Source organism: Scatophagus argus, chromosome 15 (assembly GCF_020382885.2).
Source record: "Scatophagus argus isolate fScaArg1 chromosome 15, fScaArg1.pri, whole genome shotgun sequence".
Lineage (NCBI taxonomy): Eukaryota > Metazoa > Chordata > Actinopteri > Scatophagidae > Scatophagus > Scatophagus argus.
This window is the reverse complement of record NC_058507.1, coordinates 22,871,026-22,943,114: the sequence shown is the minus strand read 5'-3', so window position 1 is coordinate 22,943,114 and position 72,089 is coordinate 22,871,026. Positions and strand designations below refer to the sequence as shown.

The 72,089-nt window shown below is 41.7% G+C and overlaps 1 protein-coding gene and 1 long non-coding RNA gene across 3 annotated transcripts in view; both read left to right on the top strand.

Annotated features, from left to right (window-relative positions):
• The first annotated feature begins 13,509 nt into the window (after window positions 1-13,509).
• setd3 (SET domain containing 3, actin histidine methyltransferase) lies at window positions 13,510-50,689 on the top strand. Of its 2 annotated transcripts, none has more exons than XM_046413954.1 (13): window positions 13,510-13,856; window positions 22,684-22,798; window positions 25,211-25,303; window positions 25,436-25,620; window positions 25,870-25,942; window positions 26,612-26,868; window positions 36,085-36,143; window positions 38,002-38,116; window positions 44,345-44,419; window positions 45,799-45,965; window positions 47,269-47,354; window positions 49,456-49,616; window positions 49,961-50,689. In XM_046413954.1, the coding sequence occupies exons 2-13, from the start codon at window positions 22,696-22,698 to the stop codon at window positions 50,456-50,458; spliced, it is 1,872 nt and encodes a 623-aa protein (XP_046269910.1). In that variant the 5' UTR covers window positions 13,510-13,856; window positions 22,684-22,695; the 3' UTR covers window positions 50,459-50,689. The 2 variants fall into 2 exon arrangements, with proteins under 2 accessions (XP_046269910.1, XP_046269911.1); XM_046413955.1 differs by having other exon boundaries at window positions 13,517-13,856; window positions 25,472-25,620.
• A 20,608-nt stretch (window positions 50,690-71,297) lies between these two features.
• The window catches only part of LOC124072491, a 1,260-nt gene continuing 468 nt past the window's right edge, over window positions 71,298-72,089 (top strand). The window contains exons 1-3 of the long non-coding RNA XR_006845517.1: window positions 71,298-71,508; window positions 71,619-71,741; window positions 71,961-72,089. The exon at window positions 71,961-72,089 is cut by the window's right edge and continues 468 nt beyond it. This is a non-coding gene — a long non-coding RNA (uncharacterized LOC124072491). The remainder of the gene's footprint in view (window positions 71,509-71,618; window positions 71,742-71,960) is intronic.

Below are 72,089 nucleotides of genomic sequence, written 5' to 3'. Positions count from 1 at the left end.
AACTGAATGATCTCTTATACAAGATCTCAGGGTTTGAAACGTATTATAATATGCAAAATGCATATGTAAAAATATTAAGCACCAAGTTCAAACCTCTCATAGAAAAATAAAATAAACAGAAACCCGTGTGAGGAAAATGGTTGTTGATAAGTGTTTATAACTCAACTGCCCAACTGTACAGTTGCCCACACTTTTAACTTGAGTTTTTAGCTGGAGCTTATTAAGGGGACAATGGGCTAACTGTACCTCTGTGACGATGAACCGGACCCGGCCGCAGCAGCGCTTGGGGTCAAACACCCCTGTCAACCTCCGCAGCAGCGTAGCGTCCTCCGCCGCCAACCCCGTGGCAACCCGTCGAAGTCTCTTCCCGATCACTGTTCGTGCCGTTAGCTTAGCTCCACGCCATTCATTCTCCGCTCCTTCTCCTCCTCTAGGTCTCCCCGGAAGTACCAAAAAAACTCAAAGGTCATGAACCTTCATATCGTAACGTAAATAAAAATCTTTTTTTTACTTCTCAAAACCTTTCGATATCCATGAAATAATATTTTTAAAGTCACACATTTTAAACAAAAATTATTTAAATACATTTTAATATTATTTATATACATTTTAACTTCATCATAACAACTGTCTTTTTATCTTAAACTTATTCCCAGCAGACAAAAAAAATAAATAAATACAACTGATATTTATCAGAGCACAGCGTACTAGCTGTTCTGCTTGTTGTTAATAGTGATGTCTTTGTATATGTAACCGTGTTGAAATTATACCTGTATTTTTTATGTTTGAAATATCACCAAATCCTGATAAATATTGTTTTTTATATGTTTAAAATGTGTTTTATTGCCTTTATTTACGTCAGAACATTGTATTGAGATTTAAGTGTTAATACTAGACCTGCTCAAATTGGAAAGTGTCATGAGATAACTTTTGTTGTGAATTGGCGCTATATAAATAAACTGAATTGAATTGAATTGAATACCTGTACCGTCACTTTAAGAGGTCGCAGGCCTTGTGCCGTCATCTCGGTGCTTCTCGCAGTTCGCGCCAGACTAGCTGAGAGGAGGTAGTATACTATTTTGCTTGTCATTTTTGAACATTTATTTGGATGTTTGGACAAGGCAAACTTTGTTTTATGCATGTATAAATGCTAGTCGTTAAGTTGTGAATATGCAGTTAACATGTCCAATGAGCATAAACTTTGTAAACGGACTTTTTGCAAGGTTTAAAAGTAGACATGTTTCCCACGAGTCGGTCTACAGGGTTTTCTTTATGGTTATCTGCTAACAGGAGTTTGAGACCTGTATGCTTTGGAGGAGACTGCATGTTATGGAGTCTTATATGTTTTCTATTGACTTGTACAGGTATGTGTATTATGTTCATCACAGTTATCTGGCATAGCGTTTACAGGTGATCACACTAGTTGAGCTAAGCATTTTAGCATTTCATTCATTGTTGCATTGTTATTTAAAAATATTTCTCTTGTTGATATTAGAAGTTGTATCAGTTTTGTATGTAAGCAGTTCGCGCCAGACTAGCTGAGAGGAGGAGTTTGAGACCTATGCGCTGTGGAGGAGACTGCATGTTATGGAGTCTTATATGTTTTCTATTGACTTGTAAAGACAAATCTACCATCCTGCCTCCATTTAAAAGAGCAACCTGCAGCCGGTCGTGGTCCGGGCCCTTCCTTCATTCACTTAAATTCACCTGATTGGAAACTGATAAGGAAAAGACACACCCGTTACATATAGTATGTTTTTTGTTATTTGCTATTAGTAGTGTTTTAGTTGTTGCTGTATTGGTTGCATTTATTTGCGTTTTTATGCTCTACCTGAATTGTCCTCTGGGAATGTGACGAAGGACACATCGTCACCTGGTTTGCACATATAGCACCACGCACTTTGACTGGGTATGACCACATATGCACTTTAATAACTGCAGAGACACTTTAAGAGCAACGGCACTTTATTGAAGATTTGCACAATACATTTTAACACATTGCTTGTTTACCCATTTATATGGATATATTTATCTTATGTATTGAATATTTATCAGTATATTCATTGTCCTTTTCTCAGGTCTGATATTGACTTGGGTGACATGGCTGGTGTGTGGGCCACACAGCTGTACCTAGAGGAGAGGGACAGAGGATTAAATGTGTATATTTAATATGTGTAAATTGTTTAGAAATAAAGTAAGCTAAGCTGTATAGGATTGCTCAAAGAGTGTACTAAGACGATCAAAAAGTGTTGTGTACTCACCAGTTGTTGTGTCTTCAGGGTGTGTGGGCAAAAGGCTTCCCTAGGCAACGGACACCGATTTTATAGTTCCAGGGGAAAACCAAGTGTGAATTGGAGTGGGGTGATGGATATGTGTGCAGTGGAGTACAACAAATGTAAGGTGATTTAGATGTGTTTGTTTTTAGTAATAGTTGGTGTAAATGGATGTGTATATGTTACGAAAGATGTTTGCATGTGTATAAATAAAAGAAAAATGGTGGGTTACGTATGTTGACTGGCAGTGGATCCCCGTGGATGGAATCTTCCAGGGTCATTAGCTGAGACACACTATATATAGGCGCCATTTTAACAACATGGTGTGCTGCTGCTTGAATGATTCTGTGCTGTTTGCCAATTTGAATGAATAAAAGAACCACATCTGTGACACTCGTTAAACCTGCCATGGAGTGTTCTTTTTGCTGTACCAACCAGCCGTAATTGTGGCCTTTCTTACAAGTGGTGTCAGAAGCTGGGGCCCACGTTACAGCACATGATGCCCAGGCAGGGGAAGAAAAATGGCCAAGAGGAACCAGATGAGGGGCCAAGCGGAGCATGTGCTCCATACACCATAACAGATGCTAAAGCAGAAGACAAGCTGGATGAGCTAGCAGGTCTGGTGAAATCGCTCATGTAGGCACAAGCAGAGAGTGACCAACAAAGAGAGAGAGAGTCCTCTCGGCAAGAACAGCGGTGGAAAAGCATGCAGCATCAATTCTCCCAAATACAGCAGCAAGTAACTATGATGAGAGCAGAACAAGGAACAGAGCTGGACACTATAGATGTTAGGGACCGTCCACAAAGAGAGGATGAGCATATTGGTGGTGTCAACAACGATGGGGATTTTGAGGACCCAGATGAGATGATGAGCCAGACAAGTGGGAATCTGAGACAACAGAGGGATCCCAAACTGCTGCCATTATCTCCAGATGATGACATTGAGCATTTTCTGATGACATTTGAGAGAATGGCCCAGGTATGTCGCTGGCCTAAAGATGGATGGGCTGTGCGTCTGGTTCCATTGCTCACTGGCAAGGCACGTAGTGCTTATGTTCTGATGGACATGAAAGACTCAGACAAATATGAAAAAGTTAAAGAAGCAATTCTGGCAAAATATGAAATTACACCTGATACCTACCGTAGACGTTTCCGGTCTCTCAAGATTGAGCCTGGTGAAACTCCACGGGAGCTGTATGTGCGTCTGAAAGACCTTTTCAGCAAATGGGTTAGGCCAGAGAGATCAACAGTTGAAGAACTATCAGAAACTATTATCCTTGAGCAGTTCCTGAGGATGGTCCATCCCGAGCTGGAGATCTGGATCAGAGAGCACGACCCCAAGACAGCAGAGGAAGCTGCACGTCTGGCAGAGGTCTTCACATCAGCCAGAAAAGGAAGCCGAGCTGCTACCTTTGGATGGGAGAACCACCAGACCCAAGCAAGTAAGTCCTCTGGGGGCGTACAGGGGTCTGGTCAGCTACGAGGTAGAGCGTTTTCAAGGGATAGGCAGTTTATTCCCCAGACCACAAGTCATACTAAAAAGCCTCCCTCTCGAGCCTCTGTGATGGTTTAGGTCACACGAAGCTATTTTGTCCAGCTTTGAGCCACACTAAACCATCTCTCCTTTGTTCTGCTCCAAGACCAGCCGCCGTGGGTGCAGTGAAGGACGCGGGCCGTACAGCCCCGGTTCTGATCAATGGACAACGGGAGATAGCATTACTCGACTCTGCATGTTTTCAGACAGTAGTCTTGTCCAGTTTGGTTCCCAGGGAAAAATGGAGTGAAGACAGATCACGGATAAGCTGTATTCATGGAGATGAGCATGTTTATCCTACAGTGGAAGTTTATCTGACTGTGGGAGGGCAGACCTTTCTGTTGTCTGTAGCCTTAGCTCCAACATTGCCATATGCCGTGGTTCTAGGCAATGATGTGCCCACATTATATGACCTTATGACCCAGCCGATATGTAAACCTGATGGGAGCAGTAATGAGGGTCAGAGCTCAGTCGCTGATTTCAGTGAGCCGCTGAGTGATTCAGTCACATGGTCTGTAAAACCATGTTATGTTACCACCAGAGCACAAAGTACAGAGGGAGGCCTCAGAGAGTAGCCTTTCTTTGAGGTAGACTGGGAAGTGGGGCCAGTTAAACCTCACAAATCGAAAGCACAAAGAAGGCGGGAGAAGCTAAAGGGTTCACTGGGACACGGAGCACAAAGCTCTCCTAAACCACCTGAACTGGTTGATTTCCCCCCCGATCTGAGCTCACTGCAAAAACAGGACGCCACACTAAAGCCGTGGTTTGAAAAGGTGACAGAGGTGGAGGGTGTTCAGCAAAATAACCCGAGCTGTTTAGATGATGCCACCTCCATAGTGAAGCAGGGTCTTCTCTACCAGAGAAGGGGAAAAACTGAGACTTTAGCATTGCCGCAACAGTTCAGGCAGAAGGTTATGGAGATGGGTCATTCAATCCCATGGGCAGGTCACATGGCTTTCCAGAAAACTTTGAATAGGATTGGAAACCGGTGTGTTTGGCCAGGGATGTACACCCAAGTCTCTCAGTTCTGTGCTTCCTGTGAAATCTGCCAACTAACCTCTGCTAAAGGTGTGAATCGTGCCCGATTGCAGTCTTTGCCCATCATTGACACTCCTTTTGAGAGGATAGGCATGGATATTGTAGGCCCGCTTGAGAAAAGTTCCTCAGGCCACCGTTACATTTTGGTTATCTGTGACTATGCCACACGCTACCCTGAAGCCTTCCCTCTCAGGTCTTTTAAAGCTAGACAAGTAGCAGAGTCCCTCTTACAACTTTTTTCTAGAGTAGGCATACCTAAGGAGATTTTGACAGACTGTGGGACTAATTTTTTGTCCAAACTGTTGCAGCAGGTTTAACCAAGTGTTAGGAGTGAAGGGTATTAAGACCACCCCTTACCACCCCCAGACGGACGGGCTGGTGGAACGCTATAACCAGACACTGAAAAATATGTTGCGCAAGTTTGTGTCTCACACAGGTTCTGACTGGGACCGCTGGCTGCCGTACCTACTGTTTGCCTACAGAGAGGTCCCACAAGCATCTACAAGCATCGAACTGTTGTATGGCCACCAGGTGAGAGGACCGCTGGACCTGCTGAGAGATTACTGGGAGAATTCAAAGTCCGAAGGAGAAAATGTGGTGGCATATGTGGTAAAAATGAGGGAGAGGCTGGAGGAGATGACAGTGCTGGCACATGAACACATGGAGTCGGCTCAACGAAACCAGAAAGTGTGGTATGATCGGAAGGCCAGAGAGCGAGTCTTTCATCCGGGCCAAAAGGTACTGTTGCTGCTGCCAACCAGTGAAAGCAAGTTGTTGACTAAGTGGCATGGACCATATGAAATCAGCAAACGTGTGGGTAAGGTCACATATGAACTTTTTAATTGAACTGGAGTGGATTAAACTATCAACTAGAAAAGTAACTACTACCAACAAACTAGCACTAGCTCCCTGGTGTCCACTGAAGGCTAACAGAAGCTGAACCATGATAAAGACAGAAGGTTCCTGTTGCACCACTCCACCCCCAAGGCCTACGTGTCTCACAACTGGATTACTACCACTACTCCACAGGCACTGCTTCCGACTGCATTCCCCCACTCTCAGCCTAGTTAGGATAAAATGTTTTAGTCTTCCTCATGAGTTTGCGCCTCAAATGCGCTTTTCAGAGGAGACAAAATAACTAGGCTCACCTTCAACGGCACGGATAGATTGACTGTGTCAGTGATCAAGCCAAAGTGACCAAGGAGAGTGGGTGTTATGCAGTTCCAAGTGTGTAGGGAGGGTCAGGCACGCACTCATCACAGCCCTGTGTTTGTGGAACAGAAAAGCTCACTTACAGGAGTGGAAATGCACTCTTGCAAGAATGGTTTCCTGCTCACAGTTGCTGTTCTGCGTGCTCGTATTTTGTGCACGTGTGCTTTTATGTGCATGGATTTTGATACTAATTAAACACCACAGTTTTTTAGGTCTGTTTTTGGTCCCCATCTGCTGAGGAAAGTATCTGACCCTTGAGCTGCTAAATGCTTACCAAGCTGTTTCAAACTTTGTCTTTCTACTATTAGTTGCTGAGCAGGTAGTTCACATTAGATTTTCACAGCTAATCTCCCCGAAAATAGTTGCAGCAGTGTAATAGTTCCAGTCTGGTTTCCGTCCCCTCCATAGCACTGAAACAGCACCTCTCAAAATCACTAATGACCTCCTCCTTGCTGCTGACTCCGGTTCACTATCCATTCTCCTCCTGCAGGTCTCTGTCCTTGGCTCCCCGTTGTTCATCATTTACCTTCTCCCCCTTGGTCACATTTTCTGCAAACATCAAATCCACTTTCGCTGCTATGCGGATGACCTAAACATTTATACCTGAGGAATGAGCCTAAGGTATGTTTCACACCCTTCTGTGTGCCGCAGAAGTCGGCGCCTCTACTCAGAGTGTTCTTACACTTTTCCATCAGCTGCCGGTATTGACATCGACTCCCGGGGGTGTGACTCACACCTGGGGTATCCTGCAGCATTTAGCATACAGGCGGGATGTTTAAAAGGTCAAGATATGATAATTTAAAACACAAAAGGACCTGGTATCTTGGAAGGAAAGCAGGATGTGGGGCATCTCATGTAGTTGATCACAAGGAAATTGAAATTATATTTACAACACCCAACTGCACCTTTCACCCAAACCCAACTCCACACTCTCATCTTCTTCCCTCACCAATTGCCTACTTGAAATAAAAACCTGGCTCATTCAAACTTCCTCAAATTAAACAGCAATTAAACAGAAGATCTTCTGACAGGCACAAAATCCACATTAAAGAAAGCCTGTAACTTCTCTAATTCTATAGATGACTCCTCCATCGCCCTCTCCCCTCAGGTAAAGAGTCTGGGTTTCATCCTCGACAGCATTCTCTCCTTCACCTCCCACATCAATAGTGTCTGGTCCTCTTAATTCCATCTCCGTAACATCATCTGTCTCCGTCCTTCCCTCACTCCACTGCCACTCTTGTTCACAGCCTCGTCACCTCCCGTTTAGACTATTGTAACTCCCTTCTGTTTAACCCTCTTCAAAACAACTGGTCCAAAATTCAGCCATCCGTATCATCACACACAGTGCACGTCCTAGTGCTGATTGCACAACCACAACAATCTATTCCTGCGCTTTTTAAAATTTTAGACCGATTCTCCCACCTATCTGGCTATAAAGTCAACTGGACAAAATCAATCAATTAATTGAGGATAACAAACATAATCCCAGGTTTCTCTTCAGCACTGTAGCCAGGCTGACAGAGAGCCATAGTGCTATCGAGCCTTGTATCCCTGTGACCCTCAGCAGCAATGACTTTATAACCTTTTCTAATGATAAGATTTTAAACATTGCAGACAAAATTCAACACCTACTGATCTCAGCTGGTACCGATCAACATCCAAACACTGCAACCTTAGAAACAACAGTAGAACCAGATAATCATCTTGACTGTCTTTCTCCTATTGACCGTCATCAGTTATTTTCACTTATATACTGTATTCATCCAAGCCAATAGCATGCCTCTTTGACCACATCCCTACTAAGCTACTCAAAGAAGTTTTACCCTTACTTAGCACCTGTCTATTAGACATGATCAATCTGTCCAATCAATAACAGGTTATGTATCCCAGTCCTTTAAAGTAGCTGTAGTCAAATCTCTCCTTAAAAAACACACGTGACCCAGATGTATATAGACCAATATCTAATAGTTTCCATTTCTTTCCAAGATCCTTGAAAGAACAGTTGCCAATCAGCTATGTGATTTCTTCATAGTAATAAGTAACTTATTTGAGAACTTTCAATCTGGTTTTAGGGCTCATCATAGCACAGAAACAGCATTGGTCAAAGTCACAAATGACCTCCTCCTGGCATCAGACAAGGGACTTATCTCTGTTCTTGTACTGTTAGACCTTAGTGCTGCATTTGACACCATTGACCATTCCATCTTACTGCACAGATTGAAATACCTAATTGTCATGAAAGGACCTGCATTAAGCTGGATTCAGTCTTATTTATCAGATCGATCTCAATTTGTTCATGTTAATGATACATCATCCATACTCACAAAAGTTAGTCATGGAGTTCCCCAAGGTTCTGTCCTTGGGTCAATGCTATTCACCCTTTATATGCTAGCCATTGGTGAGATTATAAGGAAACACCCCATACATTTTCACTGTTATGCAGTTGACACAGAATTGTACCTGTCAATGAAACCAGATGAAACAACTCAGCTAGTCAAACTTCAGGCATGTCTTAAAGACATAAAAACCTGGATGACTTGCAATTTTTTACTTCTGAATTCAAAACTTAGTTATTATAACTTAGTTATTAACAATAACTGAGTTATTGTTCTGGGCCCTGAACACCTTAGAAACAAATTATTCAGTGATATAGCAATGCTAGATGGCTTAGCCATTGCCTCAAGCTCCACTGTGAGGAATTTTGGAGCTACTTTTGACCAGGACATGTCCTTTAACTCACATATATCGAATATTTCAAAGACTGCATTCTTTCACCTCCGCAATATTGCAAAAAATTGTATATATTGTTTTCACACCTGTATTTTTACATTTTTAGATTTATTTATCTTGGTTTTTTTATCATATTTTTGTATCTTTCACTTTTCTTTTTTGGTCGGGAAAACTGCAAGTGCAATGTCTGTACGAAAAAGAATTTCCCCTCGGGGATAAATAAAGGAATTCTGATTCCGATTTTGATTCTGATGTTCAGTGGTAAGACCAGTCCCTCTCTGTTATACTCGATCCTCTCACTGGGTGACCCTCATGCAGATTAACTATCTGCATGAGGGTGTTGTTGTTGTTTTTTGGGGGGGGGGGGGTTTTCTCATTGTTTTTATTATTATTTGTTGTTTGGTCTTCGTACTTACCACGTGTCTACCCTTCTTGGGCTGTGTATCTCTTTGTGTATATTTCTTGTTTGTTTTGCATAAAAAAGAAATTGCATTTTATTGTTTGTTATTGTTTCTAATATTGTGTCTGTTTTTATGATTAATGACGTAAGGTGACCTTGATTGTCTAGAAAGGCACCTATAAATAAAATACATTACTACTATTATTATTAATATAAGCTGATACATTATATAAGCAAATTTAAAATATTTACCCCATTTGACCAACAGATGTTTGAGTCTAAAAGTGAATGTCAAACTGCCTCCTTTAAGAATGTGAAGAAATGGAAATGCCATTTTTAAAACAGTGGACAGACCACACATTCAGGAGAAAAGCCTCGAATGTCTAACTGAAAAGATATCAGACAACATCAGAATAGTTTCTGACGTGTTCAGATGAGCGTACTCCCGTCATTTCTGGTTTATCGTGTGCTGTGCTAAGCGTTGCGTTGTTATGCTGCTCTTTATTGTCGGAAGGTGGAAGGAATACTTCGAGGATCTCCTCAATCCTGCTGACTGTGTTTTCCGTTATGGAAGCAGAGGCTGAGGACCTTGAGGCGGATCCATACATTACCCAAGCTGAAGTCACTGAGGTAGTTGGGAAGCTCCTCAGTGGCAGAGCACCGGGTGTGGATGAGATTCGTCCTGGGTACCTTAAGGCTCTGGATGTTGTGGGGCTGGCATTCGACCATGTTCCCCGTGGCATCCTGTGGAAGGTGCTCTGGGAGTATGGGGTCCGGGGTCCTTTGCTAAGGGCTGTGCGGTCTCTGTACTCTCGGAGCAGGAGTTTGGTCCGCATTGCCGGCACCAAGTTGGACCTGTTCCCAGTGCATGTTGGCCTCCGGCAGGGCTGCCCTTTGTCACCGGTCCTGTTCATTATTTTTATGGACAGGATTTCTAGACGCAGCCAGGGGCCGGAGGGTGTCTGGTTTGGGAACCACAGGATTTCATCTCTGCTCTTTGCAGATGATGTTGTCCTGTTGGCTTCTTCAGGCCAGGACCTTCAGCAGTTAAACAGTTAAAAGCTGTACAATGTACATTGCAGTCGATGTATTTTGTTTTATTTTGGAAATCTACCGGAAGTGCAATGTGTGTGTGTTACTGTTTCTGGCCTGTCTTTGTATTAGCTTGACTCATGTTGACCTGGATGATGTGATGAGACTTGCTGTTGAGCTTGACCTAGAGAAGGAAGTGAGCGAATGAGAGGAGAAGAGAACGTGTCTAGTTGCAGATGGTAGAAACTAATTTCAGGACTGTTTACTCGAGAGTCTGATCTAGAGATTTGTTTTATAGCTTTTGAAGTGTACACGGACAGTTTTCAGCCCGAAAACGGACCAGCAGCTAAGTATTTTGATGCGAAGTATTGCTGTTAGCTTCGGTCATTAGCATGCGCTAGCTAAGCGTATCTTTGAACTTTAATTAAGCTAACCCAGCTTGATAAAAAAGACTTTCACGTGTGTTTGGCATGAAGCATGAGAGTTTGCGAGGAGGGGAGCTGTACATCTGTGGGAAGAGAGCTGCGGATATTTCGCTGGACCGGGACATGTACGTGAGTTGGTGAACAGAGAGGATCAGGAGACGGGACCGCGCTGCCGGCAGCCATCTTGGAGCATGCCAGAGCCTTCTTGTGTTTCCCTGTGGAGTAACTACTAAATATTCAACCTTCAGGAAAAAGGTACACTTTGATATTCTTTTATTTGGCTCGTAGAGTGAAACGGCCATTTGGTTTTAGGCCTCACCGCTCCCAAGGATTGCTCAGGCCTGCAACATAAGACTAATATTTATGGTAGAGCTCTTGTGTTGTCTGTGTGTGCGAGTGGTTGGTGACTGTGGCCACTTGAATGTTGAGTATTATTTCACTTATTTGAAATGATATACAATTGCATTTGTGAACTGTTCAAATGAATTTATTAATCCAGTAAAGTTATTGTTCTTTGGTTTAAACAGGTCTGATCATTTCCAGTTATTTTGAGTGTTTAAAATGTTTACTGGTGTTAAAAAAGTGTAAAGAGTGATATTTGGAATCTAGACAGTGAGTATTTGATTTCTATAAATTTAGTTCACTGTAGTTCATGAGTTAGAAAGAACTCAGGGGCCCTTACCTTATTTCATTGGGTTTAAGTGGGTTACACATGTATTAAATCAAGTGGTGTTAACGGGTCCTCTGAGTTACTATATAGTGTAATATAGCAATGATATGGTTGATGATTAGCTCCAGGCATGGCACTAAACGTGAACCTAATGGGCCTGAAAGAACATATCTTTTATACTATGTATTATATACATATTTTACAAAGTAAAGACTAAAAAGACATTTAACTTTTTAAAAAGTAAAAGATGACATTTATTAGGCTTTGTCGTGTGAAATCTGAACCAATTATAGCAGGCCTTTTTATGTTGATGATTGCTGTTCAAAAAATTTATCCAGTGTAGTAGTAGTTATATATATAGCCTACCTTGAAAGACTCGCCAGACTCGGATCAGTTCCCATCTTTGTATAAATCAAATAATCACTGTCTAATTTTATAACTGCAAATAGATTTACTATTGAGACTAGACAAACCTTGAAAACATTCTAGGCAAGACCAGTTGAGCTGAAAATTCTGGCCAGACTTGATTGTCTCTATTTTGGCAATAAAGCATTTTATGTGCAGGTGTTACAATAATAAGAAAGAAAGGGAAGAATGACACAAGCATGACACATTAGCCTTCACTCTGTGTATACCACATTCTCTCTTCTCTCTTTTTTTTTTTTTTTTTTTTTACATACATCCTTTTTTTCTTTTTTTTTGGTTTTAGGCCTCACCGCTCCCAAGGATTGCTCAGGCCTGCAACATAAGACTAATATTTACGGTAGAGCTCTTGTGTTGTTTGTGTGTGCGAGTAGTTGGTGACTGTGGCCACTTGAATGTTGAGTATTATTTCACATGTGTAACCCATCTCCCAATTAAGGGAGACATGTACGGGTGCATGACATGACCATGAAAGAGGCAGGCCAAAGAGTCCAGCCAAACATCAGCCAATTCTCTGTGTCTACCATAATCCGGAGATTCAGACATGAGAACAGGTACAGCCTACTTTACTGTACTGTTTTATCATTGAAAGTTTAAAGTACTACTGTACACTGTATATATATTTCAGAACATTACATTACATATATTTTGCACATTCTCTTTTTGCAGAATTGCAAGACTGCCATACGGGGGTGGGAGGACACCCATGTTCACACCCCAGCAGGAGGCCATTATAGCTGACATTGTCCATCAAAACAATGCCATTACACTACGGGAAATACAGCAACAAATTATTCAGAACCATACAGACTTCGAGGGAATCAATAGTGTGAGCCTTTCCACCATTGACCGTACCCTCCATCTATCTTAACCTTCTTTGCCCTTTAAACGTAGGCTGTACAATTTCAGGATGATATTTTTTCCCACAGTATTTATTATACTATAGTTTGTTTGAATGCAGAGTAAATGCTAAATTCACTGAGTTGTGAAATCATTTTTGTCTTTACTTTTGGAGATGCAAAATGCATATGCTATACTTTATTGTGACCAATAAACATTTCTCTATAAGCAACATGCCTTGACCACTGTTTAATGACTGCTCAGAGGTTTTTCTATTTTGTCCGAGTTGTGCAAGATCTGACAACATTGTTCGATTTTGAGCACATGTAAAACTATTTTGAGGTGATGAATTTACCTCAGGATCAATAAAGTATCTATCTGTCTATGATATGATTTTGCAAGAAGAATCAGAGGTTTTGTGAATGTAGTTTGAGCAAAACGTTTTGTGTTTAGAATTCTGAGAAAAGGACAGAAGGGTTCAAAAAATGTGTTTTAACAATTGTGAAAAACTGTAATACAGACCTGTGCATACAACTATGACATATTGTATGTAGATTATAGTATGAATGTATTTATTCTCTCCCTACTGCTGACTGCTAAATGTCACAATGAGCCACACCAACATATATTCTGAATCAACCATCAAATTCATTCATATAAAACCAAAATCTCTCCAGTTCAACAATAAAGAAAAGTATGTATAGAACTTCATATTGTTGAGTTGACTTCTAAACCAATCAGCTCTTGGATCAGGCGACATGCAGGCGTTTCCCATCGTGCCCTGGGTCTTGCAGTCGGTGGAGAGCAACTGGCCTCCCCGATCTCGCGGGACTATCATTGCTCGCGCGTGCGTGACGTTAGAGCAAGTCGGACAGAAATCTAACCGGCATGCATTGTGCGGACGTGGCCAGTGATCGATTCTGCGCAGATCTGGCTCATCTTGAACAAGCCTTGTGGAATTCACGAGAGCTACATTCATAATTGACATGCCGTTCAACCAATCATTGTAGTTTTAAGACTGCCATTTATGGTTGTTTTTAATCTTTCTAAAAGTAAACGTCCAATTGCAAAGCGCAGTGGGAGGGACGTTATTTAAAACAAACGGATCAGCAGTTTCAACTAGTTGCTGTCATATTCCCAGCGGCCGGAACAACCAATTAGAATGCTAGAATCAAGTGCAATGTGAACGTCTTTGTCGACTACTCCAATCACACGCGCGACACAGTCAAGATTAGTTTCAGTGCACGAACAGAGGAACTACGGCCGTCACTTATAAAAGGTAAGACTGAATTGTAGAAAAATGCTTATGGTTTGGTTTAGTTAAGTTTTGACTTGGTGATGCGTTACCTTATGAATGCGTGTACGTGGTGTTGATGCTGTTTTATTTTAGCAGGCAAAGTAAATTATCCAGACAGTCATGCAGATGAGTCTAAAACTCAGGCTCATCCATTATCACTTCACAGCTTAGAAGCTAACAGCTAGCCTGGCAACGTTTAGTCAGTGCAGCCATTGTACGTGAGCGACCTGTACAATAATGTTAACCAGCCCCGTTACAATTACGTCTCTGTTCGAACAGACGTGATTCTTCAAAGTCCGTAACCGAACCACTGGCCTAGTGGGAAAGAGTACAGATAACCAGAGAAGCTAACACGTAATAGGATGTCAGCTTAGAAGATAAAACCGTACTAGCACCTCATTTGTGCCATTTCTTGAATTAAGTTAAACTCGCCACTACCATGCGATAGCTTCGATATAGAACATGATCACTGTTCAGACTGATTGATTTCAGCGTTCACTTTGCTGGCATGTAGCTATGTTAAATACTTCCCAAAAGGTAGTATAAATTGGTATTTTGTGGGGCATTCGTGCCAAACTACGCTTTCAATCGTGTCTTATTAGCCAACGAATAGGTGAAGGAAAAGGCTTTATCTTATTTCATTGCTCTTGCAGCAGCTTTGGAAGGCCGTTTTAGCTCATTCTTTTGCTTTCTGCCCCACAAAATCTGTTTTCATCTTGTCAGTGAAAAAGCTCCAAAATAACCAGGTCGTCAAATCAAAAAAATTGCCAGATCAATCGTCAACAAGCTGGTGAACATACTGGAGAATTCTGGAGGAAAGGAGAAGAGAAATGACGAGCTAACGAACCAGATATTTTTCTACAGCGTTCGTGGAATCTAAAACGGAGCTGAAATGAGAATGAATAATGGATCTAATGAGATGGACACAAATACGATTTTAAATGAATGTTATTGGTTTGCACATGGTAGAGTGTATATAAGGAACTGGGCGATGTGGAGAGTTTTTTTATAGGCCATAGTGACAACTGCGACTGAATGTCACTGACAAGCTGTCTGGTGTGTAAATGTTGGTGAGAGGTAGAGAGATGTGGGCTAGTGTGAGTACTAGTCCGTTTTCGTTTGAACCCGAAACACTTGTGTTACGTTTCCGTTTCTCTTCCACGCTACACCGCCGTTTTTGAGCTCCTGAAACTAAACGATTTTGATATGTTGTCGGCTTCGTATTCGTTTGATTACAGAGGCGTTCGAAAACTTTTTGGATACGATGACGTAAAAACCCAGTGTCCCTTCCTGATTGGACCTTGCTAGTCTGATTTTGCCTTCCCTGATTGTGAAATGGTCTGTGTTTGTGTGAGTACTTCAACTTCAATATTTATTTGTCAGTATATTTTTTACATACGCTGAAATTCTTTCTCTGCATTTAACTCATCACTGATTGAACACACACATGCAACATGCAGTAAAACACACAGGAGCAGTGGGTTGCCATGTCAGGTGCCTGGGGAGCAATGGGTGGGGGGGATTAAGTGCCTTGCTCAAGGGCACATCAGGGCCAGTTGGAGGGGGGGGGATCTCAGGGAGAATTTCAAAATTACTTGTGCTAAGGCCTGTAGGAAATTAAAATGGACATTGACACTTAGTCTATTTAAATATGTCATTTTGCAGGTGTGAATGCCATAGGCCAACACTACTACTACTACTACTGCTACTACTACTGCCAGTTAAATTCTGTAGAGATGTTTTAACTACACTAAGCATTTCCTGAAGAAAATGTTGTTGAGAGCTTTTTGTTGCTGCTGACACAAGCTTAAATGTGTCATGCACATGGTCACAGAGAACCTGTTTGTTCTTTCATTTCATCCAGGTCATCAGAATTAAATTCAGGTTTTAATGTTACTGGAGTGCCACCTGTTTGATATGAATTTTATGTTAGAATTATATGAAATGTAACACACATACAGTGTAACTGTATGTACAATATTCCCAAACTTTGGTTGAAATCCTATTTTGCATTGAAGAATTATGGCCCGTTACGGATATCAGGCCACACCTTTATAAGTTTAATGACCAATTAGAGACAAAAGGTAGGCTGACGTGGTGGAGTGGATCCTGGACTATCTCACAAACCAGCTCCAGTTTGTGAGAGCCCGGGACCCTGTGTCTGACCTCCGTACCTGCAGTGTGGGGGCACCCCAGGGCACAGTCCTGGCGCCCTGTCTCTTCACCCTCTATACTTGCAGAAGTTCTCGGATGACTCTCTGCTTGTCGACTTCATCACCGATGACAACGTGGAGTACAGGGGACTGACACAGGACTTTGTGGACTGGTGTCAGCATAACCACCTCCATATCAACGTGGGGAAGACCAAGAAGATGGTGATGAACTTCTGCAGACGCCAGTCTACCGCCCTTGCCCCGGTGAACGTTCAGGGAACAGACATTGAGCGAGTGGATGCTTACAAGTACCTGGGTGTTCACCTAAATCACAAACTGGACTAAACTCACAACACGGACGCACTGTGCCGGAAAGGCCAAAGCAGGCTCTACCCCCTGAGGAGACTGCAGTCTTTTGGAGTGAGGGGTTCACTCCTGAAGACCTTCTATGATTCTGTTGTGGCATCTGCTGTCATATATGGTGTGGTCTGCTGGAACAGCAGCATCACACCAGACAGAGGAAGAAGCTGGACAAGATCATCAAGAAGTCCAACTTGGTCCTGGGCTGTCCTCTGGACTCAGTGCAGGAGGTGGGGGACAAAAGAGTCCTGGCTAAACTAACATTTATGCTGGACCGTGAGTCTCACCCCCTACAGGATACCCTGTCTGGAGAACTGCTTCAGTAACAGACTGATTCACCCTCACTGTGTGAGGGAGAGATTCCACAGATCTTTCCTTCCTGTTGCTGTCAGGCTCTACAACGAACACTGTTTGCTCTGTCATCCATCTACAGTCACCACGTGCAAGACTTTTAGTCACTTACTGTTAGTCACTCACTGTATAAGACATTATTATTTATACAGAGCTTTGTAGTTGAGTTGCAGATTGGTAGATGCTATTTTATGTTTATGTTTGTTTTTATATTTATTATATTTTCTTTTCTGTAACTCTTATTCCAGTGCTGCTCCTGTTGTTGTAACGCTGCAATTTCCCCTTTGTGGGACAATAAAGGTTTTCTTATTCTTATTCTTGTACCAGGAGATCTATGGCAGTGGCTCTCAATGTTTTTTGTGAGATGTACCTGGTCTGATGAAGTCAAGTACCCCTTCATCAACACAAACACAACGCAATGTTCCAAATGGGAATCTGAATTAATTTGTGAACATTTGAATTGATTTTAAACTGTTTTTTTTAACTGTTAATCCCTTGAAAAACAGTGGATATTATTGGGATGTTAAAATATTTTCACACCATTGAACTGAACTGAACCTGTTTTGGTTTGGTCAAGTTTGCAATGCAGGGTTTGCTAAAAGTAAACATCTGTCAAATTCAATCACAGCAATTGCTATGTGAGGATTGCTAAGTAATCAGAAATATAGAAAAGGTTTTTTCACACGACAATGCAAATTGTTACAGATTTTGAAATGTTTCATTATCCTTCTGTGCATTTTTCAAAGAACGGACCCATGTGTTAAATTATCTCAAAAATGCACTACCAGTCAAAAGTTTGGACACACTTTCTTATTCAGTGGTTTTTCTTTATTTTTATTGTTTTCAGCATTGTATATTGATATTAAAGACATTGAAATTATAGCAGAACAAATATGGAATTATGCAGTAAAACTTGCTAAATAACCCAGAATGTGTTTTATATTTTTGATTCTTCAAAATAGCCACCTTTTGTTTTGATGACAGCTTTGCACACTCTTGGCATTCTCTCAGTCAACCTCATGAGGTAATAATAATAATAACAGTGATAATAAGAATAGCAGTGTTTCCCTGTTCATTTTGTTATAATAAGTGCTGTATAGTATAACCTAAGCAAAATTATTTTTTTTGTTTTTAATGATAAGGATTTCGCTGAATACCACTGCCCCCATCCCTGCTACGGCCTCCCCTCACCTGTACGAGGCAGCCTCCTGCAACTTCTGGCCTGCATTCTTGGGGCGCCCCGCCCCCCTAAAACAATTGTAAGGGAAAAACTGAATAGGAATAATACATTTTATTTATAAGTACCTTTCTCAAAACTCAAGGACACTTTACAAAGATAGCAAATACAAAGACAACAGATAAGAGCAGCACACTGTGTAAAAGGGGGACAGCGTGTTTAGATGGAGTATGCTATTTTAAAGAGGTGAGTTTTGAGTCTGGATATGAACTGAGGGAGAGAGTCAATGTTATGGATGTCTGGAGGGAGTGAGTTTCAAATTTGGTGCTGAGGTGGGTGGATGGAGGAAGAGGATCTGAAGGAGCAGGATGAGGTGACAATGTGGAGGAGATCAGACGATGGCCTTGAATGTAAACAGGAGGATTTTGAGTTCTGTTCTGAATTTAACCAGGAGCCAATGGAGTCGCTGAAGTATGTCAGTGATGTGGTGGAATGAGGGAGTTTTGGTGATGATACAAGCAGCTGAGTTATGGACCAGTTGAATCTTATAGAGGGATTTGTGAGGGAGACCAAAGAGGAGGGAATTGCAATAGTCAGTACGGGATGTGACAAGGATAGAACTGGTGTGTTTGGTGAGGGAGGGACGAAGACGATTCATTTTGCATAGATGGAAATATGCAGACTGGGAAATCTTATTTATGTGAGATTGAAATGATAGTGAGCTTCAGAGGAGGGGGAAACTGAGGAGCTGTCGATTGTGAGGGTAAAACTGTCAACTTTGGATAATGTAGATTTAATGCCATTGGGGAGAATTTCTGTTTTATCTCTGTGTAATTGTAGGAAATTTCAGTGTCAAGTATTTTGGAAATGAAAGTTAAGTTGGAGATGGGGTGGAGATTATTGTAGTCTTTGAATTCAATTCAATTCAATTTTTTTAATATAGCCCCTTTTACAATCAAAATTGTCTCTAGATGCTTTACAGAATCCCAGAGCCTGAAACCCCGAGCAAGCAGACAGTGGCAAGGAAAAACTCCCTTTAAACAGGAAGAAACATTGAGCAGGATGCGACTCACAAGAAAGGGAGGGAGAGACACAAAACTATGAGGAGAACTGGACACACAGTGACATAAAATAATGGATCATATGTTGACCTGAGGAGAGGAGGTGGGGGAGTAGAAATGGTGGAGATGTTGAGGACATGGGGAACTGCTCGGTGGATCATGTTTGTGTCCCCCAGCAGCATAGGCCTATAGCAGCGTAGCTATGATTGAGATTAAAGGCAAGTTTGTCAGCCCTATTCTACCTGTGGCTGTCTAGAAGCAACTGTGACTATGCCTACCGGCCCTACACACTTTGTTTGAGGCTAAATACGCTTTACTAAACAGGAAGGTTTTAAGTCTGGTCTTTTATAGTGGACGTGGTGTCTGGCTGTCGAACCCAGATTGGAAACTGGTTCCACAGTAGGGGTGCCTAAGTAGGAGAATTTTAAGGTTTATTCTGACCAGAAGCCAGTGAAGAGAAGCTAAGATGGGGGAGATATGATCCCTTTTGCTGATTTCTGTCAAAATTCTAGCTGCTGCATTCTGGATCAGCTGCAGGCTATTAATAGAGTAATTTGGACATCCTGATAATAATGAGTTGCAGTAGTCCAGCCTAGAAGTAAAAGCATGGACAGGTTTTTGAGCATCACTCTGAAAGAAGATGCTCTTAATATTAGCAATATTACGGAGGTGAAAGAAGGGGGTCTTAGAGATCAGTTTAATATGAAGGATAAGGACAGCTTTGCCTGCATGGAGTCTCTGCAGCTGTCTTCTCACCTGCTCACCCGTGAAGGTCATCGTTGAAGTGACTGTTGGGGGAGGGGTGCATGTGATACCCTGGTGAGAGTGGTCCACCAGGGCGTCTGGGGACGAAGTGTGAGGATGCTCCTAATCTTAACAATATGACGGAGGTGAAAGAAGGCGGTTTTAGAGATCTGTTTAATATGATGGATAAATGACACATCCTGATGGAAGATAACGCCAAGGTTCCTCACTGTTGTACTGGAGGCCAAAGTAATGCCATCCAGAGAGAGAATATTATCAGCTATTCTTGTTCTGAGAGGTTTGGGTCTGGCTAATGGTGCAGTTTTTTCAGGATAAGTATAGCTGGGTATCAGCATAACAATGAAAGTTTATGCCATGTTTCTGAATAATATTTCCTAGAGGGAGAATGTATAAGGTGAACAGGATGGGCCTGAGCACTGAACCCTGTGGAACACAGAGATTCACCCTTAAATGTGAAGAGGAAACATCATTAACATGAACAAAGTGAAATCTATCTGATATATGATTTAAACTAGCCTAGTGCTACCCCTGTGATCCTAGTCTCATGTTCTAATCTATGTAATAAAATACTGTGATCTACAGTGTCAAAGGCAAATCCAGTAGGACGAGTATGGAGACAAGTCTGCGGTCTAATGCCATGAGGAGGTCATTTGTAACTTTAACCAGTGCTGTTTCTGTACTGTGAAACCAGACTGCAACACTTCAAACAGAGTGTTCCTGTGTAGGTGATCAGTTAACTGATTAACTGATAACTTGTGACCTCTCTTTCAAGTATTTTAGAAACAAAATGTTTGTTTAGTAGTGAAAACAGTGTCTTGGTGTTACCTTCACTGGAGCAGATTAGGCTGTAGTAGTTGGATTTGGTATGAGCAAGATAATGTTGTATATGGGTTTTATGCATTTCTTTTTGAATAGTGAGACTAGTTTTTCTGTAGAGTCACTCAGGTTGTTGACCTTTGGCTTTCACTGACCGGAAGTTTAGGGGTAAACCAGGGTGCAGTATGAAGGAAGGAAACGGTATGTTTTCACTGGAGCAAGAGAGTTGAGAATACTTTTTTGACAGTTATTGTATTGAGCAATCAGTTCATTTGGGGTGGATAGATAGTCCGGAATCAGAGTATTGTCAATAGTAGAAGAGAGGGTATCAAGATTAATGTCCTTAATATTCTTAAAAGAGATGAGACGTTTTGGTTTGGTTGAGGAGAGGTGATGTGTAGCAGTGTAGCAGCAACTCTCAAGGCTCAATGAGAAGTCTCTGGTGAGAGAAAGATTATTATTGCCCGTATGTTGAGCTCCCCAGCAGTATTTGGTGAGAGTGTAGGTAGATGGATGGTGGACAATGGATTAAAAGTTACCAGTGAGTGGTGGCAGCAAGCCGTGCCAGTGGCCACTCAACTGGAAGTTGAAGTTGCAGTCACCTGGAATGGTTTTCCATCAATTTTGAAGGAGTTCCCAGAGGTCTCGAGTACTTGTTGGCTGGTATTACTGCACTCTCTGGTCCAAGCATCTATGTATGCTCTAATCTGAGGTGTTGTAAATTGACTGTTTCTAAGGCGGGAAATTCTAATAAACTTATCCTCTGCAGCATAGATAGCTCTTGGTCTTCTTTGTCTGGGATGGTCCTCATGAGAGCCAGTTTCATTATAGCTTTTGATGTTTTTGACGACTATACTTGGGGATACATTCAAAGTTCTTGAGATTTTTGGGATTCACCAATCTTCGTTTCTTAAAGTAATGATGGACTGTCTGTTCTCTTTAGAAGAAGAAGAAGAATCAGCTTTATTGGCAGTATGTATTTGCATTTAACCCAACCTTAGTTGAACACACATGTAACACCCGGCAAATTACATGCAGTGAAACACACACAGGAGCGGTGGGCTGCCTCAATCACCCGCAGAGCAAATTGGGGGTTAAGTGCCTTGCTTAAGGGCACATCAGCCAGATAATGGAGGGGGGGAGCAGCTCTTTACTTAACTGAGTGTTTCTTACTACAATATAGATTTGTACAGCAGTTGTAGTAACACTAATAGGACTAGCTGATGGTCAAAAGCACTTTAAAAAGGCAAGGAATGGCACAAGTTAACTTGTGGTGAGGCACACCTGTTAATTGAAAACCATTCCAGGTGAGTATCTTGTGAATCTGATAAGAGAATGCCACGAGTGTGCAAAGCTGTCATCAAAGTTAAATGTGGCTACTTCTATCTAACATATGAAACATATTCTGGGTTGTTTAACACTTTTTTGCCGATATAATTCCATGTTCTTTAATAGGTTGGATGTCTTCAGTATTAATGTACAATGTTGAAAATAATAAAGAAAAGAAAGTAAAAAAGTACAGAAAAATCCGCTGAAGGAGAAGGTGTGTCCAACCTTTTGATGGGTAGTGTAATCCCTCTCAGTCATCACTGATGGCCCACTAGAAGTATCTGGTGGTGTATTTGCAGGGACCTTGCTGTTTCTGTGTTTTCTCATTTTCTTATTATTCTGCTGCATTTGGTATGTTTCTTTTGCAAATTTGATACGATAGATTATTTTCCAGGTCTTCAAATACTGTTGGTTTGGGTTGGTGGTGATTTGATGACCTGGAATTCAGACTCAATACCAACCAATAAACCTTTCTCCAGAATCGTGTTTTCAAACAACAACCTACAATTGCTGCAATATTATGCCTTTAAGCGGCAATTTATGTTGTTAAAAAGTAAGATGCTGTGTTTACTTTTCTGTTTGACTTGAACAAAATTTCAACTTTTATCCTCATTTTCCACTAATTTAAGCTTGCTTATCTGTCTGTTCTGTGTGTAGTGTGGTGAACAATGAAGAAACCTTGCTTATAAATGGCCTTAGAAAATGAATGTCTTCTTCAACCTTTTTGTTTTAGTTGTTTGAATTTCAGAGACCTTCATTGATTGAAATGCTAACAGTTTGATGGCTTGTCTCTTCAGTCATCCCGCAACATGGGAAAGAAGAGTCGAGTGAAGATCCAGAAGTCGGGCTCAGGATCCAGTGCCCTGGTTTCCCCCAAGGAGATAATGAACCTCATCTCTGAACTCTTGCAGAGTACGTTTATCCTTGAACTAATACACCCAATTCACCCCCTCAGTTTGAATGTTGGGAGAAGTAACAACAGAGTAGTAATGGTAGCTGTTTAGATGGTAACTCACATGAAAGAAGGATTACACAGTATTTGTTTTAAAGGTATGCTGAGACCTAGAATATATGAAACGTGGAAATTTGAGGGAAGACCAGTTTGACATTTATTTTAGGAAAATTTTATTCTGCTATTGTAAAGATACCTGAATCTATATGACCTTATTTGCTGCACACATTTAAACTGCTGTCTGACTGATTAGAAGGAAAAGTTCTGTAAGTTACTGTAACTGTAATTAATATCTTTGTGTGTAGCATGATGAGAGAGAGATCGGTCTCCATCCATCCATTTTTTATACTGCTTATCTGTCAGGGTTGCGGGGGGACTGGAGCCTATCCCAGCTGACTGTAGGCGAGATACAGGGTACACCCTGGACTGGTTGCCAGTCGATCGCAGGGCTGACACACAAAGACAGACAGGCACACACTCACACCTAGGGGCAATGTAGAGTAGCCAGTTAACCTAATTTGCATGTTTTTGGGTTTGTGGGAGGAAGCTGGAGTACCCGGAGAAAACCCATGCAGGCACAGGGAGAACATGCGTGATGACAAGCACTTGCAAACTATACTCACTCATTATGTCGACAGTTTATGTGAAATTTAATGGGAACCAGTAGAAGCGCTTGTAACATTAATTCACCAAACAAAACAGAACAGTCAATACGTCAGTTTTCCCATCTGTACCTAAGAACTTTCTTGAAGCATTTCTAAAATGATATAACATTTTTTTAACCATAACTAAATAATACAGGGGAACAGAGGGAGACACATAGGAAGGAATCTGATCTGTTTGTATCTGGAAAAGAACAGTTGCTAATCCTTCAGGATTGGTTTGGTGCGACTGGATTATTTACGTGACATCACTCACACCTTGAGGTGAGAGGTCACTGGGTCTGTGTGTGTCTGGGTTAGTGTTCTTCCCTCATAGACAGATTTGTCTATCTCGCATGGATTGTTGTTACCGGGGCCTCACCCTGGAGCCAGGCCTGGGGTTGGGGCTCGCAGGTGAGCACCTGATACCCGGGTCCCTGCCTACAGGACCCTGCTGGGCACAGCCCCAATAGGCAATGTGGGCCCACCCTCCCATAGGCCCCCACCTGCGGGGGCGGGGGTTCAGAAGGGGTCGGTGCAATGTGGCTTGGGCGACCCAAACCCTGGACAAAAACTCTCGCTATGGGGACATGGAATGTCACCTTTCTTTTTGCATCTCAGTGAAATTACATACAAATAGACTTATCAGACCACCTCAAGCTTATTGGTTTTGATTTTTTTTTTTTTTTGCTTCAGAAAATTGTTGTTGCTCTATGTGATGAAGCTGTTCTGTACTCCAAAAACAGTCTGTAAGTGAAGACAGCATGTTGGGAAATTTTTCACTAAAACATACATGTCAATATAGTGCTAATATCACTAGTGATACAGTGATGTTTGTATCGCTTTGTAATGTGTAAGGGGTAGTTTGGCTGTTTATTTGTTGTTGAATAAACTGATCTTGTGTTGTGACAACCTTTTTCATGGAATTACAATATAAGATTAAGGTTTTTGGCATCTGGTAAACCTTCAAACTAATACATCTTTTAGTCAAACCAGTCTGCCTGGATTATTTCATTGTATTTTCAAGCGTTTCTGTCCACCTGTTTCCATGTCCATTCTCAGTTTGTGCATAAAAACTGAGTAAAAATGTCTGGAATTTGAAAAACAACCAAAAAAGAACAACCTGAAATTTGTGCAAAAAAGTTTTTCCAATTGTTTTAGGGCTCCTTTTTTCTGGCATTTCCATTTCTAGAACCCTGGTATTTTTGAAAGGAAAGTGTTTTCACCTTGTTGTATTTTAACTGTTAATTATCAATAAATGTATAATAATTCTTACAGCAGATTAGAGATTTAGAGACAGTTTTTTATGATTATTTTAAAATTCTTTCTTATATTCTGGCCCTTATACTTCTCTGCTGACTTCAAAATCAGCCATAACTCATTTAATCACTTTCAATACTTTTTTACAACATTCTTTGTTATTTAATATTATTTATTATTAATATTTTTCCATTGCTGTGTTTTCTAGACATGTCACATTTGCATGCCAGATTGCTTTTGATAAAAGTACTATATAAATTCAACCACTTGTTATTTACCATTCATCATTCAAAGACCTTACCGCTGATGTTATATTGCCCATGTCAGAATTTCACCAGAAGTGCATTGTGCAAGTTTGTGCACCATAAGATTTCGTGTAAATGAGTCATGTATAGTCAGGGTTTAGTTAAGGTGTGATTGGCTATATGTAATTGACAGAGTTGAGGTCTTTATTGTCATGTGTTTCACCAGAATGCAGTAGTGCAGCACCCTCTGCTGGTAAAGAGTGGGAGGAGTACATCGAAATCAGAGGCTTGGTAGATAAGGTTCGCAAGAAACAGAAAGGTGAGTACATGTCCATACACACTCACTTTTTTGTTGAATTTATACCCTGATACAAATTAAGTTGTGAGCAATATTAAATTCCATTTTATTTAAAGTTAAGGATTAATTTAGTGTTTGAAATAAAAGACACAGATGTGTGTGTACACATGTACATGTGCATGTGTTTAGGTATGTCTGTAGTGTTTGAGGGCAGCAGAGAGGACTATTTCCCAGACCTGATGTCCTGGGCTCAGGAAAATGGTGCATCCTGTGACAGCTTTACAGTGACCAACTTTGGATCTGAGGGCTACGGCCTGCAGGCCACCAGAGAAATTAAGGTGGGCTCAACTCAGTGGTGGTCACTTTTGGGATTGAAATGTACTTTGAAATTTCTGAAGTACTTAAGTCACTTAATTTACTCCCAGTGCAGTACAGCCTCAAAGTGCGACTTATAAAGCAATTAATAGTTTAATGACACCCCTGTACACATGAAAGGCGCTCCTGCCATCCGTTGTTGCAGATTGACAGAGACTGAACAAGTTAGTTTGATTGCATTGAATAATACTTGTGTGTGTTTGTGTGTGTAGGCAGAGGAGCTGTTCCTATGGATTCCCAGAAAGATGCTAATGACGGTGGAGTCGGCCCAGAACTCTGTACTGGGTAAGGACTTCAGATGATTAACAGTAACATTAAACTATCTGGCCTTCATGGGGAAATGGTGCCAGGAGGTCCAGGAGCAAATAGGAACATTTACAGTTGCCAAAACAACCATAAAGTAGCATCTACAGTGGAAAAGGAGGTAGCTAACTGGAGTCTAATTCAACTAGTACCAAGTGGTACTATTGTTAACGCTGCTGTGACAAAGGCAACTGGATCACTTTGTTTTCCTCAGAGTAGCAACAAAGTGATTTTATTCATTCATTCATGCTTTCACGTCTCCATTATAGACTGAATATCTACAATGGAGACGTGAAAGCAGATGGAAATGGTTTGAAGCTGCAGGGAAATTTTGTGCTCATTGGCAAACAGAAATGCACAGAATTTGAATACTTCATTGATCCCTGGGGAAAATGGGGTACAGCATTTAAATGAATATGTCAATGTGAAGACTGTCCTAATCGCATGTGGAAATATTCTGTAGAAAATTTTAACCTAGACATCTACAAATATCACTTGCAAATTGCCAAATCATCGCCTGGGGGCTGTTAGTAGAATATTTCTTCAGTTTCACTAAACAGATTTCAAGCTAAATGACAACAGTATCAGTCTGCTCAAATTTTTTTTGTGCTGTACTCCTCCTGTCCTCTAACTATATACTCCATGTCTCAGGTCCTCTGTACAGCCAGGACAGGATCCTACAAGCCATGGGCAACGTGACTCTGGCCTTTCACCTGCTGTGTGAGCGAGCCAACCCTGTTTCATTCTGGTTGCCGTACATCCGCAGTCTACCTCAGGAGTACGACACACCGCTGTTCTACCAGCAGGAGGAGGTGCAGTTGCTTCTGGGCACGCAGGCAATGCAGGATGTTCTGAACCAATATAAAAACACTGCACGCCAATACGCTTACTTCTACAAACTCATACAGGTAGGCAGATACACTGAATACACTCACATAATACACATGCATACTATAAATTCAGACTCTTGCAGAGAACACAGTGAAAATGTGCCTTTGTTAGGTGAGCATTCATATGGAAGGCCAAAAACGTGCAGACAAAATAGAGAAAGAGCAGTCAACCATAATCAGTTAATTCCACTGCATGTGATGTTTTGAGTACAGTAGATGCTTTTCACAGCAGTCATTTTGACTTGTCCAAGCAAGAAAAGCTTAGTGTTGAGCAAAAATGTACGCTATGTAGACAAAAGCACTGACTGTTAGTGAGATGATTAGGAAGTTAGCTAGGGCTAGTTCTTTTAGGTGTTAACAGCCAAAAAGATGGTGTATCAGTCGGGATACAGGAATAATGAGAAGACGTAATTGTTCATAGAACTGTAATGTTTTCCCGCAGTCTCAATATTCAGTATTACCAACAGTCTGTAAACAAGGAATAGGTGCACAACTATCAGATAATAGCATTTTACCAGTGATGGGTAGAAATGAAAATATTACTCTTCACTTCACAAGTAATCAAATTCACATAGGATAGTTTAACAGTTCACATAAAGAATTTTGGTGACACCTTACAGTAAGCAAGGGTACCATGCACGTGGTGTCCATACATTGCTAACATTTCCTCCCCACTAAAGACGATAACTTAAAACTTTACACAGTGTTGTATACTGAAGCACATTAACTTAACCACACCTCCTCTACACAGTAATCTTACTAGCTAACTTAATAACTCTTCAATTATAGCACAGCAAAAATCTTGAGGTGGCATGTGTAATTAATTAGCTCATTAAGAATAAGATTTTCTTTATTTGTCCCACAGTGGAGAACTTTGCATTGCCCCAGTAGCTGAAGGACAGCAATGAGGTGCAAAGGAGTTGAAAAAAATATATAAATTTGCAAAAAGTATACAAACTTCAAACTTTACTATCAGTATATTTTTACATACATTGAAATTCTTCTTCGAAATTTTGTTTCAGTGGAAATTTTTGCCCATTCCTGCAGTAGAGCACTAGTGAGGTCAGGCACTGGTGTCGGGTGAAATGGCCTGGCTCGCAATGTCCATTCAAGTTTATCCCAAAGGTGTTCGATGAGGTTGAGGTCAGGGGTCCATGCCAGTCAGTTCTTCCACATCAAACTCAACGTACCATATCTTTATGTACCTTGCTTTGCGCACTGGGGCACAGTCATGCTGGAATGGGAAAGGACCTGCACCAAGTTGGAGGCATTGCATTGTCCAAAATGTCTTGGTATGCTGAAACATTGAGCTTTCTCCTTAATGGAAGTAAGGTGCCTAGCCTAACCCTTGGCAAACAACCCATAAACAGGTGTGTCTGGTGTTGGGATCTCATGCCATGTGCTGAGATTAAACAATAGAGATGCCTGCATGTAGTCCCAGAAGAGTTTTACAACCCTTTGTTAAACAAGCACTGAACCTCAAGGATTGAAGGAGCTTTATTGTCATTTCACAGATGTAGAAACATGAGGTGGAACGAAATTAGTGTCCCTGGTCCTGGTATAAGCCCAATAACCTAAAAATACTAATGCTATAAATATAAAAACAACACTATATAAATATAAAAACAACCAGAATAACAAGATATAACCAATGAACAGGGACCAGATGGCAACAATATTTACAGCAGTATTGCAGAATTGTGCAAATGAAGGAATAGTGCAAATGAGACAAATGAGACTCCCATGAAGAGGGGAGATGTGTTCCCCTTCTGAAGTCCACAATCATCTCCTTGTTTTTTTCACGTTGATGCAGAGGTTGTTCTCTCTGCACCAACCCTCCAGGCGTTCCACCTCCTGCCTGTAGACTCTGTTGGCGATGCGTCCAAACACAGCTGTATCATCCGCAAACTTCACGGTTAGGCAGCTCGGATGTTGTGTTGACCAGTCGTGTGTTAGCAGGGTGAACAGAAAGGGGCTCAGCACACAGCCCTGGGGGAAGCCGGTGCTGAGGGTGATGGGGGAGGAGGAGTTATCGTGGATCTTCACGGTATGCCTGTTCTTCAGGAAGTCCAGGACCCAGTTGCAGAGGGTGGAGCTCAGTCCGAGAGCACCGAGCTTGTGGATCAGTGCCTGCAGAATGATTGTGTTAAAAGCTGATGTAAAATCCATGAAGAGCAGACGGACATAGGAGTCCTTAAAGTACTAAAAGGGGGCTTAAACCCAGGAGCACGAGAAGCCGCTGCACTACTGCGTGCCGCCATCTTGTTGTGGTGCATGCAGAACTTGAACTTGCTGATGGTCTGATATTTCATCGTTGTTGATCTAAGGATTATGGTAAATTATATTTTTCCTTTTTTGGATTTTGCTTATCATGTCATAGATATCCTTTATTGTTACTGCCCGAAAATATTCAACAAGATCATGAGCTGGAGTTGTCCCCCAGAGAAAGCAGAGGGTAGCCTATAGTTTTTCTGCCATTCTTATCACCCTCTGCATCTTGTTTCTGCCAGCCACCGAACAACCAGCATACCACATCGAAATGCTGTATACCAGTACACTCTCTATGGTGGCACGGGAGAAGGATATAATGATGTTCTGCTTCAGATCGTACTTACAAAGAACTCTCAGAAAGTGTAGTCACTGATGGGCCTTTTTCACTGCTACAGAGGTTTGCATTCCCAAGAACTTGAAGGTGGAGACTCTCTCTACCTTGTCCCCATTGATGTAAAGGGGGGTGGGCTCTGCTTGGTGTCTATGATTAGTTCTTTAAGTTTTGTTGGTGTTAAGGGACAGGTTGAATAGTATGAATAGGTATGAATAAGTCCAACCACGATAGTGCAAACGTGATAATGGTGTTGGTAGGGTGAATAGGGGTGCAGTTGTGTGTATACAGTGTGTAAGGGAGAGGGCTCAGCACACAGCCATGTGGGAAGCTGATGCTGAGGATGTGGATGGAGGAACAGTATGGGCCTAAGTTTTAAAGTTTGTGGGTGGTTCATGAGAAAGGCCTTGATCCAGGCGCATGTGATGGGGGAAAGTCCAGGTTTTTCAACTAATACAGTACGTCTGGTATGATAGTATTAAAAGCTGAACTGTGATCAATAATAAGTATCCTGACGTAGTTGGGAGTTCAAGGTGTCTCAGAGTGGAGTGGAGGGCAGTGGCGATGGCGTCTTCAGTGGATCTCTTAGTTCGATAAGCAACTTGATGAGGATCAAAGGTTGGAGGGAGGCTTGATATGATGTGGTCAGTAATGAGTCTTTCAATACATTTCCTGACTACAGATTTCAATGCTGTTGGCCTGTAGTCATTTAAGCTGTTGACCGACAACTTTTTGGAAGCAGGAATGATGGTAGCCGACTTCAGACATGATGGAATGGTACCTTGTGCCAGAGACAGGTTGACTATTCTAGTCAGGATCCCTCAGAGCTGATGTGCACAAACTTTGAATACTTTCCCAGGTACACCATCAGGCTTCAACAGCATCAGACTTCGCTGTACCAAACGTCACAGTCTATGGATTCCAGACAGGCCCCAAAAATTTCCTCAGTGAGGAAGCTTAAAACTAGTGTCTTCCTCTTCGCATCACCGGGCCGTTAGCCTCTAAAAAACTATAGATTAGCCACATCGTTGTTTAGGCCGCAGAGTTGAAGGCGTGGGAAAAAAGTAGCGGCTTATAGTCCGGAAAATACGGTAAGCTTCTCAGTGATTCTTGCCTTCCACTCTGGAGGAATAGGCGACTCGCCAAATTCCAACTTCAGAGTGTTGAAGGGACTTTTTGACAGAGAACAACTGAACACACTGTGTGAGGGGATCTGAGGTAACTCTGCAAGTCCTGCGATGGTGGAAAGATAAATAAATGGTCACGTCTTGGTCTGACTCATTGCTTAGGACGACCAGGATCTTCTTGTGGGATTGGCTTGGGAGCATAATTATAAAGTTCTTAATACACAGCCCACCTGGCAGTGGTGAGGCTAGATGCTCCACAAGCGCCCACTGACCAGGAGACGGCATACTGGAATGAATGAAGCCATCGACGACAGTGGTGTGCCTTGCAGGGATGAGGATTGGAGACTTGCTGGCTAACCTCACAGCTCTATTGCTGCCTTGTTGTTGCTGTTGATAGCTTATCTGCAGTAGTGAGCACTGCTTTATAACCATTGACAGTCGGCTGGAGTACTCAGCAAAATACTGGTTATAGATGGAGTCCAAGATCGTAGTGACTTGCGGTCCTGTGTCTAACAGGCAACTGAATTCTTTACCAGCAATTCCAGTTCTCCCCACAACTGGTTCTGGAAGAAGTATTCGATTTGTGCCATCTTTGTTGCTTTTCTGCGAACTGCTTCTTCTTAGCAGCGACAAGTGCGGAGTTGGGGGGATTATCGCAGTGGGTCTTGATATGGCCATCTCCACCACACCGATAGCAATAGCCAGACTTGGGAACAGAAAGCAGGTTCTTTGGTGGTTTGCCCGCCTTCTGCCCCTCACCTAGCTTGAAAGCAGAGTTTGATTGGGTGGCAGTTAGGGATGCAAGCTGCTTCTGTATTTCAGCCAGCTGTTGAGCGAGTTGCTGCCTAACGTTGGTGAGGGCAGCGATCTCTCTCTTCTCTCCACTGCCGGTGTATGCATACTGCACATGGGTTGCAGCTCTGGGTCGTGATGAGCCGAGATGTTGTTTCTTGTGGGCCGCTTTGGTGGCTTCACGATTCTCCTCCATTCACAGTAGGAGCAGAAATTCAGCAAATGATGGGAGGTTCTGTTTCCGTTGTTTCAATTATAGTTCTGTAACGATGACGTTATCCCAACAGCCACGGCAGAATTGGGTTAGTAGAAGATGTCGATCAACTTCTTTTTGGCAACTCTGCCTCATTTTACTGCCTGATTTAGCGCTACCTGTAGATGTTGCAAATAGTTGGACGGTTTCTCTCCAGCATCTTGGAGCGTGTCCATAAATTTGGCATATAGTTTCTCGCCATCCTGGACTGTGCCGTACGCTGAGTGTAGTGTCTGTAGATACCCTGTCGGAGGTGTGTCGGGTCTCAGGTGTTTCACCATATCAGTAGCAGGTGATAACAAGCTGTCAAAGATCTTATGTGAGTGCGGCAGGATCTTTCAGTAGAAGCTCTACTCCGGAACACCAGATGTCGTAATCAGACTCAATTTGTGGTCTGGGCAGTCTTCCAGAGAAGGCTCTAAGACACTGTGCTGACAGGTTCGTGGCACTATCATCGTTCTTGACTATATATTCAACTGCGTAACATTGAACTTCAGGTGGGTTGAGGTTGCCGTGCAACATGACTGGCAGAGATGGTCTTGAGGCATATCATGCTGTGGGATCTGGCTGGATCGTTGGCAGTGCTTCAGCCTGCTGGATTGAAACAACGGGATCAACTGGATGACCAAAGGTGGCAGCAGCTACAGAGTCACCCTTACTGTCCTCTGAAAGGGCCTTGACCTCCGCAGCAGTGGGGTGGAACGACCAAGCAGAGACATCACCCCTCAAAAAGGGGCAGTCGTGGATCAGCGGTTAGGGTGTCGGACCCGTAACCGGTGGATCACTGGTTCGATTCCCCATACCGGTGTCCATGGCTGAGGTACCCTTGAGCAAGGTACCTAACCCCACTGCACCCCGGGCGCTGCACGCGGTCGCCCACTGCCCCGGGTTTGCTGTGGGCGACCGCGTGCAGCGCCCGGGGAGCAGTGTGTGTGTGCACGTCACTTGGGTGGGTTAAATGCAGAGCACGAATTTCGTTGGAGTGAGTTCCCTCCAATGACAAAATATGTCACTTTCATCTTTCTTTCATCTTTCTTTTCAAAACGACGGCAAAATTTCTTATCATGTGTGTACAAAATTTTTTATCTTTTTTTGTAGTATATGTAGTGTCTCACTTTTTTGTCCTGAAGACACTTTCATACAAGATTTTTATTTTTGATGTTTATTTGTCACACACACAATCATACATGGTACAATGTGCAGTGAAATTTTTATGTTCCTGCAACCAAAAAATAGGTAAGTAAAAAACTTTAAATATTGTAACAAAAGAATGCTCATGAAAAAAATAATAAAATTAAAAAAGTGAAAATGTGCAGTATTTACATGAATTGATGATTGAGTACTGAGACCTTCGTAATGGCTTTTGATGGAATGGTGTGCCATGCTGGTGGGGCTAATTTCTAAGCTTTGCCATATAACAGGAAGTTTTTGTAATTCAAATACACATTGTCCAATCTGCACCAGACATCCAGCGCTGGATAAGAGTGCCAAATTTAAAAAAAAAAACCCAAGCCAGTATTCAGTTATACTTACAGCTCCACCTGATGGCAACAGGTTACAACTGCCTCCAGCCTCAATGTACGCATGTGAGCAAGGATCCGCTCAATGCTGTTTGCAGCTTTAATTCTTGCTTGAAACATTTTCAGGACCATAATTTAGTCTACTGTTAATAAGACATAATATGAGATAAGGCAAGCAAGAAATGTCTGCATACCTATAACTGTGCGGCAAGTGTGTAACGCTTGGTTCGATTTTTGGCGTGGTTTCCCCATCACCAGATACATTTATTTTGGTTTATTCTTCAGTCAATGCCCTTGGTCAAAACTTTGAGCTGCAGTTTATTCCCAGATGCCAGACAGTATGCACCTCACGACTGGGTTAAAAACAGATAAGTTTCACTACATTGTAGTGAATCTTTATTAGTGTTTTTCAGGGCAAGCTATCCCACACTCGAAAGGGGACGGGCCTCTTAACTTCTGAAAACCAGACTCTGGACTTCATTCAGTTCGCTTAAACTCTTTTTATTTTAGAAGAATTGGTCAATTAATCCTGAGCTTGACTGAAATAAGGAAGGCAACAACAGCAGTCCTGACCCTCTTCACATCTTCAGCTGTGGCACAGGTCTGTATTGTGTATGGTCTCTTTGGGCCCCTTCTTCCTGATAACATCAGTCACATGAAGGCAGTATCTGAGCATGCTGACAATGCTCCTGGTATGACCAATGGGATTTTTGCCCCTCGATTTTTGCCCTGTAGCCACTGCTATCGATGCATCTCAGTCTGTCCCCGCACAGCCTCTGCCAGCACCTGCTCACCCCCTGCTCCCAAGAGTAAGTGGCTGGCCCGTACCTGGTCCAGTTCGCCTGCCGAACCTCCTCACAGACAGAGGCAGCAATGACAGCATGTGGGAATGTAAAGCGGGAACAACGTTTGAGACTAATTTTACAATGATTTTACAACGATTTACACTACCACAGACACCATGCTTTAACACCAAAATGTCCTACTCTATGTTAAAGGAGCTGTAGCAACTAAACAGGCAAGAAAACTAATGCTTGGGAACTGAGAGGAGAGGATGACGATGTATGCACCCATTACCATGTTGTAGTTTATAATAATGCAGGAGAATAAGTAATTTCATCCAGGAAATGAGTATATAGTTAAGACTGCTATTACTCTATTTTTCAAAGTTGACAGTCTCAAGTCTGCTGTGTAGTTGGAATTTTATTTATTGGAATTTTGAAATTTTATTTTTCTCTGATTAAATGGTCCACACCCACATGGCCATTTCACTGACTCTTTTCCAGTTTCTGCAGGCTCTATTGCCTTTTAAATTATGTCAAGCTACCCAAGCTTTCCAGGTCATTTGTTTGTTGTCCTTGACCTTTGGGATGTGTACAATGCAGACCACAGAATATTAACATGAGACCCTGACTGATTTTGTTGCCAGGTATATTGTGTGACTTCATAATCTCAGAGAATCAGTTCTTTATAGTAAATTTGTGATTTTTTTTTCCTCGTAAATTTAGGTTTTACTGTCCCCCTCGCCAGCTTTTTTTTTGGTACACTAATATGCTATAATATACTTTGTCTGTAAGAGGAGGAGCTTTTATGATAACGCGCGCACACACACACACACACGCACACTCTTTCTATAGTTGTGTGAACCCTAATACGATAAGAAAACCTTTATTCGTCCCACAAATGGGAAATTGCAGCATTACAACAGCAGGGTACAAGAACAGCACTGGAATAAGAGTTACAATTAGAAATATTAAGATAATAAGAATAAAAATATAAGAAATATAAAAATAAACATAAAATAACATTTACCTATCTGGAAACCAGCTACAGAGCAAAAGCATTGCCTAGCCCCTAACCCCTAACCCCAGCCATCACAACTACATGGCTAACCCCAACCCTCACCTAAACCCAGTTCTGACCTTAAACCTTAAAACGAAATCTGAACCTTCAATAGGCCTCTGAAGTGGTGTCAACTAGCAAATTGTAGAAATGTCAGATGGCAGAAATGTCCTCACAATGTTGGCTTAAAAGAAAAGGTAGCAATATACACACCTCTGTATTGTTTTTGGCTTGAGATGGAGAAAGGAGGCCCCCATAGAGGTGTGTGTCCTGTCTCCTCATCTTTCATCATACATGTAGTCCCTCGCTCTGCCCCCACCTCGTCCCTCTTCAGATAACTGGCCTGGAAAATTAGCTTGTCACATTGGTTTGGAAATGAATTGACCTGAATGTACCTTTTTCAAAAAAATAAAAAAAGCTCTCTCTTTCTGCAACCATCCTTACCTCCCCATCCTCTGTCTGGTATGGTTGAAGTATGATTAGCTCTGCATACTGATATATTTTTATGGATGCAGACAGGCAAGAGATGTAATCATAGATGTTAGATGTGCCTTTAGCATGTAGAGGGCATATCTCACATTTATAATTAGGGGGTTGGATTTAGCAGTCTACAGCATATTATTGTATGGGTAATAGAGATGCCATTGTGATCATTTAAGTTAAAAAAATTGTAATCACCTTTTTCTCAGATGTTTTGTTTTATCACTCAACCTGGTTTCTTGGATACTTTATAACCTTGCACCCTCACATATGCAGGCAGTGTTTATTTATTTTGGACAATGCTATGCTTCCAACTTTGTGGCAACAGTTTGGCAACAGTCATATTTTAGTATGACTGTGCCCCAGTGCACAAAACAAGGTCCATAAAGACATGGTTGGATGAGTTTGGTGTGGAAGAACTTGACTAGCCCACACTGGACCCCACACATTCAGGCACATGCAGGTGCACTCCAGCAGTGACCTCCTAATCCCACTTCTTCTTGTTAGGCATTCCTGTCAGGCAACCCCCCTTAAGCATAAATGCATAATGAAATTCCTCATTCTGACTTGTGTTTTCTTTTCTCTCTCTCTCCTTTTCTTTCTTCCCTGCATCATCAGACTCATCCAGCAGCCAGCAAGCTGCCCCTGAAGGACAGCTTCACATTTGATGATTACAGGTCAGTGTGCGTATATACATGTGCAGAATCAGCCTGTTTTTAGATAGTTCACATCATCCTGTACATGTTTGTGTGAGTTGGACCTATGAACTGGAGCGTGCAAACGTGATTTGTTACAAACTAGATTTATTATAATAATAATGATATTGTACTCATCAAAGTAATTGCTGAGATCAGTGGACACGGCAAAATGAGCAGTCAGATGATCAAACAGGTTGTTGACAGACCTGTAGTCCACATATGTGCAAAGAAAAACCACACAAAACAGTTTCAATTTCAATTTAATTCAGTTTATTTATATAGTGCCAATTCACAACAAAAGTTATGACCAATTTGAGAAGGTCTAGACCAAACTCTTTAGTTAAATTGTAAATAGAGAGAGCCCAACAGTCCCCCTTGAGCAAGCACTTGGCCACAGTGGCAAGGAAAAACTGCCTTTTAGAAGGCAGAAACCTCGGAGCAGACCCCGGCTCAAGATGGGCGGCCATCTGCCTTGACCGGTTGGGTTGAGAGGGAGGGGGAGGGAGAGAGAGAGAGAGAGCAGGAAAGCGAGAGAAAGAGCAAGGGAGAGAGGCAGAGGGGGTGGGGTGTGAGAGAAGGAGCACACAAGCAGAGATGCATAGCAGCAGTAAGTATCGGAATGTAGATAATGATAATGACAATGAAGTATACAGAAGGTATTATGGTGATTTTGATAACAATAGTAGTAACAATAATGGTAGTAGCTGTACTGAGTCGTAACAGATTTAAATCAGATTATCACTAAACAGTAGTAATTGCAGTTTCAGTTCCTAATATTGCTATTCGTTTCTGAATTGATTCTCATTGGGTAAGCAGAAAGGGGTCTTCCAGCATTACTTCAGGACATTATTCTGTTATCAGTCAAGTTTTTAGTCCCCTGAATTACAATGAAAACAACTAGACAAATGATACAGTTCTGGTTGAACAATTCTAAGGTAAGGTAACTTTTTGTGTAAGGTTTTGAATTAAGCTATGTTAATATTACGAGATGATGTTTTACCACTTCCACTGTATAAGAGTAACAACATTGAAGTGTCAAGTGGCTCCAGTGGTAATAATGCAGAGTCAAAGTGCTAACCACATTGCTTTTAGGTTATTGAAGACGTTTCACCTGTCACCTGAAAGGCTTCTTCAGTTCTAAAATTTGTATGGAGTCCCAGGTATTTAACCCTGATGGAGTTATACAGCTGTTTCCTTTAAGTAGAGGTCTGAGCACTCCTCACTGCTATTCACAGCAACCTCAACGACCTCACTGCACTTTACAGCATACACCACATGATGTTTGTTTCCAATTATTATGAATACAATAATCACATTTTGGACTGTTCAATTAAAAATTGTGTCTTAAGTGAATCACCACTAGTTATCTGTTAAACTGACTGATCATCTGAGTGCTCATGTTTCTTGGTTCATCTGACTTCATTGAAGCAATGACTGGGTTTTCAGATTTCACAAACTGACTTGGTGCTAACATAACTGACGAAAATACTGGCCAAAACTACAACACACAAGACCCAACTAATAATAGATTAGAGTTCTTCATTAAACCGAATTATTGAATGCTAACCAAGCAAAGAAAGTGGGTCATTGATTAATTCTCTCCCTCTCCCTATTCCTTCCTCCTTTTTTCTTCTGTTCTGCACTGTTCGCCCTCTACTCTCCTCCTCATCCTCCCTCCATCCTAGTCTCTTTTCACTCTATCCTTGTCTGATGAAAGCCATCTCTCTCTTTGCCAATTTCAGTATTAGAATTGAAGATCTTTATGAAGCAAGAGCTGTAGATGTGTAGAATGTCAATGGAGCAAACAAACTTGACTATGTAACAATGTGCATGACAGGTGGGCAGTTTCCTCTGTGATGACCCGTCAGAACCAGATCCCTACTGAGGATGGCAGCCAGGTCACTCTAGCCCTTATCCCTGTTTGGGACATGTGTAACCACACCAATGGACTGGTAAAGTCTCTATCTTATACACTGACATATAATATTGTAAACTGATGACTAATGAAGCAGGAAATGTTCTACATGGGATTTTGACTTCTGTCACTTAATTATACACAAGGGTTAAAGGATTTGTAGTTGAAAAGTTTGTACACTTTATCTGTACATACTTTGAAGAAATTATACACTAACAAAGAAATAAATAAATAATCAATTGAAATGCAAAGATGCAAGTCCCTACTTTTCAGCAAAATTCGACAAGTTCAAAATAGGTCACCTACAAGATTGATGTATAATCAATACACAGAAATGGAATAGAACAGAATTCTCGTGCTGTCCTGTCAGTGCAGCTTTTGTTCCAAGGAACTCTAGTATGAATTATTAGGTGATGATTATGATTAATAATGTTTATTTTATTACGTGATAATAGTAGCTAGTTTGTGTTCAGTGACATAGCACCATTGGATTTCTAAGAGACATAGTGAAAATGACAACTCCAGACATGTTGTGTTCCCTGTAAAACAACTGGCCAGCTAGCTGTACTGGAGCTGCCAGACAGCAAGTGATTGCAAGTCTCACATATTCAACATTTATTCTATTTTTGAATCTCACTATCATTTTAACATCTAAAACTAGTCATATCAGCAAATACTCTCACTCATAATATGTTATTCATATCAGTACCCTACCGTATTACATTTGTGAAGTCCACCCAACCCAGTCAGTGATGGGTGGAGGGGACCTCTCATGTATTTGGTACTATTTAACCTGCTGATACATTATGTGGGTAAATAATTTTGCTGAACAGATTCTATCTACAAAGGAGGCCAAATTGATGCATAATGATTAAATTGACCAATAATACTAATAAAGTAAAAATTCCCAGAAAATTCCCATGCTTTATTAGCATTCCTGTAACAAACGACATACTGAGTATGCTGTACTTGATATTCGAACAAGTTTTTGGACATTTGGCCTCTGTGCACCACCACATTGAATTTGAAATGAAACACTCAAGATGAGAGCAAAGTGAAGACTTTCAACTTTAATTTGAGTGGTTTGATTAAAGTGTGGCATTAACCATGTAGGAATTACAAACATTTTTATACACCTACCCTCATTTTGGTAGCTCATAAATGATAGGACAGACTATCATAATTACAAGTATACATATGGTTTTTAATACCTGGATGAAAATCCTTGGCACTCAATGATTGTCTGAAGTCTGGAACCCAATGGACATGACCAATTGCTGAATTTCCTCCTTTGAGATGCTTTGCCAGGACTTTATTGCAGCTGCCATCATTTGTCATTTGTCGTTTGTCATTCTTTCTGGCTTCACTCTTGTCTTCAGTAAGTGAATAGCAGTTTCACTTTAGTCCAAATTTAGTCCATGGCAAAACAAAATAAATCACAGAGATAACAAAAACACTGGGAGTGGCCAAAACAACAGTTTGGAACATTCTTAAAACGGAATTAACTGGCAAGCTTAGCAACACTAGAGGGCCTGCAAAAGAGCTAAAAGGCATGACTGTAAATTTGGTCATTGATGAAGAAAATCTTTTCAGAATCAGAATCAGAATTCCTTTATTTATCCCCGAAGAGAAATTCTTTTTCGTACAGACATTGCACTTGCAGTTTTCCCGACCAAGAACAAAAAGTGAAAGATATAAAAATAGGATAAACAAAAGCAAGATAAGTATAAATCTAAAAATCTAAAAATACAGGTAATTACGTGTTAAAAATTTAAAAATACAGATGTTTACATGTGTGAAACAATATATACATTGTATATAAGTGTGTCCGTCACAGTGCAGAGTTTAGCAGTTTGATGGTGACAGGCAGGAATGATTTCCTGTGCCGCTCTGTGGTGCATCATGGGAGTAAGAGTCTGTTGCTGAATGAGCTCCTTTAGCAGATCAGCACATTGTGGAGAGGGAAAGTCCAGTATAGTCCTTATTTTGGACAACATCCTCCTCTTGGACACCACTGTCAGAGAGTCCAGTTCCTCTCCCACAACATGGCTGGCCTTCTTAATGATTCTATTGAGTCTGTTAGTGTCCCTCACCCTGAGGCAGCTGCCCCAGCAGGCAACAGCATATGCGATGGCACTGGACACCACCGAACTCATAGAACATCCTCAGCATCATCCTGCAGATGTTGAAAGACCTCAGCCACCTCAGAAAATAGAGGCGGCTCTGGCCCTTTCTCTAGACCCACCAAGTACCCCCAAGTATTTGTACTCCTCCACCACCTCCACAGTGACCCCTTTGATGTTGATAGGGGTCGCGGCGTCTTCGGGACAGGAACGAGGCATGACGTCTTCCACACCACGGGCTTAGCTGAGGTGCACAGGCTTTCAGGACCTTGGTGCTCACACCATCTGGGCCTGCAGCTTTGCCTGCACGGAGTCTCTGCAGCTGTCTTCTCACCTGCTCAGCTGTGAAGGTCATCGTTGAGATGGTGGGTTGGGGGAGGAGTGCACGTGGTACCCAGCAAGCAAAGAACACTCTTGAGGAGGTAGGCGTGTCATTGGCAGTCTGCAGTCAAGACATGGCTTCATGAATGTGAATAAAATGGTGGTGCAAACCACTGATGATGCTTAAGAACAGAAAGGCCAGATTAGACTTTGCCAGAAAACACCTATAAAGCTTGCCAAGTTCTTCTTTGGACTGATGAAACCAAGATTAATTTGAACCAGAAAGATCGGAAGAGAAAAGTATAGAGATGAAACGGAACAGCATAACATATCACCTGTCAAACATGGTGGAGGCACTGTTACTGATGTTGATGACATGACTACTGATGAAAGTAGCAGGATGAATTCTGAAGTGTATAGGGCCATACTCTCTGCTCAGATTATGCCAAATGATAAAAACTGATCAGATGTTTTTTTTCCTGTTGGCGATCCATCTCTGGTGACATTCACAAGTTTACACCATGGTAGTTTCAGTCTCTCGACACCAGACACCCTGTCATACAAGACCACTCCTTGTGTTGTCCCCTTTATAGACTCCATGACCAAAAACTCCTCAGTGATCTCAAATTTGCCATTAATTAATCCCTCTGATAAAAAATTAAGAGTTGAGTGGTGTCTTTAATGGCGTAACTTTCATCCAGTGCTAACGAATCGAACTTAAATGTCTCCGCTTTTTTGTTTAACACGCAGTAGCCACGGTTTATTGCATTGACTGGTTGCTAGCGTAGTTAACATGCTTGGTGGAAAAGTAGCAGCTGATATTGTATTCTTTGAAAACCGCAACAGTTTCTTGGCAAATAAGACATACAGCCTTTGACTGGAAATTTGGCACTCACTGACAACTTTTCTTTTCTTCAGTCCAGTCATTGTTAAAGTAAGGATCAATGGAATGGCAAATGTGAAGAATGAATATTTGTGTGTACAGATGACAGACTCAGCTTTAGCAAAGGTTGTTAGTGTTTGGAGTCCGCCATCTAGTGAAATCAAACGGAAATGTACCGTATTGCAGGAAAAAGGCGAAATGAATGCAGTCTATATGACAATTTTGATGCTTGTTGGGCCATATTAAACAGGCCAGTATGTTGCCCACCGCTGCAATAGAGCATGCTTTTCACTTAATGAAGCCAACACTAAAAGCAGAAAGAATGACAAACAAGCAGCAGCTGAAGGCAGCTGCAATAAAGTCCTTGCAAAGCATCCAAAGGAGGAAACTAAGCATTTGGTCATGTCCACTGGGTTCCAGACTTCAGGCAGTCATTGACTGCCAAGGATTTTCATCCAAGTGTTAAAAGCAATACTTATATTTATAATTATGTTAGTTTGGACCATCATTACTGAGCCACCAAAAATGGGATTAGGTATGTAAAAATACCTGTAATTCCTAAATGGTTAATGCCACACTTTTGTTAAACCCATTAAATTAAAGATGAGAGTCTTCACTTCATTCACATTTTGAGTGTTTCATTTCAAATTCAAGTGCCAAAAATCCTGTACTTGTCTCAATATCCAGTACTGTGCAAAAGTTTTAGACAGGTGTGAAAAAATGCTGTCAAGAATATAAATAATAATTGTTTATTTTTATCCATTTACAAAATGCAAAGTGAGCAAACAAAAGAAAAATCTAAATCAAATCAATACTACCCTTTCCCTTCAAACCAGCATTAGTTTTTACGGGTACATTTGCACAAAGTCAGGGATTTTGTAGGATTATAATCAGGTGTATCAACCAGTTATACCAAACAGGTGCTAATGATCATCAGTTTCACATGTGGGTTGAAATACGGTCATTAACTGAAACAGAAACAGCTATGTAGTAGGTTTAAAACTGGGTGAGCAACAGCCAAACTCTGCTACCAAGGTGAGGTTGTGGAAGACAGTTTCATGTCACAGGTCATACACCATGGCAAGACTGAGCACAGCAGGACACAAGGTAGTTATACTGCATCAGTAAGGTCTCTCCCAGACAGATTTCAAAGCAAACTGGGGTTTCAAGATGTGCAGTTCAAGCTTTTTTGAAGAAACACAAAGGAACAGGCAACGGTGAGGATCGCAGATGCAGTGGTCTGCCAATGACACTAAAAACACATCAAGCTTATTCCCTTCAAAATTGGAAGATGTCCAGCAGTGCCATCAGCTCAGAACTGGCAGAAACCAGTGGGACCCAGGTACACCCATTTATTGTCCAGTACAATAATGAGTGTCTGCAGGCAACAATGAAGCGTAGTGGAGGTTCCTTGCAAGTTTGGGGTTGCATTTCTGCAAATGGAGTTGGAGATTTGGTCAGGATTAATGGTGTCCTCAGTGCTGAGAAATACAGGTAGATACTTATCCATCATGCAGTACCATCAGGGAGGCATATAATTGGCACCAAATTTATTCTTCAGGAGGACAATGACCCCAAACATACAACATACATACATTAACTACCTTCAGTGTAAAGAAGAACCAAAAGTCCTGGAAGTGATGGTATGGAGACCTGATCTCAAGTCTGTCTGGGATTACATGACAGAAGGATTTGAGGAAGCCTACATCCACAGAAGATCTGTGGTTAGTTCTCCAAGATGTTTGGAACATCCTACCAGCCAAGTTCCTTCAAAAACTGTCTGCAATTGTACTTAGAAGAATTCATGCTGTTTTGAAGGTGGTCACACCAAATACAGATTTGATTTTAGATTTCTCTTCTTTTCGTTCATTTTGTTAGTTGATGAAAATAAACTATTAATTGTTCTTAGTTTACAGCAATTTTTCACACTTGCTTAAAGCTTTTGCACAGTTCTGTATACCGACTTAACTGTAGCTGAAAAATGGATCACATTAAAAGTTTTCATTTCATTTGATATTGATAATTATTGAAAGCTTTCAGTGACCTATTCCTAATTATAGAGAGATGAGTGACAGATGAAGAAAAAATTATTCCTCTGTCTTGTCATTCTCTTATAATGACATTCATAACCAGTCACAGGCAAAAACAAATACTTTTATTAACTCAGTGTTTCCCAACCTTTTTTGAGATGCGACACATCTTTTACATTAGAAAGCACGCGGCGTGCCGTCGGGCAAAAATGTTTGGGTCAGTTGTCCATGCCATCTTCCCAGAGTGCCAATCAGGTGAAGCAGCCCCCCCGGCACACCGGACAACTGCCGCGGCGCACGGCGGTTGGGAATCACCTCTTAACTGCATGCAATTGCCCAAGACACTGCGGTTTGTTTTTCCTGCTGCCAGCCTTCTCCCTCAGTACTGGACCAGTACGAAAAAACTGGTGTCTGCATTAGTCACTTACACACAAAAACATGGGAAAATAGGGTCCAGGTTAAAAAATGCAGACGTTACCATCTTGCATGAAGTGATGTTCATTATATTTGCCCCAGACTGTTGAGCTATTTTCACATAGCCAGGCCTATCTCTGTACTTTGTTTTAGGACTGGATCGACCTGTTATTTTTGTCCTAATTTCCTCACCATACTCATTTCCTTACTCCATGCTTTTCGGTTGTTATTGTGCAGCCTGGTTATGAGCCAGGACATATTGATTGTGTGCTTTCATTTCACCTCATAGTAATTTGTTGCACCTCTCTTAAAAATCAAAAGACTGAAAAGTAAAACTAACAATTAATAAAAAAAAAACAACAAAAAATTGAAATCACAGATTAAAACATATTCATGCAATTCTGAATGACAAAGCAATTTTTTGATGAACATAAAAATGTATTTATTGGACACATATAAATATTGAATTAATAACAGTTGTTGTTGGGCTGCAGATCACCACTGGCTACAACCTGGAGGATGATCGCTGTGAATGTGTGGCAATGCAGGACTACAAGGAAAATGAACAGGTGTAGAGACATTCACTCCCACTCTTTATAACTTGTTCTGTGTTGTCTGTCTTGCTTTTTTTTGTTTGCATGCACACAAAAAGCAGCTAAGTAAGGTAAAAGTACTATTGGTAGTAGTAGGAGTATTCCTCTTCTGGTCAAACTGCAAAGGACTTGTAAGTGACTTTTTATGCTTTGGGCGATAAATTTAAACCAACTGTTAGTAGTTTGGGCCAGCCATGAACAGCCCTTTTCAAGTCCAGCCACAAACACTCTATTGGATTGAATTTGGAGCTTTGACTCAGCCATTCCTGAACATTTACCTTGTTGCCTTGTATGCTTCGGGTCAGTGTCTTGATGGAAAATAATTCCTCTCCCGAGTCGTAGTTCTCTTGCAGACTGAATCAAATCATCCAAGATTTTCCTATATCTTGCTGCATTCATATTTACTCCAACTTTTCAAGCCTTCCAGGGCCTCCTCAGCATGATTTTGCCAGCACCATGCTTGTGGTGGGGATGGTGTGTTTGTAATAATGTGCAGTGTTTGGTGTCCGCTAAACATAACATTTAGCCTGATGGCCAAATAGCTCCATTTTGGGCTCATCAAAGAACCTTCTTCCAGTTGACCTTGGATTGCCTTTCATGCCTTTCAGCGAACTCTAGTCAAGACTTAATATGAGCTTTCTTAAACAGTAGGTTTTCTCCCTTAAAGCTTTGACTGGGAAAGAACCTGGACAGCAGTTGTTGTATGCAGTCTTCAGAGTAGTTATAAGTATCTTTGTGGCCTCTCTCACTAGTCTCCTTCTTGCACAGCCGCTCAGTTTGTCAGGACTGCATGCTTTAGGCAGATTTACACATGTGCCATATTTCTTCCATTTCTAAATGATGGATTTAATTGAACTTCAGGGCATGTTCACTGTTTGGGAAATTCTTTTGTATCCAACCCCTGACTTTTCAGTCACCTTTTCTCAGAGTTGCTTGGAGCATTGTTATGTCATATGTCATGGTGTAATTGTTACTTATAAAAGCAGTAAAAGGGGTAGCTGTATAGAAATTCTGCTTCCTATTGAAATCTGACAGATTACATTTTTGGCATTGTTTGACTCTCATTTGAAGGCATTGTTTTATAGGAGACCGTTCGTGAACATGTAATACTTTCATTGGCTTTTATCCCCGCCCCCCCATGCTGTGTTTTTAAGTTGCTTTTCCTTCTGTTTTTATGTTACTGTTGCTGTTTTTTTTTTTTTCAATGAAAAAAAATAAATTTTATTATTAATTTTATTATTAATTTTCCACATGTATTCTAAGATTAACATTGTATAACAAGCTTACATAGATGTAATGACAGTGTCTTCAGCCATGATAGTGTTGTTGATGCTGATCATTTATTCTTCCTATAGATCTACATCTTCTATGGCACAAGATCTAATGCTGAGTTTGTCATCCACAATGGCTTCTTCTACCAAGACAATGTCCATGACAGAGTGAAGATCAAGCTGGGCGTCAGTAAAAGCGAACGCCTTTATGCCATGAAGGCCGAATTACTAGCACGAGCCGGCATCCCAGTGTATGTCCAACTCTCCTCACCTTTTAGGAGCTTTTTAATATCCAGTCAAAGGACAGTAGTCTGCAAACTAGACTCAAAGCGTTTTACTCTCATGCCTTTAATGTGGGTCAAAGAGAATTTAAGGCTCATGTCTAATTCCATGCACCTTTTGTGTAGCTGGGATGCTCCAACAGTAGATATTTCAAACAATCAAGCTACCCCTTGATGTAATTGAAACACATGATGTTAATGTTGCAGCAGGTTTCATTTCTTTCTCTGCTAATTTTAATTTACCATCCATTCCAACACTTTCATCACAAGGAAGCTTAATCATTTAATCATTAGTCCCTTCAATTTATGCAACATTCTCTGGTCAGCATTTTAAATCAGATGCATTTTTAATTGATTTCAATTTTAACAATTGAAATCAAATGAAACAAATGTTCAAATGTTGTTGCTGCATTGCTCAATTGAACTCACAGATATACTCGTAAATCATTTTCAAAGAGCATCAGATTTAGTAAGATGCTCATTGACTGACATCATCATTTATGTACAATGTAGAAAGCTGTCCTTTTAGCTCCATTTGATTCTTTAAATAGTTCTTAAGTCTGCAAAGCCTTTAAACACATAGTATATTTGAGTACAGCATTTTCTACAAACCATTAACTTTGTTGACCTGTATACTCTGTTGCATTGGAGAGGGATTTTCTAATAGGAGGAGTGGAGCAATAGCCATAATGTGTTTATCACCACCCTGTGCTACAGATCGATACACTGATCACTTTGCTGAAATATATGGAAAATATAATATTCTTCTCTCCCAAACACCTCAGTGTATAATGTTATGATGTGAAATTGTTTGTGCTAAGTCCTGGATCACACTTCTTTCATAAGTGTTCTGTTGCACTGCTGGCTTTCATCAACCTGAGAAATACTCAGCAACATTCATATGTGTTTGATATTAGATTAGATTCAACTTCATTGTCATTACACATGTACAAGTACAATGCAACGATATGTAATTATATTTACCCAAGAAAGACCAGGTTAAGATGTGATAGAATCAAATGATCTGCAGGCACAGGTGGTGGTACATTTTATAATTATTTTTCTTTCTTATGTGTAAGGAAGCACATTTGTATACTGTATGTATACTGTACTGCAAGAATGTTTATTACAGGATTATTGTGCTGAATGAGTAGTCTTTCATAACACTGTTGACATATACTCTATGTACCTATATTCAATCAATGCATATGCTCAGGTATTTTATAATTTGTTTAACTCATTACTACTAATATGGTCTGTATGCTATTTTCAGGTCCTGTATTTTTGCTCTGCACTGTAATGAACCACCCATTTCAGCCCAGCTTCTAGCTTTCCTCAGAGTGTTCTGCATGACAGAGGGTAAGACCCTGACAGACCAACACAGAACTAGTAATGCACTCTTGTGTTATAAAAAAGCTAATCCTACTATATTTTAGTCCTACATATTACATACCATATACATTATTTGTCATGTTTTACGCATAGATTGTGTAATAGGTAACAGTAAATAATAGTAAACAATAATACAAGAATTGAAGACTCGTGACTGAGACTGTAAAGTCATCAGGAAACTTGCCCAATATCAGCTGAGATAAACTCCGGGAAAAGATAAGCGGTGACAGATAATGGATGGTCCCAGCTTTTTTTGGAATCAGAGTTACACACACACACACACACAGGACATTCTCTGCAGAGCTTTAAAGCCACAGAATGGTTTCCAAAGCTCCTTCAAGACTATTATGAAGCAATCATGAGCACTTCAGCAGATGGTAAGAGAATAGAAAGTGAAAGAGAGGTATAGGTAGAGAAAAGAGAGAGATAGTTAGGTGATCAAGGCAGGTCACCAAATGTAAAAGGAACAATCCACTATAGGGGTTTGCAATATTCATCGGCATGCACAGTATGCAGAATGATGCCGTCGTCAAGTAAATCTCCAGCCACACAAGGCCACATCTTCGTCTTTTACATGACATCTCTTTAGGACTGCAGTTGGTATATTGCTACATTTTTTGTTGCATGTTAATTATTAAAACAGCCCCCACACAATTTTAGATGTTTTGTCTATGTATTATCTCTTGCAAACATGTATGCCTCTGTGACAAGATGGAATAAGTATGCACAGTTTGCCTTCTAAGACTTCCAAGTAACCAAGCCACCAAAACGAGTTCAGAGACCTAAAGACTGACTATTTTTTTTCTTATTATGAAAGAAATTAAATTGATGCTCTTAACAAAACAGTCTTGAAGGGCTGACTGGCTTAGCCAAAGTTTTGGCACAAAAAGATTTGATGCAGAAACCTTGGTCACAAATTACAATTTAAGGGAACATTTTTTTATATTTTCTTCACCATTAAATCAGAAGATTATTAGTTTTATCTCTGTGTCCACAACAGAGAGAATTAAGCTGGCTAACTAGACAATATTTATTTATACATACTTTCAAATCATTCAGCTTCATAGACAAATGTCACTTCTCTCTGAAACAGTCTCTAAACAGAGTTTAGACATGGACTTATAGAGAGCACATTGCTCCAAAAATTAGCTAGATAATTCATTTTAGCCATTAAAGAATTAATGTTATTTAACTGAAACTGATCTAGTCTGCTACTGGTGATGTTAGACATGTTAACAAGGCAAAACCCTGGAACTTAGAACCAGATCCAAAATGCAACCAGAAATCTGTTCCCAACCCCAAGAGACAATACTTAGATGTATGCTGCATAAGTCTGTGCTAATACTGGTTGTGGGTGAAATTAATACCCCATCTCTTAGAGTGAAGTGAGTAAAGTCTCAGTATTACCATTTCAACAACTATAGTTGTGTTCTGGATCTTGTACTGTACCTAGAATCTCAGATACGGGGGAATGTTGGGTTCTCTGTATTACAAAATTAAATTAAAATTTGGTCTCGACCTGCTCTAACTGGAAAGTGTCATGAGATAACTTTTGTTGAATTGACACTGTATAAATAAACCGAATTTTTAAAGAATTTTAAGAATTTCCCTTCAGGGATAAATAAAGGAATTCTGATTCTGATCTGAATTGAATTGAGACACATTGCTGTTAAAACAAAACCCTGATAGCCTACAAGATAAAATATCTGAATAAGTCATTAAAAGGTGTAATGTTTCAATACTGACACAATCTGCACACACTGCAATTTTCTCAATTTTCTGTTAAATTAGGCTTAACATGTTTCACACCTCTTTGTCAGTTTCATGAATCTTATCATGTCATCTTTTTCTGGATTAGAAATCTTCTTGGGTCACTCAGTTTCTAGAACCCAAGGCCCAGGACCCAAGTTACACTATATGAACAAAAGTAATTGACCACCTGACTACTTTTTTGATCAATTTTCACTTCAGTACTTTTTACTAATTGTAGGCTTGGAGTTTGGCTGTGGTTTCTTTTAAAGAGATACTAATGCTAATGTTTACTCTACCTAACCCTTTATGATTTCAGAGGAACTTAAGGATTACCTGCTTGGAGATTGTGCTATCAATAAGATCTTCACCCTGGGCAATAGCGAATTCCCTGTCAGCTGGGAGAATGAGATTAAGTTGTGGACTTTTCTCGAGACCCGGGCGGCTCTGCTGCTCAAGAGCTACAAGACAACATCAGAGGTGAGTTGGCTAGAAGTTAAATTATGTTGAGAGTTGTAATTATGGGCTGCCCGATTGCATAGAGTGTCAAATGTTCAGTATGGTTCAGTCAAACTAGTTTGTATGAAAGGTCTTAATCCAGCGATGTTCATGTTTCATGAATTTTGAAGGCATAATTGCATGATTATGGATTCTGTTAAAAGAAAAAAAAAATGTTAGAATCCTGCCACCGCCATTCCAAAGTCAGAAATGTGTACCAAGAACTTTTCAATAATCTGACATGTGAATTTAATGTGTGAAGCTGACTTATTATCTTTCCCTGCACTTTTTTTTCTTCTCTTAACTCCTGGCCTGGTCTTTTGTAGGATGACTGCTCCATGCTTGAGAAACCTGATCTATCTCTCCATTCTCGTGTGGTGATCCAGCTCCGCCTGGCCGAGAAGCAGATACTGGAAAAGGCATTGACCAGTGGACAGGCCAAGCGCTTGCACTTCCAGAAAAGCCTGGAGGAGGGTGCTCCGTTGCCTCGCTACAAAGAAAGCGATATCACCTTGTCAGAGAATGCAGACACAGATACTAAGCTTCCTATTATCCTACGCCAGCTGGAGGAGGTTGAAGAAAGCCAGGAAATCCAGGTGGAGGAGCACAGTCACCTCCTTAATGGTGAAAGGGCTGCATATGGAACGGATATGGAAGCTAATGGACAGTCAGTGCAAGAGGAAAGTCAGGAGAAGGTCAGGAAAAATGTTAATTCAGCTTTGGACATGATTGGAATTTCAGCCCAAAATGGCCAGAGGGAAATGGCCATTCTCAGTGCCAGTCAATTTGAGGATAATCCCAAAGAGAACAGGGAAAAAGTATAATTCCCTTAATGCCACAGCCCATGCTATTTATTTATATTTGTGTCTTTTAAAAGACTCAGAAATGTAGAAGCTGAAAAAAATTTGATTCAACAATGCAGAATGTTTGTGACTGTATGTTCACCCAGCATTCTTAGTTGCCCTCTGCTGGATATGTATAAAAATGCTGCCAATGTGTCTGTAACTCTTTTGTGCAGAATGGTATTTGAATAAAATTAGCTTTTAAGATTGAAACTTAGACTACAGTATAGGATGAAAGCAAGGAGGAACACCACAAACTGGTTCCAGACAAATTGTCAGCTGACAAGAAACAAAACAAATGGAGGTAGGTGAATGTTATTATCGCAAAGTCAAAATCTCTTACCTTTTGAATTGTTTGGGCAATTACTGCAGTCTGTCCCCATATCCAGTATGTTTTGATTTGACAATCATATTCTGTAGTGCATTTTGAGGTGTGCGACATGTGGTGTATTAGGTCCGTCACTGCCCTCTTTTACTTTTTTTTCTTAACTTCAAGCAAAATAACTGAAGGAAATTTAAAATTTTGGCAGTAGTCTATGAGAACACTTGTTTTAAAGTGATTCTATCTGTTGTTCAGTGTGATAGGCAAAAATGACATGATTTTTGCTTTCTCAATGAAAGATCCCATCAAATTGTACATTTTCCATAATTACATAGTTGGAGCCTTCATGAAGAAATGAAGAATTAGGTTTTATTTTGTGTTTTTAAAAGTATCTGAATGTACTCAGTTTAGCAGTGATTATCTGCTGATGCCACCAAAAGGGTGAGTGACCCAGTGACCATTGTTGGTGCCCCTGAGAAAGCCATATATGACACTGGGGACTTAGTGAGACTTAACACAGTGATGGCTCATGTGAGTTCTCTTGAAGCTTTCAGTATGACTTTCTTAAAATGAGCTAATTTCAGTAGACCCTTTTGTGTGAAAAACACTGAAGCAGCTTGTATTAACTTGTGGTGGATCTAATAACTCTGACTCTGCACTGATATACTGTTCATAGCCAATACTGCCTGAATCCCTGACAGTCAAATGTGTGGTCTTTTGCTCACTTTTACATAAACAATACATGATTGATATATTTTGACAGTATAATCTCAAGTAAAGGCCAACAAACTATTTTTTCTGAGCTTTTGTCCAACATTTGATGGTTCATCAGAGCATACAGTTGATTAGCTCATTCAGGTACAGTTCCATTCAGGTCATAATCCCTTTGGCATTGGATATCCTTAATTTTTCTCCCCTGACTCAAAAATTTGACCCCACCGCAGTCCTATCCCCAATCAAGGTCACCGTCAGAGGACGGCTAGAGATATATCAAGCAGGACATTCACATCTGACCCATCTTTGAACAAAGACAGATCTTTACCCACGTATAACCACCCGTCATGTGATCCATATATACTGTAGGTCACATGACATTTAAACCAGTTATTGATGAAGACTAGACTGTGGTTAAAATCCCCGCGCAACACTGGTAAGTGTACTTTTAGTTATTTAGTTAATTTTAGTGAATTATTCTGGCAAACTTCTGTTCCCAAAATCAAGAATGAACGTTCTCCATTAATCTGGGATTGGCATTTCCCATGCATGCTCTGGTGGTTTGGTGGGTCTAAGATTAAAGATTCTATTTTGTAGTTAAAATTGGTTGAAAATAGTGAACAATCCACTAGCCACAAATAGAATGACATTCAATGTAAGAAGAGCGTGGTGCAATGAATAAACAGATTTGAAATTTCTTTCAACTTGGCCAGCTGTCTCACTTGTTAAATTTCACCACCTATATACACCCATAATGTGTATTTCTCAACCTTTTTAAGTTAATAATGAAAAAAAATCACTGAACTGACTGTTCGGTGACCATAACTTCAAAAGTTCTCTAAATGCTATATATATATGTATATATATATACTGTATATATACGCTGCTCAAAAAAATAAAGGGAACACTAAAATAACATCCTAGATCTGAATGAATTAAATATTCTTATTAAATACTTTGTTCTTTACACACACTACAGGCTGATCCAAATTTGATGTAATGTCCTTAAAACAAGTCAAAATGAGGCTCAGTAGTGTGTGTAGCCTCCACGTGTATGACCTCCCTACAACGCCTGGGCATGCTCCTGATGAAGTGGCAGATGGTCTCCTGAGGGATCTCCTCCCAGACCTGGACTAAAGCATCTGACAACTTCTGGACAGTCTGTGGTGCAATGCCACGTTTCACCCATGTCTCACTCCATCCATGTTGGTGGATGGAGTGAGACATGATGTCCCAGATGTGCTCTATTGGATTCAGATCTGGGGAACGGGCGGGCCAATCCATAGCATCAGTGCCTTCATCTTGCAGGAACTGCTGACACACTCCAGCCACATGAGGTCTAGCATTGTCTTGCATTAGGAGGAACCCAGGGCCAACCGCCCCAGTATACGGAACCCTCAAAAACCCAAAGGCCTCTGGTAAAGGACTTTAGCTTGAGGAAGACACACACTGGCCCAGAGGGGGTGAGAGGGGGATTTTTTTTAAATTCAGTTTTAGAGGGAGTTGCATGCCTAGCTTTACTTAAAGAAAGGCAGCTTCATATTTAACTATGTATATAATACAGACCTTGTCATCTAATTCTCAATAAGAAATTAAGCATGTTTACCAAATGTTAAATTATTTGGCCGGGACAAGTAAAATATCACCTCTAGCTAGTTGATCTAGCAACTTATTTGTGCTAAATGGATGCGTGACAAGGCTCTCCTGCATAATGTATGTAAAATAGCAATCAGGTAATTGTGAAGTCACAATTTGTGTCTATACTTTAGAAACAGCTAAAATGGCTCCAAAACCCCTAGTCAAAGCTCCCAAAAATACTGCATGAGAAGCCACATCCAACCCAGAACAACTAGCAGGTATCAGTGCTTGCAATGGCGACGTCAGTACAGCAACTAGCCAAATCCTCAATGTCATTCATTCAGTGAAGGAAGTTTGATGACATCCCAACCTTTTTCAGACACCCCTTCCTATCCTTGCCTGGTGGTTTCCTAGTAGATGGAGATTTTAATTGTGCTCTCCACCTGAAATAGACAGATCTACAGGGACAGACACAATTTTTTTTTTCTTTTTAACTTTTTTCAAATTTTAGGCTATTGGTGAAATATTGCAACAGAGTGGCAATAACCAACTCAGACTTTTATTAACCTACCTAAATGTAGGTTTACATAGCTATCTGGGAGACACTATTATTCCACTTTTCTTCAGTCTTTGGTAATGTTGACTTTCAACCTGGTAGAGTGGATTAAAACTTGGGCTTCTCAGGGCACAGCTAAGGTTTCTGACCTCAATATTTGGTTTTCATGTCATTTGAGGAGCTTAAGTCCAGATATGGGCAATGGCTTGAAACCACCTCCTCTGTCTACACTAGAAGATTCCACACAGTTTTTTAAACTCTAAGGGTTTCTGTGTTGTACAACCTGTTTGTCAATAAATCTAAAGTGTCACCACAAAACTTATTGTAAGCATGGAGAATGGACATTTTTATGGACTGAATTTAACACAGGAGTGGTCAGAAGCGTGCCTTTTAGCTCAAACCCAAACATAACATAACATAACATAAATAACTACAAACTTTAGATTACTACAATATGGGTGGATAAGAGAAGGTACATTACTCCAACTAAACTGCATCACGTTAATCCTAACATCCCTGACACTTGCTGTAAATGTAGATATCAAAGAAGATCTCTATTTCATTGCATGTGGGAATACGATCTTTTTGCGAAAAATGTTAAACATTCCCAGTCAAATCACTGGTGAGGAGGTGCCCCTCAACCTCAAAATTGTGTTTGTTGAACACACAATCTACTCAGAAGACTTTCCCCACCACTAAAATTGTAAGATCTTTACAAAATATTTGTTTTCTAGAAGCTAAATGATATATAGAACGCTAATGAGGAACAGAAACATCTGTCACTGCACAATGGTTGAAGAGAATTACTTTTTACTTTGTTTTAAAAAGATAAGTTATACAACAAAAAACAAACTTGACAAGTTTTGGAACATTTAGAAGATCTTCTGTAATTTGTTTGTTTTCTGAACAATACCTATATATATATATATATATGTGTGTGTGTGTGTGTGTGTGTGGATGGTTAGAATGAGGACAAATTGAACTGAGCTGACTTTTTTCCCCCCATTCTTCCTATAATAGCTGTATGTGTAGAATGCAGACGTTTGGACATGTGACGGTGTAATGTGTGTTGTGCATGCAGTGTATGTCTTAATATTTGCTTCAGAATTGTCTATGACATTAAAACTCCAGCTGATGTCCAGCTCTACTGAATACTACACTTACACAGAGGAGACATTCACTAGAGCTGCATATAGCACTTGTATATGTATTTTAACATATGTCTTTACAACATAGTTGCTACAGTTAGTGGTACTGTTCTGGTCATATTTACCGTATTTTCCGCACTATAAGGCACACCTAAAAGCCTTCAGTTTTCTCAAAAGCCAACAGTGCGCCTTATAATCCGATGCGCCTTATCTATGGATCAAAACTGGTCAATCGTGGCTACCGTAGTGAGGGGGCGTGGCCGAAGTAACAGATTTAAGCGCTGGTACGGTGAAGAGGAATTCCAGTACAACACCATTTGTGTGTGTGTGAAGACCCCGAGATGGCTCCTTGCAAGAGACACGCTTACGACGCCGAGTTCAAGCTGAAGGCTATCAGTCATGCAGTAGAACATGGGAACAGAGCAGCAGCGAGATACTTCAACATTAACGAGTCAATGGTGCGTCACCAAGACAGGGAGACAGCGCCGAACGACATACGCCAGTATCTGCCATTGGATTGTAAATGCCTGGGCTGAATTATCAGTCTCAACTGTGGTCCGAGCTTTCAGGAAGGCTGGAATCGTCGCTGAACTACCAGACAACAGCAGTGACACTGACTCGGATAATGACGACGTTGACGAGATGGAGCCGGGCATGTTGGATGCCATATTCGCCCAACTGTTCAATTCGGACACTGAAGAAGAAGAATTCGAGGGATTCGTGGATGAGGAATGAACCGATAAAGTGAGCTTTACGTGTTTCGTTTGTGTGTTCACAACTGAACAAGTTTGGTCATATTGTGAATATGGACATTAACGTTTGAGCAACGTTGAGTTATTGTTAAATGGTTATTACTTTGCACTATTTCGAGAGTTACTATATTGTTATTGCACTTACGTTTGAGTTGCCGTAACGGTATCAGACTCTTTTACGTGTTTACTGAATCGAGGGAAAGTTCCCGTCCACTACGTGATAAAAATGTTGCACTACCTGTTATACCTTGCTGTTGTTAAAAGATAAACTGTGTTGCGAAAATACTACGTCGCCGACATTACCTCGGGAAAAATAATAACACAGCAGTTTATTCATTTTGGGAGTGAACGGAGTTGTCAGAACGCTGGTTTGTATTCTATTAATAAAGTTTGACTGACTTATCTGACTGTTTTGTTGACATTCCCTTTAGCGCAGTTCCATCTAGTGGACGCAAAACGCAACCCGAGCCACTGCTGTAGCTTCTATCCTATGCGCCTTATACTGCGGTGCGCCTTATATATGAAAACAGTTTTAAAATAGGCCATTCATTGAAGTTGCGCCTTATAATCCGGTGCGCCTTATAGTGCGGAAAATACGGTAGTCTTTCCCCTGACAGCTACCAGGATTTTTCTTAGGTCTTCAGATTTATTTGTCTAACTAACGTTCCCAAAATGCAGGGCTACTTGTGGTTCCTAGAGTCCTCAAAAGTAGATTGGGAACCAGAGCCTTTAGTTATCAAGCTCCTCTACTATGGAACCATCTTCCGGTTTCGGTCCAGGAGGCGGACACCCTCTCTATATTTAAGAGTAGACTAAAAGCTTTCCTCTTTGATAAAGTCTCAAGGAAATTCAATCGAAAGCAACTGGACTTAGATATTTGTCTTTGAAGACGTTTCACCTCTCATCCAAGAGGCTTCATCAGTTCCTGCTCGCTTGACTAGGCTGGGACTAGTCCAACTAGCTGGTGTGGAGATCCAGGTATTTAACCTCTGTGGAGGCATTCACATGGCCAGTGGTGTCATAGGCTCGTTTAATGCCCCATTGTGCCAAACGACAGTCGTTGAGAGACAGTCGTTGGGGATGGTGAAGTTGGTTTCGACTTCGTTAATGCTCTATTGTGTTATAACGACAGTCGTTAGAGTCACCTGGGGTCCTTTGTGAATGGCAGTTCTTAGAAGCTAAGTTGTTGAATCTCCTGGGAAGGGATGAAAGGGCAGCATTGTAAATTGGGGATAGGTGGTGTCGCAGACCTCCTCCTCTGTTGAGAGATGGTTTTTCTAATTTCACATAGATGGCTTCTTTGACTCCTCTTTCAAACCATCTATCCTTTCTGTCCAAGATGTGAACATTGTTATCCTCAAAGGAGTGAGTTTTCTCCTTCAGGTGTAGGTAGACGGCAGAATCTAGGCCTGAGGAGTTGGGCCTCCTGTGCTGATACATGCGCTTGTGTAGTGGTTGTTTTGTCTCCCCAATGTAGAGGTCTTTGCATTCCTCATTGCATTGGACAGGATACACCAGATTGCTTTTCTGAGTGTGTGGTGTTCTGTCTTTGGGATGTACTAGTCTCTGTCTGAGTGTGTTGCTGGGTTTGAAATACACAGGGATGCGGTGCTTGCTGAAGATCCTCCTGAGTTTTTCTGATACCCCAGATACATATGGGATGACTATGTTATTTCTTTTGTCCTGTTTTTCCTCCTCAACCACCTTGATGGTGTTCTTCCTGGAACCAGCTGCAGTTTTTACAAAGGTCCAACTGGGATAACCACACGTTTTGAGGGCATCCCTCAGGTGTTTGTGTTCTTCCCCTTGGGCCTCCGAGCTGGTGGGTACCTTATCAGCTCTGTGTTGCAGGGTTCTGATAACACCAAGTTTGTGTTCCAAAGGGTGGTGTGAGTCGAAAAGGAGATATTGGTCTGTGTGTGTGGGTTTCCTGTATACCCCAATGTGGAGGCTCCTGTCCTTTTTAATGTGGACGTCACAATCTAAGAAGGGCAAACTATTATCTTTGACATCTTCTCTGGTGAACTTGATGTTCCTGTCCACTGAGTTGATATGTTCAGTAAAGGCTTGCACTTCTTGCATTTTGATTTTGACCCATGTGTCATCCACATATCTGAACCAGTGGCTCGGTGTTGCTATAGGCTTAGACTGCCGGGGGCCCTCCCATGACGCACTGAGCTCTTTCTTCCTCTCCCTCTCCTTCTGCACACATTCATGTCCCATTAATGCATATTACTAACTCAACTTCTTCCCTGGAGTCCCTGTGCTTTCTTGTCCCGCAGATTCCTAGCGATCATGACTGGACCTCCTGCTGCGGTCCTGCTGTCGTCCTGCTCAAAACCTACTGCAATTACTACTGTTTAGTCATAATCTGATTTAAATCTGTTAAGACTCAGTACAGCTACTACCATTATTGTTACTACCATTGTTATCAAAATCACCATAATACCTTCTGTATACTTCATTGTCATTATCATTATCTACATTTCGATACTTCTGGTATTATTACTGCTGCTATGCATCTCTGCTTGTGTGCTCCTTCTCTCACACCCCACCCCCTCTGCCTCTCTCCCCTGCTCTCTCTGTCGCTCTCCTGCTCTCTCTCTCTCTCTCTCTCTCTAATCCCAACCGGTCAAGGCAGATGGCCGCCCATCTTGAGCCAGGGTCTGCTCCGAGGTTTCTGCCTTCTAAAAGGCAGTTTTTCCTCGCCACTGTCGCCAAGTGCTTGCTCAAGGGGGAATGTTGGGCTCTCTCTATTTTACAATTTAATTAAAGAGTTTGGTCTAGACCTGCTCTAATTGGAAAGTGTCATGAGATAACTTTTGTTGTGAATTGGCGCTATATAAATAAACTGAATTAACTAGCATTTTCATGGTTCATATAACTTCAAAACACAATTGTTTGAGTTAAGATAAGATGAACTTTATTGGGGGGAAATTCACTTGTCGTGGCAGCTCACAAGAACAGAAAAAAGAGTGCAAAAAATGTGCGAAAACAGTTACCAAAAATATGGAGGTAATAAATTAACAATTCCCAAGTACAGTAAACACAGTACAAAATACAGCTATATACAGCCCTCATAAGGGAAGAAAAAAGGACTAGACCATTGAACTATGTAGTCTAACAGCAGCGGGAATGAAAGACCTGCGGTAGCACTCATTCCTACACTGAGGGTGTAGCAGTCTGCCGCTGAAGGAGCTGCTCAGAGCCTCCACTGTCTGATGCAGAGGATGAGAGGTGTTGTCCATGATGGATGTCAGCTTAGCTAACATCCTCCTCTCACCCACCTCCACAGAGTCCAGTGGGCAGCCTAGGACAGAGCTGGCCCTCCTGACCAGCTTATTTAGTCTCTTCCTGTCCTGGTCCGTGCTGCCCGGTCCCCAGCAGACCACAGCGTATTGAATAGCAGAGGCTACCACAGAGTCATAAAAAGTCCTTAGGAGGGGCTTGCATTCTCCAAAGGAGCTCAGTCTCCTCAGAAGTTGGAGGCGACTTTGGCCCTTGTTGTACAGGACATCGGTGTTATGTGACCAGTCCAGTTTATGGTTGAGGTGGACACACAGATACTTAAAACTGTCCACCATCTCAATGTCCGAGCCCTGGATGTTCACTGGTGTAAGTGATAATGTTCTTCTCCGAAAGTCAATCACCATCTCATTTGTTTTACAATCACCATTTTACTGGTGTTTAAGCACAGGTGGTTGCGCTCACACCAGTCCACAAAATCCACGATGACTGACCTGTACTCCGTCTCATTCCCCTCAGACACCCAGCCAACAATGGCTGAGTCGTCGGAGAACTTCAGGAAGTGACATCTGCTGGTGTTGTAGGTGAAGTCCGAAGTGTAGAGGGTGAAGAGTAGTTGATGATCCAAGCAGCCAAATGTCCACTCCAGCTTCCCTCTCAGCAGCACCGGTTGAATTGTGTTGAATGCGCTTGAGAAGTCAAAAAACATGATTCTCACAGAGCTCCCAGCACTCTCCAGGTGAGTCAGCGCCCGGTGCAGCAGGTAGATGACAGCATCATCCACCCTGATGTCTGGCCTGTAGGCAAACTGCAGCATGTCCATCGCTGTATGCACCACAGTGCGAAGGTGACTGAGGATGAGCCTCTCCATGGTCTTCATCATGTGGGAGGTCAGGGTGACAGGTCTGTAGTGGTTTGGCTCCTTGGGTTGTGCAGTCTTGGTACACAGGGTTTATGCTAGTTGCACTCGACTGAATCAGTACTACAAGGCTAACTTTCTTAAAATAGCCAAATAAATAAGCAGAAATGTCCCAGTACCACCCCCTAACCTTGCCGCAACCCCCAAGGAAGACTGATTATGATTCAATTCAGCAGCTCATAATGGAAGCATCCATTTATTATTGAAGAGTATGGGAGATGGATGGGGAGGTTCTCTGGCCAAGTCTTCATCATAGAGGAAATAAGGATGGTGGGATAAAAGGCAAATGGCAGAGAAGACAAAGTGAATAAAGATGTAAAATAGGAAGAGGAGTACACCTTCTTCCGTCTCCCTGAACAAACTCCTCAAACGAAGTGAGCAGCTTGCATGGGTTGCTTTTTAACATTTAAATAGGAGAAATGATGTGTTTGTATGTTAAATTTACATGACCATTGCTCACATGACCTCGTCCACCATCTTTGCCCTCTCTCTCCTACACACACTCTGTTATACCTTTTACTGTTTTACTTTTACGTAGTGCAGAGTTCTGTGCAAATGGCTGCATTGTGCAATGTTCCATGGGTGGTTGTCAGGAAAGGGCTGTGTGTGGGTGGGGTGTAAGGTATGGGGTAGCAGCAGGGGCTACAGAGGACCTCCAGAGTTCACAAGTCAGGGTTAGGGTTAGGGGTTAGGCTATATAATATAAAAACAGTAGAATATAAAAAAAACAGCAGATGATATAAACATCAGTGTAAACAGTATAAACAGTAGTGCATATGGCTGACAGGGTAGTGCAAAATGACAGTGTGTAATGGGAAAATGAGTAGTTTGAGAGTTCTGTGCAAACAGAGACTCGGCGAGGCTGTGTCTTGCAGCTACGTCAGGTGTATGATCAACCAGTTATACTAACCAGGTGCTAATGATCATCAATTTCACATGTAGGTTGAAACACAGTCATTAATTGAAACAGAAACAACTGAGTAGGAGGCTTAAACCTGGGTAAGGAACAGTCAAATTCTGCTACCAAGGTGAGGTTGTGGAAGACAGTTTCATGTCACAGGTCATACACCATGGCAACAATGAGCACAACACAACACAACACTACAATAATGAGTGTCTGTAGGCAACAGTGAAGAATGGTGGAGGTTCCTTGCAAGTCTGGGGCTGCATTTCTGCAAATGGAGTTGGAGATTTGCAAGCAGATACTTATACATCATGCAGTACCATCAGGGAGGCCTATGATTGGCACCAAATTTATTCTTCAGCAGGACAATGACCCCAAACATACAGCCAACGTCATTAAGAACTATCTTTAGCGTAAAGAAGAACAAAAAGTCCTGGAAGTGATGGTATGACCACCATAGAGCCCTGATCTCAACAACATCGAGTCCGCTATTAACACTTCCATTTTTGAACGCATTCATAGTTACAGCAATTCTTTGCTCGCTTCGATTCATCTCAGCAGCACTCATCTGCTCCAGCCTTGCTCCTACCCCCACCTGGCTCCTGCACCACTCCACTCACTGTACAGGAGCACGATGTCAGAAGGGTGCTCCTGGCAGTGAACCCCAAGAAAACTGCCGGCCCAGACGGAGTACCTGGTAAGGTGCTCAGAGCATGTGCCTATCAGCTCGCCCCGACCTTTACCAGGATCTTCAGCTTTTACCCCAGCCCAGGCAGTCATCCCGCGATGCCTCAAAGGAGGGTCGAAGGAGGTAGTCGACCCTCGACCCTTCGACCCTTCGACCCTTCGACCCTCACCAGTTCGCATATCGTGCAAACAGATCCACAGAAGAAGAAGAAGAATCAACTTTTATTGGCAGTATGTACATATTTTTACATACACACATACTGAATTTGACTACTGCATTTATCCCATCCTTAGTTGAACACACACATGCAACACCTGGCAAATTACATGCAGTGAAACACACAGGAGCAGTGGGCAGCACCAAGCGCCCGGGGAGCATATTGGGAGGTTAAGTGCCTTGCTCAAGGGCACATCAGCCGGCTAATGAAGGGGGGGGAGCATTTTATCGCATTAATCACTCCACCACACCCAAATTTTTCTTGCCCGTCCGGTGGGGGAATCGAACCGGTGACCCTCCGATCACAAGCCGCTTCTCCAACCTCTAGGCCACCGCTGCCCCACGACTTTGCCATAGCCCTCCACTCTGCGCTGAACCATCTGGAGCAGCATCCGGATGCTCTTTGTGGATTACAGTTCAGCTTTTAACACAAAAATCCCGGACAGACTCATCACAAAACAGGTCACTCTCGGCCTTCCTCATCTCACATGTGCCTGGATTAAGGACTTCGTAAAACCGACCTCAGACTGTGAGACTTGGCCCCCTACCTCCCCTCCACCCGCATGCTGAGCATCGGCTCCCCATGGGGCTGTGTGCTGGGCCCCCTCCTGTACTGCCTCTACACCCACGACTGCAGTTCGACCCATAACAACAACCTTATCGTCAAGTTTGCTGATGACACTACAGTGGTCGGACTTATCTCAAAGGGTGATGAGGCAGCGTACAGAGAGGAGATCCTGAAGTTGGCAGCCTGGTGTTCAGAGAATAAGCTCTCTCTGAACACCAAGAAAACCAAAGAGATCATTGTTGACTTCAGGAAGCACAGCATCGACCCAGCCCCCCTTTACATCAACGGTGTGTGCGTGGAGAGGGTCCACACTTTCAGGTTTCTCAGGTTTCTGGACAGAGAACATCACAGCAGTTATTAAGAAGACTCAGCAGTGGCTACACTTCCTGAGAGTCCTCAGGAAGCACAACCCATACTGTATATACTGTATCACAGTATGGTACGATAGTTGTACCCTTGCTGAAAGGGAAAGGCTCCAGAGAGTTGTAAAGGCAGCACAGAAGATCATTGGCTGCCCTCTCCCCTCCCCGATGGACCTTTACACCTCCTGCTGCCTCAACAGAGCCCAAAACATCACTGATTGAAACACACAGACATGCAACATGCGTGACACAACCGAGCAGTGGGCTTGCCCAGGGAGCAAATTGGGGGTTAAGTACCTTGCTCAAAGGCACATCAGCCGGCTCATATTAATCACTGCACCACATCCAAATTTTCCCTGGCAGTCCAGGGGGGGTCACAAGCCACTTCTCCAACCTCTAGGCCACGGTTGCCCCCCTTTAGATGTATGTAAATGTAGATGTATATGAAGTGCATTGTGGTTATTATGCTGTTGTTGCTGAAGAACTGCCCTGTTATTGAAAGCTTATAATGTTTGTATTTGCTCATTGTTTTATTTATGCTCTATGCTTGTGCTTTTTCCACATCAGAAGGTTTTCTGTATCAGGTCTATCACTGCTAGCCAATGGGCTGATATTTAACCAGTTGAAGGACTAGTGCAGAGCCAGTCAAATGACGGTTTGCCTGCCTTGTTAATGCGTAGTAAAATATCATGGTATAGTGCACTTCGGTAGCAGTTGGAGTTCTCCCTGCTCTATCTGCTTCTTCTACTCTCTCCTCTTTCCTCCACTATCCCACCAACACACTCTTCAGACATCTACAACCATCTGAATGTAGAGATAACAAGGTAGCCTAACTTAGATTTGCTCCACCTCCGTGCTGGACGCGTGTTTAACCCAGTGAGACAATATCACTCACATGACCGTGCCCTCTCTCTCTATCTCCTACATGCACACACACACACACACACACACACACACACAAACCGCATCTGTGCTTTTGCTGGATTGGCAGTTGCGCGTGTGTGTTGTTTATTAATAGCTTATAACAACTTTAATTGATGAGAAGTGGTGTTGATTGTTAGCTAATTTTGATTGTATTAATAAATTCTGTTACAGTTAAGTGATTATTTACATACTGGCATGATGACTGCTGGATTCTGACAGCTTTCAATCCTTCACTGCTTTGGGGCCAACTGAAAGCTGTGCTCCATGGCCTCACTGAACTCCCACAAGCCAGTCATGCCATGTCAACTCCTCTTGTTCACCAGCAGACCATGAGGTTTGTGGGAAAACATCTTTTTTCCAAAAAATGTGAGAAATTTCAAGGACGTGTTGAAAACACTTGCTACAAGGCATTAGTACATGATGGCGTACCATTTCAGTGTGCCATAATTTTTCAGACCTCACTCACAAACCTCAAATGTCAAGTTGCCACAGTGCCTCAAGTGGCAAAAGACTCTGCAGGCCAGACAGACTGATTATATACTGCTTGTGACTAACTTTATTTCCTATCTTTTGCAGAAACGAGGGCTGGTACAGTGAGCATTTAATATAATTTGAGCTGACATTCTCAGACAACAACTCAGCTAAATTACATACACTCACACGAACTCTCACAGTATTGATGGGCATTTAATATTGACCCTAAAACGATTTTGTTTGATCAGAGACTTACAATGTCAAAATGTTTTTATGGGAATTGGGGACCTACACAGTCTCTCCATGAATCGCCACCTGATTGTGGTGGAGGGGTTTGAGCACCCCAAGGATCATAGGAGCTGTGTTGTTGACAAGACAACTTTATTTGTATAACCCATTTTTACAAGCACTTTGTCTCAAAGGGCTTTATATAACATTATAGCAAAATCTTCTGCCCTTAGACCCTCACACTGACTAAGGAACTCCCAGAAGAAACCTTTAACAGGGAACAAATGTGAGAAACCCCAGGGTGAGCAGTCAGTATGTATGTGAAGTCTGAAGTAGTAGTGAAGTAACAGTTTTTTCCATTGATGTTAGTAGTATTGTTAATAAAATAGTGCCTTGCATTTACATAGATAATTTTTTGATAACATGTTCTTAATAACCAAAATGTGTGTTTAAGGATTTTGAGTTAAATGTCCCTGTCTTGGCTGACACGACTCTGCAGCATCGCATGGCAGTCAGGGACAGTGCCCTTGGACTGGCAGACCGGGGTGGTGGTCCCTCTTTTTAGGAAGGGGGACCGGAGGGTGTGCTCCAATTACAGAGGGATCACACTCCTCAGCCTCCCCGGGAAAGTCTATGCCAGGGTACTGGAGTCTGGTTTGGGAACCACAGGATTTCATCTCTGCTTTTTGCGGATGATGTTGTCCTGTTGGCTTCTTCAGGCCAGGACCTTCAGCGTGCGCTGGGGAGGTTCGCAGCCGAGTGCGAAGCAGCTGGGATGAGAATCAGCACCTCTAAATCTGAGGCCATGGTTCTCGACCGGAAAAAGGTGGTCTGTCCCCTTCAGGTTGGAGGAGAGTTCCTGCCTCAAGTGGAGGAGTTTAAGTATCTCGGGGTCTTGTTCACGAGTGAGGGAAGATGGGAGCGTGAGATTGACAGGCGGATTGGTGCAGCGACAGCAGTAATGCGGTCGTTGTACCGGCCCATCGTGGTGAAGAGAGAGCTGAGCCGCAAGGTGAAGGAGCCAGTTGAGGTGGCTCGGGCATTTGTCCCGAATGCCCCCTGGACGCCTTCCTGGGGAGGTGTTCCGGGCATGCCCCACCAGGAGGAGGCCCCGAGGAAGACCCAGGACACGCTGGAGGGACTATGTCACTCAGCTGGCCTGGGAACGCCTTGGGGTCCACCCGGAAGAGCTGGAGGAAGTGTCTGGGGAGAGGGAAGTCTGGGCATCCCTGCTCAAGCTGCTGCCCCCGCGACCCGGTCCCGGATAAAGCGGAAGAAGATGGATGGATGGAGTTAAATGTTGTAAAAGTGTGTAAACACTAATTACACACTAAATGTACATAATTGATTTATTGTCAGATGAAACTAATAGTAAAAGGAATTTAATCAAAAAAATGTCTTTTTTTAAATTTTAGATGTAATCAGTTTCAATTCTTTTGAGTGAAATTCATATCATGTTTCACAATGCACCTTTACAACTTGAGTTTCACATTAAACCTTTCAAATCCAGGTTGCATAGGGGTCTGTTTCTACTCTAACCATAATAGGAGGCTTTCATTCTTGCCCTCATGCCCAGTGTTGAAATTGAAATAGTAATAGCAATAATAATGATATGTACAATAACCACAATAATAATTCTAACAGCAACAATAATAATAACAATGATAGCAGTTAGTGTCAAGAAAAACAATAGCATGTCCGTGAAGGCATTTAATTAAACATACTGTTGAACTTGACAATTATAAAGCAACATCTGACATCATTCCTCCTCAAAAAACATTCTAAATCTGCAGGTCAAACTAATAAGTCTCTTTCTTTCTTTCTTTCTTTCTTTCTTTCTTTCTTTCTTTCAGGGAGAGGGAACATCATTCTCTAATCTCCAGGTCAGAGAGGAAGGCATTGGGAACCGCCGATAGGTGATGAATGGCTGGGCCGACTGCAACTGACAATATGCAGACAAACCAGATTGTTTGCAAATGGATGTGGGGAGATGGAGGATGGAGGTGGGGGGCTTAGATGTAACAGGGGAAGTCAGGGGCTGCCAAAGTGGAAGATGAGAGAAGAAGAGGGAGGAGGAGGTGCAAAAGGGGTTGTGGGATCCAGGATCATTTCTCATGATGGAGAAGAGGAAGGTGGAGGAGATGCAGCTACCTGCCCAGCAGAGAGGATCATTTGTTAGAGCTGATGAATGCAACTAGACAGCATACTGCCCTGGGGAATACACTACAGGGAGCTAGCATCATCACATCATTGTGTTGACCACCAGCCTTGTATACAATTCACCGTAACGAATACGAAGTTTCTCTTCTACCCATTCTGTTTCAACTGAACGTAATATAACACAGCTCTCTTCAACAGGAGATTCTTATTGGTGATTTTATTTTTATTGATTTAAACAAAAAAGAAATAAATATAACAGATTTTATTCAGCTGTAGCATATCTTGGATATGAAGATGATGTCTTTAAATTACCTTCTGCACAAAAGTGTTTTCTTCTTGTTATTCGCTGTGATGTTTGAGCTTCACTTTGAAGAGAGATGGATGGGCAGTTTGTTCACCTTAAATCTCATTTTAAACTGCACAATGTGTCTATAAGTTCCAGTGACATTACGCTGAGCCAATCATTTTCCAATATGCATCAATATGTATGATGCAGAAACTTGAAGAGGTGGAAACTTGAAATCTCTCGTAAATGTATAATGATTTAAGAATTCACCTCAATCGTCCAATCTGTCATGAATGCTGTTTCTCACAGGTCTTTATTTCTTGCCTGTAGTTGTGTTGATGGTCCATGGTGAAGAACCAGGCAGAGCTACCAGAGAATTCTCTGTTTGCAGCCTATTACTCAAAATTAATTGAGGATAACAAGCATAATCCCAGGTTTCTCTTCAGCACTGTAGCCAGGCTGACAGAGAGCCATAGTGCTATCGAGCCTTGTATCCCTGTGACCCTCAGCAGCAATGACTTTACAACCTTTTTTAATGACAAGTTTTTAAACATTAGAGACAAAATTCAACACCTACTGACCTCAGCTGGTACTGATCGACATCCAAACACTGGAACCTTAAAAATAACAGTAGTAACAGATAATCATCTTGACTGCTTTTCTCCTATTCACCCTCATCAGCTATATTTACGTATATATTAATCCAAGCTAACTACATGTCTGTTACACCCCATCCCTACTAAGCTACTCAAAGAAGCTTTACCCTTACTTAGTGTGACCTGTCGTCTCTTTCCCTGCCACTATATGGCATTGTGCCAAAGGACGGAGCGCTTTGATTGAGGGGCGGTGCGATGCGTCTCTATATATAGATGTGCGATGCACTTGCCTCTTCCGCTTCCTTCCTGTGGCCACCGTGATTGTGTGACGTGGTCGTTGTGGGCGTATGATCCTCTTCGCTCAGGTAATGTATTCTGCTATTCTTTCGTTGCTGGTGTATGCACAGCGCGGTGGTTTTGGTGATGCGATCTTTGCTTTGTAGAGCGCGACCGGCTGCCGGGCCGCGGGGATGTGTCGGCCCGCTGTTAGTTTTTCCTGGAGATGCTCACCTGCCCTTTTGGTAAGTCCGCGATTGTCCGCCGTCCAGTGGCTCTGTCCCTCGTTCCCCAGCTGATTGTTTTGGTGTTTTGGTGCAGCTGAGTGATTGACCCGAGACGGGAGCTGGTTGTCTTCGGCCTCTTTCCGGCGTAGCCGTAGCCTTATGGAACGAGGCGAGGGTAAACTGCCGGCCAATACCAGTCACCCCTCCCTGGGTCTGCGCTGCTGTTTTGGCTCTACTCCCGTTTGGCTCTATTATTGTATCGGCTTTATTGCTGTTTTGGCCTTATGTGGAGTTTGTTCCTCCCCTTTTTTTCTGTGTGGGTTTTTTTCTTTTATTGTATTGATGAGTTTATTATATTGTTTTTCCGTTAATCCCTGGTGGTGGTGTGCTCTTCACGATCCCCCCCTTTATTTGGTTTTGTGTGTGCGTGTGTGTGTAGTTTCACGGGTGATTCTTTTGAGGACCTCCCCCCTCCTTATGGTTGTCCTGTCGCATGGTAGCCCTGGCCAGCTTTATTTGCCCCTTGGTTTATTTTATTGTGTGTTTAATTGGTGTGACTGTTTTGAATTGTATTCTGTTTATTTCATTTGTCAATACATTGTTTTTGTTGTGGAACCGTCTTGCCCCGTGGTACTGAATCTGTGTGGCCTTGGTCTAAATAACCAACACAGTCGAGCTCAGATTTCCTGGGGTGCAATTCCCCGGGTGGTGTTGTCGCAACCACGATTTTTATGCTCCATAGTGTACACCTCGCCACATTAGCATCTGTATATTAGACATGATCAGTCTGTCCCTAATGACAGGCTATGTACCCCAGTCCTTTAAAATAGCTGTTGTCAAACCTCTCCTTAAAAAACACACACTTGACCCAGAGGTTTAAAGCAACTGTAGGCCAATATCTAATCTTCCATTTCTTTCCAGGATCCTTGAAAGAACAGTCGCCAATCAGCTAAGTGACTTTCTTCAAAATAAAAACTTATTTGAGAATTTTTAGTCTCGCTTTAGAGCTCATCATAGCACAGAAAGAGCATAGGTCAAAGTCACAAATGACCTCCTACTGGCATCAGACAAGGGACTTATCTCTGTCCTTGTACTGTTAGAACTTAGCGCTGCATTTGACACCATTGACCATTCCATCGTATTGCATAGGTTGGAACACCTGATTGGCATCAAAGGAACTGCATTAAGCTGGTTTCAGTGTTATTTATCAGATCAATCTCGATTTGTTCATGTTAATGATGCATCATCCACACTCACAAAAGTTAGCCACGGAGTTCCCCCAGGTTCTGTCCTTGGGCCAATACTATTCACCCTTTATATGTTCCCCATTGGTGATATTATTAGGAAACACTCCATACATTTTCATTGTTATGCAGATGACACACAACTGTACTTGTCAATGAAACCAGATGAAACAAATCAGCTAGTCAAACTTCAGACATGTATTAAAGATATAAAAACCTGGATGAATCGCAATTTCCTACTTCTAAATTCAGACAAAACTGGAGTTATTGTTCTGGGCCCTGAACACCTTAGAAACAAATTATCCAGTGATATAGCAATGCTAGATGGCTTGGCCGTGGCCTCAAGATGTAAGATGTTGTGTAAACAAGACAGCTTGGGGCTGCTGTAACAAATCATTAGAGTTTGATGTAATTGCATGTAATACCTATCCTGTGTGTTTCAGTTTAAGGAAAGTGATTTTCTGACTTAATATTATTTCTACCTCACTCTTGTACTTTTATCTTATTTTATTTTATTCTGTTATTATATCTTACTCGTTCTTACGTTTTATGTATGCACCAATCAGTAAGACAAATTGCTAGTAATGTGAAAGCTCTTCACTTACATGACAATTCTGAATCGGTCACACTCAAACTCACACACCAACTCTGCCACAATTGGGCTAGGCTGTATAAGGGGGCAATTTTAATTTAATCAAGAATTATTTATTCAGTTCTGTTAAATGCTTTACGTCTATTTTAATACTCTTTATTGTTGATGATTGGAAGTGTGGTTGTTTTTATGAGCTAAAGGACAGTTGAATCTATTTATCTATCTATATCTATCTATCTATCAATCAAATAGGAAGGAATAGACAAGTAACCTATAACATAAGAAGTTTAAATGACACTGTGACATCCTACATCAGTTTTTGTGAGGACTCGTGTGCAGACCAAAACCAATACACCATGGTTCACCAACAAACTCAGGAAGCTGCGCCAGGATAAAGAGGAGGCCCACAGAAGTGGGAACAGGGCCCTGTACAAACAGGCCAGGAACACACTGACGAGGAGGATCAGAGCTACTCAAAAGAGTTAAAGCAAGGCGCCTGGACTTGTGAAGATAGGCTTGAAGACGTTTCGCTGCTCATCCAAGCAGCTTCATCAGTTCTGATAAAACTGACTGGTGGGGAACAAATATATACACCTCAGCGGGAGTGACTAAGTGACTAAAACAAAGGATCAGATAGCCCTGCAGATTGGTCTATGTAGTTGGACAGCCTGTCTGACGACTGGCTAGTGGCTATGGGAATGTTAATGAGTTTGGGTATGACCGGTTAACGACCTATTGTTGTTATGGTTGTTGTGTGAATTGGGGTGAAACTTACTAGGAATGGAAGGGAGGACAGCATTGTAAGTGCAAGAGAGATGATGTCTAAGTCCACCACCTCTGTTAAGTGAAGGTTTTTCCAACTTAACATAGATGGCTTCCTTCCAGTGCAGTGAGGAATGCTCTGACCTTTACATTGGTGAAACAAAACAGCCACTCCACAGAAGAATGGCACAGCACAGGAGAGCCACCTCCACAGGACAAGACTCAGCAGTCCACTTACACCTCAAGGAAAAGGGACATTCCTTTGATGACAGCTATGAGGCAGGAGACCAGGAAGGCTCCAGGACCCGATGGAGTGTCCCCCTCCTGCCTGAGAATCTGTGCTGACCAGCTGGCACCCATCTTCACCCTGATCTTCAACAGATCTCTGGAGCTGTGTGAAGTACCCTCCTGCTTCAAACGTTCCACCATCATCCCAGTCCCCAAAAAACCCCCCATCACGGGGTTGAACGACTACAGACCCGTCGCCTTGATGTCTGTGATCATGAAATCCTTTGAGAGGTTGGTGCTGAACCACCTGAAGTTCATCACAGGCCCCCGGCTTGACCCCCTGCAGTTTGCCACCTCGGCCACCAAACAGGACAGGAACCGACTGCAACGGATAATCAGGTCTGCAGAAAAAATCATCGGGGCGGACCTGCCCTCCATTCAGGACTTATACATGTCTAGGGTCCAAAACCGGGCAGGAAGCATCACTGCAGACCCCTCACACCCTGCACACAAACTGTTTGATCTGCTTCCCTCTGGTAGGCGTTACAGAGCTCTGTATGCCAAGACTACCAGACACAAAACCAGTTTCTTCCTCGAGGCTGTCTCCCTGATCTCCCCGTAATCCACCTGCCATTGTATGAACCATCACACTGTTTGCACTACATCATTCCACTGTTTGCACTACATGTATATATATATATATTTATCTCGTTTTTTTATTCTTGTAAATACTTTATTCTTCATTTTTTATTACTACTATTTGTTTTTTGTATTTTGTATGGTGCACAGGAGAGAGAAAATCCGGAGTCAAATTCCTTGTATGGTCACACGTACTTGGCAAATAAAGCTGATTCTGATTCTAAATGATCTGAGCAGGATATGCCCACAGTGTCAAGAAAGGCAGCAGGATGTCTTTAAAATTGATCACATTTGAGTAAGTATTAAACATTCAGTTGATGTTATTCTTGTATTAACATTTTGAATAACTGATACAACTTTTCCCAGGAACTTTGCTTAATGATGAGGTTGAGGGCCCATAATCTGAAATTCAGCATTGTGCAGGTAGGCTAAATATTTAAGTCATAATGGATAACCCTAAGTGATTACATAAAAACAGTGTGTGTTTAAATAACTCCTTGATGCAATAATGGAATATTTCTTTGTGTGATCAGACACTTCTCCTAGTGATCAGTTGGATCACGAAGATGTGAACCATCAGGAATCTCATAGTCGAAGCTGCAGTGACGGTGAAGAGGCCCCCAATGCTACATATCTCACAGCATCCCACCAACTGGGTATTTGATCTGTTTTGTTTTAAGATTTCAGAAAGCTTATACAAGTAATTTATCAATAATGATCAAGTCTAGTGCATTATTCCAACAGGAGACCCAGCTTTTGTTCACAAGATTGTAATTGAATTCAGTATTACTGACTTCTATATTCTATATTATAAATGAAAAGTCATGTATTATGCATGATCTAAAAATGTATTTCTTCTTCCTCTTCTTTCCAAGACATATCCTGGTGTCCAGCAGATGGACCAACACAGCCTTTCCTGAGGGTGTATCCACGAACTGTGCAGGGGGGATAGAAAGAGAGCCTTCAACAATTCATGGTTCACGCACTTCACATGGTTGAAGTAA

Excerpts from the sequence above, each read along its gene's own strand:
- setd3 (XM_046413954.1), top strand. The coding sequence starts at position 22,696 with ATGGGAAAGAAGAGTCGAGTGAAGATCCAGAAGTCGGGCTCAGGATCC. Across the intron at positions 25,304-25,435 it reads GGTTCGCAAGAAACAGAAAG|ATGTGTGTGTACACATGTAC; the intron begins GTGAGTACATGT and ends TAAAAGACACAG. Across the intron at positions 26,869-36,084 it reads ACTTCTACAAACTCATACAG|ACTCATCCAGCAGCCAGCAA; the intron begins GTAGGCAGATAC and ends CTGCATCATCAG.